This window comes from Bos grunniens, chromosome 4 (genome assembly GCF_055505025.1).
Source record: "Bos grunniens cultivar Pamir isolate PY7600 chromosome 4, Bosgru_T2T1.0, whole genome shotgun sequence".
NCBI lineage: Eukaryota > Metazoa > Chordata > Mammalia > Artiodactyla > Bovidae > Bos > Bos grunniens.
Window position 1 is genome coordinate 67,543,549 of NC_141168.1, and position 72,089 is coordinate 67,615,637.

The window sequence follows — 72,089 nt, forward strand, 5'->3', positions numbered from 1 at the left end:
GCATGAGTCAGTAAGATACCTTGCAGCCCTGAAGACCAGTCTTGCCCTCTATCATCTCTCCGGTGGGCACTTAAAGTAACCAAAAAAGAAAAAAGAGGGAGAAAGGGAAGGAGAGAAACAGTAGAGTTATGGAAAACAGATCTAAATGATTCTCCATTTATATAATAAGAATCTTAGATATCAGTAAGTCAACAAAAAAAATTGAGCCTATCAAATGAGTATACAGAAGCTTAAGAAATATATATATATTTTTTTCTCAGATCAGGGTGTGAGAATGTTTCCAGCCAATTGAGAAATAAATGATTACAAAATAATTGTTTGAGAGTCAAAGAATGGGAAAAAAAAAAAAAAAGATACTTTTAAAAGGAAAAATAACATATAAAATGATGTCTATGAATCTATTGGTCTTGTCTGATTTCTAATTCAGCTTGGTTCAGTATAATTAACATTTCCTGAAAGCTAGCTTTCTTTCCACATTTTAAATTATTTTTGTTTAGAAACCATATTTATTGTATTCCTCAAGGCATTCTCAGTTTTATATTTGGGTTTTGTCTTTATTAGATTTGTAACAGATTGCTTAGTTCTTAACTTTTTCAAATACCCTCTATCTCCTGTAAATGTTTTTTAATATTTATTTATTTATCTGGCTGCCCTAGCTCTTGGTGGAGACACTTCCAGATCTTTAATATTCAATACAACATGCAAGTTCTTTTTAGTTGTAGCATGGGAACTCTTAGTTGTGACATGTGGGATCTAGTTCCCCAACCAGGGACCAAGCCCTGGCCCCCTGGATCTAGAGGGTGGAGTCTTAGCCACTGGATAACTGAGCAAGTCCCCTGTATATGTTGAATAAAAGTGGGGATAGTGGACACAATTATCTTTTTCTGAAAATCAAACATCATTCTGCAAGACTGGGACATGAAATATAGTGTTTAACAAAGTTATTTTCCATGCCAGCTCACTGAAACAGTCAAGACAACTGTTCAAAATATTTTATATCCAGTATTTTAGGTTGTTTTCAGAGGGATAGTTAATTAGATTATACATTTCTTATTTTGTGGGTGTAGATACTTTGAAATTTTTGAATTATTTTCTGAGTAGATATACATGTATGTGATAACATTCTGGCATGGTTTGCTTTGTACTATTGCTATATTTATAATTTTTCCATAAAAATAACATATTTTGTTTAAAGAAAATAAACATTTAGAAAATGATCAACTAAGTAATGATAGACTTTTTTTTATTATTATGTTTGATTGATGATACCAATGACTTGTTAACTTTAAATAAAACACCAATTATAATAGAAAAAATAAGTGCTGAAAAATATTTCTAAGCCCAAGATGGAGCTGCTTCTGTCACATCAACAAGCTGAAAGCCAGATAACTTTCATGTCTACTTGATCAGAAATGCAGCATTTTCAGTCATTCAGTCCACAAATCCCAAGCCACCTCTGCTCTGAGCCTTCTTATCCCAAACAAGGTTAACTATGTGAACCCAGAAACAGTGACAGATTTTATTTTCTTGGGCTCCAAAATCACTGCAGACAGTGACTGCAGCCATGAAATTAAAAGACCTTGCTCTTTGGAAGAAAAGCTATGACAAACCTAGACAGCATATTAAAAAGCAGTGGTGTCACTTTGGCAACAAAGGTCCATATAGTCAAAGCTATGGATTTTCCAGTAGTCACGTATGGATGTGAGAACTGGATTATAATGATGACTGAACATCAAAGAACTGATGGCTTTGGAACTGTGGTGCTGGAGAAGCCTCTTGAGAGTCCCTTGGACAGCAAAGAGATAAAACCAGTCAATCCTAAAGTAAATCAATCCTGAATAGTCATTGGAAGGACTGATGCTGAAGCTCCAGTTCTTTGGCCACCGGATGCAAAGAGCCAACTCATTAGAAAAGACCTTAATCCTGAGAAAGATTGAGGTCAAGAGGAGAAGGGGATGACAGAGATTGAGATGGTTGGATGGCCTCACTGACTTAACAGACATGTGTTTGAGCAACCTCTGGGAGATAGTGAAGGACAGGGAAACCTGACATGCTGCAGTCCATGGGGTTGCAAAGAGTCGGACATGCCTTAGAGACTGAACAACAAGTTAAATAAAAATATTTTGGAAATATTGAAATACTCCTTGGAAGGAAAGTTATGACCAAACTAGATAGCATATTAAAAAGCAGAGACATTACTTTGCCAACAAAGGTCCATCTAGTCAAGGCTATGGTTTTTCCATTGGTCATGTATGGATGCGAGAGTTGGACTGTGAAGAAGGCTGAGTGCCGAAGAATTGATGCTTTTGAATTATGGTGTTGGAGAAGACTCTTGAGAGTCCCTTGGACGTAAGGAGATCGAACCAGTCCATTCTAAAGGAGATCAGTCCTGGGTGTTCGTTGGAAGGACTGATGCCAAAGCTGAAACTCCAATACTTTGGCCACCTCATGTGAAGAGTTGACTCATTGGAAAAGACCCTGATGCTGGGAGGGATTGAGGGAAGGAGGAGAAGGGGACGACAGAGGATGAGATGGCTGGATGCCATCACCGACTTGACGGACATGAGTTTGAGTGAACTCTGGGAGTTGGTGATGGACAGGGAGACCTGGCGTGCTGCAATTCATGGGGTCTCAAAGAGTCAGACACAACTGAGTGACTGAACTGAACTGATTTGCATTATATTTTTGTTGAACAGTACTGGTCAAAAACACGAAATATTCATTATTCATGGAAACATGGAGACAGTGGTTCCACAATCCAATAGACAGTAAGATGTTGCTGTCTTACTATACAGGGCCTAGAGGAAGAGAAAGAGTAAATGTAAGTAATTGTGCACTTAAAATGCAGAATTCACAGGTAGGCAACTAAGTTTTCAAGGGCAGGAGGTCCAAATGTAAGGAGCCAGTAGTACTCAGAAGACTTGAAAAACCTCTATACTCAGGCTGCTGGTACTTTTGGAGGTTTTAAATAAAAGACTTCAGAGTGGATTTATTAAACACTTGCTATGAGACCAAAAACAAAAAAAAAAAATTGGTAGAGGCTTTTTTTTAAATTGATGGCGTGCTTAATATTAAAAAAGAAAATTTTTCACTTAAAAAATACAAGAATGCAGACAGCTAAATAGAAAATACTGAAATATTCAATTTTAGTTAATTTAAAGTTGACATTCAGAAAAGTGAGAAAATATATTAGTTACACTTATGTTTGAGAGAAAATATTTTGAATAACTGATATAATTGATATTCTAATATTATGTAAACCTATTTTATAATTGAATAAATTCCAACCTTACCAGATAGAACATATCAGATGAAACAGAATTGAACAGTGTTTAATCTACAAATGTCATGAGTAATACTTCACATTTCCAAGTTGGAAGTTTCAGGATCTTTAAGATCATAAGAACTTTCTATAGCATAAAATAAAATATTAAAATAAGATTAAAATAGTGGGAAATAGTGGGAAGTGTAAACTTTTATTGGAATCAAGTTTGTATATTTCATAAATATTCCTGTGGTTGGTAGAATAATTGTCCCTCAAAGATGCTTATCTCCTAATCTATGGAACCTATGACTGTATTAGGTTACAAGGCAGAAATGAATTAAGACTACAAAGGGAATTAAGGTTGTTAATCAACTGACCTCTAAAAAGGGAGATTGTGCTGGATTATCTGAGGGGAGCCATTGCAAAATTGAGGTTCTGAAAACATGGAAGAAGTCAGAAAAGGGGCCAAAATCAGAGAAAGATTTGATGATACTATGCTGCTGGTTTTGAAGGTGGAGAAAGGAGTCAGAAGCCAAAGAATGTGGTAGCCTCTGGACTCTGGAAAAGAGAAGATAATGGATCATCTTTATAGCCTCCAGAAGGAATGTACCCTGCTGATATATTAATTTTAACTCAGTGATACCCATTTCAGAATTTTTACTTCTCTACCTACATAATAAATTTCTATTGTTTAAGTCACTAATTTCTGATAAATTGTTACAACAGCAACATAAAACTGATACAATTCAACTTCTTTAAATGCATTAAGAAATCTTTCAAAGACTAATTGGTATATTCTATTCCAAAAATTTATAATGAAAGACATTTCAAATTGATAAATTTGTGTATAATGGAGGCATTAACTTTCTGTATTTGACCAAATTTACTTGAGGTAAGATGTTGTTTTTATGCTTAATTCATAAGTTACTACCTGTGCTCTCTTTCTATGTGAAAATCTAGTGAAGAAGATATATTTTTTCAGGCTACTTCTCTTGGGAGTATCTTAAATGTGGTACTGCTGTTTGAATTGGACATGAGCCCATTAAAACAAGGTAAGAGAAGTGCATGTAAGGAGCCATGATTTTGAGTTTTCACTATGAAATTTTATCATTACCGAAGATTCAAATAATATTTTTTAAATAATAAAAACTTCACTTAGTTTAAAATTTCTAAACCAGAGAATTTACTATTCACCTAGGTTAATACTTTGGAGAGTTCAATAAATTACTTTAGGAAAGAATAAAATGGTCAAAATTATGTTTAAGAAAAATAAGAAATAGCAATATAGGAAACAGTTTGCACTTCCAGCCAAGATTACTCTATAAGTTCATGCTTTTGGATACCCCCATGGTTCCAACCACATATAGATTATATATAAAGTATATAAAAAAAAGACTCAATCTGGCTCAAAAATAAGATACTATTCCCAACTGACCACACCAGAAAAGGTAAGTAGGCAGAAACAATTAGCCTACTGAAGTCAAATTCCAAAAAAGCAAAGGTAGCTAGGATTCAGCTTTTGTAGAAAACTGGGATTAAAATGCTGATAAAACATGGCCCACTGGAGAACAGAATGGCAAATCACTTCAGTATTCTTGACTTGAGAACCCCATGAACAGTATGAAAAGACAAAAGGATATAACACTGAAAGAGGAACTCCCCATGTTTGTAGGGGTTACTACTGGTTGCTACTGGAGAAGAGCAGAGAAATAGCTCCAGAAGGAATGAAAAGGCTGAGCCAAAGTGGAAGCAATGCAATACCCACTTGTTGTGGATGTGTCTGGTGGTGAAAGTAAAGTCTGATGCTGCAAAAAAAACAAAAACAAACAACAACAACAACAACAAAAAAAAGTATTTTATAGGAACCTGGAATGTTAGGTCCATGAATCAAGGTAAATTGGAAGTGGTCAAACAGGAGATGGCAAGGGTGAACATCAACATTTTGGGAATCAGTGAGCTAAAATGGATGGGAATGGGCAAATTTGATTTAGATGAATATTATATCTATTACTGTGGGCAAGAATCCCTTAGAAGAAATGGAATTGCCCTCATAGTCAACAAAAGAATCTGAAATGCAGTACTTGGGTGCAGTCTCAAAAAAGTCAGAATGATGTTGGTTTATTTCCAAGGCAAACCACTCAATATGACATTAATCCAAGTCTATGCCCCAACCATTAATGCCAAAGAAGCTCAACAGTTATATGAGGACCAATAAGATCTTATAGAACTAATACCAAAAAAGATGTCCTTTTCATCATAGGGGACTGGAATGCAAAAGTAGGAAGTCAAGAGATACCTGGAGTAGCAGGTAAGTTTGGCCTTGGAATACAAAATAAAGCAGACAAAAGCTAACAGTTTTGCCAAGAGAATGTACTGGTCTTAGCAAACACCTTCCAACAACACAAGAAATGACTCTGCACATTGACATCACCAGATGGTTAATACCAAAATCAGATTGATTATATTCTTTGCAGCCAAAGATGGAGAAGCTCTATATAGTCAGCAAAAATAAGACTGGAAGCTGACTGTGGCTCAGATCATGAACTCCTTATTGCCAAATTCAGACTTAAATTGATGAATTAAATTGGTGAAAGTAGGCAAAATCACTAGGCCATTCAAACATGAACTAAAAAAAAAAAAAAAAACTCCCTTATGATTATATAGTGAAAGTAACAAATAGATTGAAGGGATTAGACCTGATGGACTGAGCACCTGAAGAACTATGGACAAAGGTTTATAACATTGTACCAGAGGCAGTAATCAAGACCATCCACAAGAAATGCAAAAAGGTAAAATGGTTGTCTGAGGAGACCTTACAAATAGCTGAGAAAAGAAGAGAAGCAAAAGGCAAAAGAGAAAAGGAAAGATATATCCATCTGAATGCAGATTTCCAAAGAATGGCAAGGAGAGATAAGAAAGCCTTCCTCAGTGATCAGTGCAAAGAAATAGAGGAAAACAACAGAATGGAAAAGACTAGAGATCTGTTCAAGAAAATAAGAGATACCAAGGGAATATTTCATGCATAGATGGGCTCAATAAAGGACAGAAATGGTATGAACCTAACAGAAGCAGAAGGTATTAAGAAGAGGTGGCAAGAATACACAGAAGAACTGTACAAAAAAGATCTTCATGACCCACATAATCATGATGGTGTGATCACTCACCTAGAGCCAGACATTCTGGAGACCAAAGTCAAGTGGGCCCTAGGAAGCATCACTACAAACAAAGCTAGTGGAGGTGATGGAATTCGAGCTGAGCTATTTCAAATCCTAAAAGATGATGCTGTTATAGTGCTGCTCAATATGCCAGCAAATTTGGAAAATTCAGCATTTGTCACAGGACTGGAAAATGCCAAAGAAGGGTAATGCCAAAGAATGTTCAAACTACCGCACAATTGCACTCACTTCACATGCTAGCAAGGTCATGCTCACAATTCTCCAAGCCAGGCTTCAATAGAAGTGAACCGAGAACTTCCAGAAATACAAGCTGGATTTAGAAAAGGCAGAGGAACAAGAGATCAAATTGTGAACAAATGTTGGATCATAGAGAAAGCAAAAGAATTCCAGAAAAACATTACTTTCTGCTTCACTGACTGTGCTAAAGTTTTGACTGTGTGGATCACAACAAACTGTGGACAATTCTTAAAGAGATGGGAGTACCAGACCCCCTTACCTGAGTCCTGAGAAACCTGTATGCAGGTCATGAAGCAACAGTTAGAACTAGACCTGAAACAACGGACTGGTTCAAAGTTGGGAAAGGAGTATGTCAAGGCCATGTATTGTTACCCTGCTTATATAACTTACATGCAGAGTACATCATGTGAAATTGCTGGGCTGGATGAAACACAAGCTGGGTCAAGATTGCTGGGAGAAATATCAATAACCTCAGATATGCTGATGACACTACCTTATTTATGGCAGAAAGCAAAGAAGAACTAAAGAGCTTCTTAATGAGGATGAAAGAGGAGAAGGAAAGCTGGCTTAAAACTCAACATTCAGAAAATGAAGATCATGGCATCTGATCCCATCACTTCATGGCAAACAGATGGGGAAACAATGGAAATGGTGAAACGCTTTATTATCTTGGGTTCCAAATCACTGTGGATGGTGACTGCAGCCATGAAATTAAAAGACACTTGCTCCTTGGAAGAAAAGCTGTGACAAATCTAGACAGAGTATTAAAAAGCAGAGCCATTATTCTGCCTACAAAAGCCCGTATAGTGAAAGCTATAGTCATGTATGTATGTGAGACTTGGACCATAAAGAAGGCTAAGCACTGAAGAATTGATGCTTTTGAACTGTTGTGTTGGAGAAGACTCTTGAGAGTCCCTTGGACTGCAAGGAGATCGAACCAGTCAATCCTAAAGGAAATCAACACTGAATATTCATTGGAAGGACTGATGCTAAAGACGAAGCTCTAATACTTTGGCCAGCTGATGTGAAGAGCTGACTCATTGGAAAAGACCCCTGTTGCTGGGAAAGATTGAACACAAAAAGAAAAGGGGATGACAGAGGACAAGTTGGTTGGATGGCTCACTGACTCAATGGACGTGAGTTTGAGCAAGCTCTGGGTGATGGTGAAGGACAGGGAAGCCTGGCATGTGGCAGTCGATGGGGTCCCAAGGAGCTGGACACAACTGAGCAAATGAACAAAAACAATTAATATGAGAATTTCTTGAAACCAGAGGATATTGTGATTCTACAGTGCTGATGATACAGAGACTGGAACTGTGTCTTATATAAAAATTCAAGCCTAGGGAGGCAACTGAAAACACCACATAGTATCACAAGAAAACTGGAAAAAATTGACTTGGGATTGGTATGCAAGAGCCCCAGTAGTACCTTGGTGCAGAAGGTGTTTCATGATTTTTCCCTCTGAGTTCAATCTGGAATCTATTCTAGGTATAGACCTATGTATTTTAATGGTTCTTTTTCATGTAAAATTTAAGAGTTTTTTCTTTTCATATTCTCAAGCTAATTTTTTTGTATGGATGTTATGAGATCTTTCACATCCTAAACTTATTTTTTTTAAGTATGCTACAAAATGGGAGAAAATATTTGCAAATAATGAGAACTTTTTCCTAGTTTAAATACCTAACAACTCTGTGGAGCTACAAGTTGGATTTGAAAATGGAGAATAGCAACCCACTCATGTTCTTGCCTGGAAAAAGGAGTCTGGTGGGCTATAGTCTCTGGTGTTGCAAATAGCTGAACACAACTTAATGACTGAGCATGAGCCGAAGCACAAACTTATCAACAGTATGATATTTTGTGAAATACTTTAGTTCTTTGGCTTCCACTATTCTCAGCGTACAGATAAGAATAACAAAGCAAACCACCCATTTTGTTATAAAGATCAAATCAGATAGTTTGTGGGACTCCCTAGTAGTTCAGTGGTTAAGCCGTCACCTTCCAGTGTAGGGGCCATGGTTCAATTCCTAGTCAAAGAGTTAAAATCCCACATGCCTTGTGGCCAGAAAACCAATACAGAAAAACAGAAGCAATGTTGTAACAAATTCAATAAAAGGGTCCACATCAAAAAAATCTTAAAAGAAAGACAGTTGTGAGAAATTATTTTTTTAACTACAAGGCATGCTACTAGGAATATTATCTCATTATGTTTTAAAATTACCCTTAAGTAAAAAAAAAGTGGCCTTAAGGAAGTTTTCTTTATAAAATTGTTCAACAAAACTTCTCACTCTCATACAGAATCGAGAATTATATTCTCTTCTAGAATCTTAAAGGTTGGTCACTTTTAACCATTATGATCTGAATACCATTTGCTGCAAAAATGTCATGAAACCCTATTTTCTCCTAGCACCTCAGATTGTCCATGTTTTATCTCTCAACTGTGTATTTTAAATAGGTAATAGGAAGCAATGGCCATTTGGACTTGATACAGCAGAATTGTACTGTAGAGTAAAGGCTACCACACTCAGTTCTCACAGACCAAAACAAAGGACTCCTGGAGATCAGCCTCCCTTTCAGGGTATGGCCACCTAAATCTGGCAAAAGGCCAGTGGAAAACAAAATATCCATTTTAAAAAAGAAAAGGTGCACTTGATATATCTTTGAACCCAAGAATGTGTGGCAGTATGTATAAATTGTGCCTAAGGTGGGGGATTTTTAAGTTGAAGCTCTAAGTATTCCCCTTCCCAAAGATTTGCACCCTCCTGTTCTTTTGAGAGTCAACTGGGTGGATATGGTGCATTACTTCTCTGGAACTTAATGATCTAGGTTTTCTACCTTTTAATATTTATGATGCTATATAAAGGCTCTGTGTACTTGACATTTGCAGGGCCAATTTTTGCAAATGGTCTTAACCCAGCCTCTAAATTTGCAAACACAAATTATTTGGGCAAATATTTCTGGTAGTTAGATAAAAATGCATTGTTTGAGGATATTATCTGATGCACACAATTTTAGAGACCATACTGGAAGTAGGTAGTGTACCCCCCCAAAATTCTTGAAAACTTGGAAGCTTACTTATATCCACAAACTTTTTATCTAAGAAAGAAAAAAGCAGAATAGAATTTTGAAATATTTTATATTTCATATCAGATGATCTAAAATTTTCACCCATCATTATTATTTTCAATTAACTTCATAAAAGGAGACTGGTAGCATAGCACCTTCTATTTTATTCCTGGGGATTTCACTCCTTCATCTCATCTTCCTTATAGACAGTACAGTAAAATGCCAAAAACTAGCCAAGAGATTTACAGGGATCAATTAAGTAGAAGGGGATGCGCTCCTCCTCCCAGGTGCTCGAATGAAGGGCTCAGGGGAACACTTTTTCTGTGATCAACTAGCCAAGGGTCTAATTGTCTCTTTCATTTCACCCATTACAACATTAGCTTAATACAATCAGAAGACTTCTCTCCAAATTCTGGTAATAAAATCAATATAAAATGGAGTTTTCCAATCCACATTTAATTTAATTGTGACTTTCCTTTATGTGTGTTTTTAAAAATCTTTTCTAAAGCTCCATGAGTGGGCTGCCCAAAGTGTGCTTAATTGATTGACAGACTACTGTACAACTAATACTTACTATTTCTTCTTCTTAAGACCTGAGTGGCTTTTAGAGTAAAAACAATAGGGTGAAAAAAACAGTCTTTGATTCACTTATTTCATATATAAAATTGGAGAGAAAAATGTCATAAATTCAGTGATTTTAACAGTATATACATTTTTTGCACCATGTGCTGGTAGTCAAATTGAAACAAGTGTACATACAAAGCAAAAGGGAAAATATAAAGATGCATTGAAGAATTTTAATTATGCAGTAGGTGATAATTAATCTTTTCTTAGTTCTTATGAGTTTTTAAATATATAATTAAGTAGACTGTGAGGATTGTAACTCCCGTGTATATTTTATGAAACAGGCAATTAGTTCTTACATGAAGCACCAAGTGCTACTTTCTCTGTTAGTCTTTATATTGTTTATATTTTTCCTCTTAGAACAATTGAGTATCTTTACAGTTATAAAAAATTTAGATTACTTTTCCAAAATTTTGTTGATATCCTTTGTCATACATTTATGTTCCACATATAGCTTTCCAAAGTTATTTCTTCTTTTATTTACTCTTGGTTGATATTTGACAAAAAAAAAAATAAAATTCTTATTTTAATCTCCATGGAACCAATAAAACCTATCAGCTGCATCCTGTTCTTATTAGGTTAATTTTAAATAATTATGCAGTATCTGAGAGAAACACCATCAGAGAAGGCAATGGCAACCCACTCCAATACTCTTGCCTGGAAAACCCCTTGGACGGAAGAGCCTGGTGGGCTGCAGTCCATGGGGTCGCTAAGAGTCAGACATGACTGAGCAACTTCACTTTCATTTTTCACTTCCATGCCTTGGAGAAGGAAATGGCAACCCACTCCAGTACTCTTGCCTGGAAAACCCCATGGACAGTGGAGCCTGGTAGACTACAGTCCATGGGGTTGCAAAGAGTCGGACACGACTGAGTGACTTCAATTCACTTCACATGAATGATTACTTCTAATGTGGTGGTGGTTAAGGAAAACTTTGGTATAATTAGTTGCCTATTAAGTTCTAGTCTCATAAATGGGTCTTAAAAATTCCTTGGGCAAGTGGGAGAGCTGACTATAACAAGCTGGGTCTAAATTCCATATCATTTTATACAGCAAACTTTCCACAAATGTAAAATAACATTATTGGACTGCACCCCTCAGTTCTGCAGGCTTGTAATTGCCCAGCAGCAAAACCAAAGAAAGAACCCGGAAGCAGTGACAGAGACACCAAAGACTTTTTGGATAAGGATTCTTACGAGTCAGAAGCAAAAATCCTGGAGTGATGATGTTTGGCAAAGAGCAGGCAGGATGCAGGAACAATCTTGTTACTTGGAAGAAAAGGAGGCTATGGTTTACAGGAAGAATTGACATTAGGTTGGCTCATCAGTTACCAGGGAAACCAGAAGTTGGGGTGGGGAAAGCACCATAGGCAGTTCTGATTAAGCCCTGTAATTAAGAGAATTGGATATTCATGTGAGTGAAGCAGGTCCTGGTTGAGCAGAGGGTAGATGGACAGAAAACAAGAGAATAGACATCTTGAGTGGGCTGACCATACAAACATCCATGAAGAAACTGAGCCAGTAGACAAGAATAGGAATCAATAAGTATAGCTGAGTATTATGTATTTTTAGAGTCATTCAAAGAGCTACTTTTAGACTCATGCTGCGAGTGTCTTTAAAATGCTTTTTTTGGGATTTGTTATTAATTTTAGCCTGGGGAGACTAGTTTAGAGCTCCAAATTTAGGTGATACCGCTGAGCCCTTGAAATTGACTAAGGGAAATTGTTGAATGTTTGTCCTAGAAACAGAAGCCTGTTACATAAAGAGAGGCCACAGCACTGAGACAACATTCCAGAAAGAAAAGTGAAAGTGTCTCACTTCAGTTCAGTTCAGTCTCTCAGTCGTGTCCTACTCTTTGAGACCCCATGAATCGCAGCACGCCAGGCCTCCCTGTCCATCACCAACTCCCGGAGTTCACTCAGACTCACGTCCATTGAGTCAGTGATGCCATCCAGCCATCTCATCCTCTGTCGTCCCCTTCTCCTCCTGCCCCCAATCCCTCCCAGCATTAGAATCTTTTCCAATGAGTCAACTCTTCTCATGAGGTGGCCAAAGTATTAGAGTTTCAGCTTTAGCATCAGTCCTTCCAAAGAACACCCAGGACTGATCTCCTTTAGAATGGACTAGTTGGATCTCCCAGCAGTCCAAGGGACTCTCAAGGGTCTTCTCCAACACCACAGTTCAAAAGCAGCAATTCTTTGGCGCTCAGCTTTCTTCACAGTCCAACTCTCACATCCATAAATGACACTGGAAAAACCATAGCCTTGACTAGATGAATCTTTGTTGGCAAAGCAATATCTCTGCTTTTGAATATGCTATCTAGGTAGGTCATAACTTTCCTTTCAAGGAGTAAGTGTCTTTTAATTTCATGGCTGCAATCACCATCTGCAGTGATTTTGGAGCCCAAAAAAATAAAGTCTGACACTGTTTCCAGTGTTTCCCCATCTATTTCCCATGAAGTGATGGGACCAGATGCTATGATCTTAGTTTTCTGAATGTTGAGCTTTAAGCCAACTTTTTCACTCTCCTCTTTCACTTTCATCAAGAGGCTCTTTAGTTCTTTTTCACTTTCGGCCATAAGGGTGGTGTCATCTGCATATCTGAGGTTATTGATATTTCTACTGGAAATCTTGATCCCAGCTTGTGCTTCATCCAGTCCAGCGTTTCTTATGATGTACTCTGCATATAAGTTAAATAAGCATGGTGACAATATACAGCCTTGATGTACTCCTCTCCCGATTTGGAACCAGTCTGTTGTTCCATGTCCAGTTCTAACTGTTGCTTCCTGATCTGCATATAGGTTTCTCAAGAGTCAGGTCAGGTGGTCTGGTATTCCCATCTCTTTCAGAATTTTCCACAGTTTATTGTGATCCACACAGTCAAAGGCTTTGGCATAGTCAATAAAGCAGAAATAGATGTTTTTCTGGAACTCTCTTGCTTTTTCGATGATTCAGTGGATGTTGGCAATTTGATCTCTGGTTCTTCTCCCTTTTCTAAAACCAGCTTGAACATCTGGAAGTTCACGTTTCACGTATTGCTGAAGCCTGGCTTGGAGAATTTTGAGCATTACTCGTGTCCAACTCTTTGCCACCCCAAGGAATTCTCCAGACCAGAATACTAGAGTGCGTAGCCTTTCCCTTCTTCAGGGTATCTTCCCAACCCAAGAATCAAACCCAGGTCACCCACCTTGCAAGCAGATTCTTTACCAGCTGAGCCACAAGGGAAGCCCAACATTGCAGGAGGCAACACCAAAGAAATGAGTCTGCACCCGAGTTCGGCACACAGTGGAGAAGGACTGGGTAAATTGCCAACTTGCACCCAAATCAGGTTGCTGCATGAAAGAGTGATTGATAAGCAAAAGTGGCGGCTAAAATCACGTTAGTAATCACGTTAGTCTCTTAGTAAGTGAGGGAGGGAAATGTGATTCTTCTTAGGAAAAACTTATGTAAAAGTATAACTCCATGCTCACTTTTAAACAGAACCCATTCAGAGTAGGCAATTTCTGATTGCTCCCTGGCTGCCACGCTTTCTTTGATGTTTGCCCTGCCAATGAAGGCTTCCAGGCATTCACCTATTCTGGATCCATGTCACCTTGCCACCTGCCTTTATTGTTCTATCCACATTTGCATTTGTCTTTGATGCCTCCTGCTTTCCCCTGCTTATTCCTCCTTTTCCTGCTAAAGCATCTTGTCTGTTCATATCTCCTTTTATTTTGGCCTTATCAATAGCTGTGTTTGGCCCCTATCCTGGGTTCTATAACGGTCATTTCACTGTGTCTTTATTTCTTCGATTTGAAAAATCACCCTATTAAAGTTGGGTAGGGTGGGCACACATACAGTTGTCAAGGGAATTTTTTTTCTATTAATTTTGCACACTATTCCAAGGTAGTCTTTTAGAAGAAGAACACTTTCCTTTTTAATTAATTTTGCACATCTAGGAAGAAATGGATAAAAAGTTAAGAAATTAAAGGAGGTAAAAATTAGAATAACTGGAACTGCCATCCATTGCTGATGGCACAAAGTCTTTGTAAAATGGCACCACTACTTTTGGTGCATGAGAGGTTTTAATAAAGTGTACTCTATGCTTACTCTATGATATAGCAACTCCATTGCTATGTAGACCTCCCTGAGGCATGACTGCTTACATCTACAAATTTATTTTACAAGAATATTCATAGAGACTCTATTCATCATATCAAAAACCTGGCCACAGTGTAAACATCTACCAATAGGAGAATGAATTAACCACATATACACACAAGGAAATGGATGAATCTCAACACAAATGTATTCAGTGAAAAAAGACAGGCATAAATGAGTACATATGGTATATTTCCATTTGTATGAAATCCAAAAATAGGCAAAAACTAACCAACAGTGATAGAAATCAGGATAGAGCCTCCTCTGAGAGGGAGGATCATTATGTGGGAAGGAGTATGAAGTAATTTACTGGGGGAAAAAAAATATACTCCTTTGCTCTGAATGATGGTTACTTGAGTATAAATCCAGTGCAATTTTTTAAGCTATACACTTAGGACTTACTCATTTTACTATTAAACCTTATTTTAAAAGAAAAGGGAAAGGATGAAAAATTTGATGAGAAGAGCACAGGCTTGGAAATAAGACAAACCTGGATTCAGAATCACAGCTTGAATTTGGTAATTCTATGATTTGGGGCAACTTATTTCATCTTCTTCAACCTCAGTTTCCTTATCTGTAAAATAAGAAAACATCACCTATCTCATAGATGTGTTAACCACATGTAATTATTTAATGGTAGTCAATCAATAAATATTAGTTCCTTTTATGACCCCTTCATTCCTGTTTTGACTTATTAGCAGTGAGAAGATCACTAACAAGTATTCTTTCTGCTATGCCTCCAGATAAATTTGTATGTACATTAAATCTCAGGAGCACTGCTCTAGAAAATTCCCAGGGTATATCAGCACATTCCAGGCTCTCATAAATTATGCTTTAAAGAAGTCTGTTTTAGTACTGCTTGACACTACATCTCCCAATCTTATTAGATCAAAGAACTGCCCTCCCCCAACATGTTTTTTGGTATGGAAAGACATAACCATTATCTCACCACAAGATTTTGTTCTAAAGAAAACACTTTGAGAAACATACATGCACACATCTCCCAGTTATGAATAAAAATTTTGGGGTATCCTCCGGCACATTCCAGAAATGCTGTATTCAAGATTAGTTTTTAGGATAAATCTGCAGCTCTTAGAACCAATTAATTTTTTGCTTCAACCCTATTAATACATATGTGCATGGACAAATAACCTAAGTATATGATTCTCAAATGTGAGTGAAGGGCACATCAGCATCATGCAGCAAGCTCTATAATAATACACATTGATATGTCATTCAGATGCTGCTTTGAGTAAACAAGAATGGCCATGCAATCTGTGGGAAGTGTTTAAAATATTGTCCGTGCCCCCACCCCACAGTCTGTGAGTTCTAGAAGATATTGTCTAGCTAATATGCACCTTGATCCAGGTGAGAACTATTAGTTTAAATAAATGCATCTCAACTCTGAATGTCTGTTAGTATCACTCAGGCTTGAAAACAATCAGTTCCAAATCCCTCCCCTAAAGACTGACTTAACTGGCCTGGGTTTAGACTTGGAGACTGGCATGTTTTAAAGCTTTCCAGGTGATATTAATGTGCAGCATGAGTTGAGACCCACTGGTCTAAGAAAAATAACTGTGTTTTTTGACCCCATCACCAAAACTACCCATCATTTTGTTCTTAAGTAAAAAATACAGTCATTTTAGTGGTACGTATTAGTCAAAAGAATGTCTATGCTGAAATCTCTTATGTAGGGGCCTTTGTCCCTATATGGAGAACAGTGAACATCGAAGAGGTATTTCAGAAAGTACAGGACAGTAAGGTGATTGAGAATTGCTGCTTCAAGTCATTAAGATAATGTGAGGGTCTGGGCAACTGCCCTGCATCCATATTCATTCAGAGTTTTAACACTGGATATTACATACAAGCAATTTGTAGATATCTGAGTGTAGGAAAACCTCTAAAAGGCTTTTTTCATTGTCTTTAAAAATAATCATTTTATAATTTAACTTCATTTGAACAATTTTCAAGTAAGTGCAGGTATCAGAGAACTAGTTTTTCCCAAGTCACCTAATTTATACTAAGTAAAGGTCGTAGCAAGGCTTTTAAAAATAAGCACTATTATTCTTTCTGAGAAAGAATCCACCATTAACAAATGTTTTTAAAGCTTCCATCCTCTAATACCTTTAAGACTTCATATCAATATTTATTATGAGTCAAAACTGGTATTCAATTAAATGTGTGAGTAGTAAATGAATTAAAAAAAAACCACATAGATGTGCCTTATCTAAATCATATCTTTGAGGGCATATTTCTTGTTTACTTGTCTGCTTTGTGCATTAATATCCCACTTTTTTACCATTTGGAAATAAAAGGACTCATAAGTATAGGTGGAAGGTTTTCTGGAAAAGAAATATCTATTTACTTAAAATGTACTAATACTATCTAATGGGGCAGAAGAAGCTTGAATAAGCCTTCTGGGAGATACCTAATGTAATTTTATTAAACCAGCCCTTCAAACTGTATGGGTATAAACCTAATGGAAATCTGAGCATTGATGTGTTTTACAAAAAAAGGTTTGTCTTTATTTGGGTTAATGGATTATTAAAACAAACACACACAATTCCTCTGTCAAATGATAGATAATAAACTATTTTTTGTTTCCCGAAGCTTACTGAAGTATGTAATATAATATGTTAGTAATAATAAACATAAATTGAGGCACTCAGGTCTTTTATCAATTGAAAACATTATAGTATTGCTATTGATACAACTTTTCTAGTCCTTGCCTTATACAATTTAAACAGTGCTGGTCACCAAATCTTTGCAAGGTTTAATTGCTCTTCAGGTGAACGATATGGAGCAATTATATGAATGATACCAGATCTCAGCGATTAAGTTATGTGAAAAGATGGGGAAAGTTGAACGAATTCTCAGTGGAAAAGAAATGACTTCATGTAACACAAGTGAAGTTTTAAAAATTATAAGGTGGATTGATAAAATTGATCCAAGCAAACTCTTTATGCTTCAAGACCAGAGAAGTGAGTAGATATGATCTGAAAATTAGAAAGTTGGGAACAAGGGGAAAAAAAGAAGGCAAAAGTCTTTTACACAAAGGATAATAAGCATATGGAATAAATTACTATAAAGGGCCCCTGAAGCAAGGAGCATCATTGAATACAGGAGGGAATGAAATGAATTTCTAAATGAAAAGGGAATATAGAGAAGAACAGGAAAAAAATAGGCTAATGGAAATAAGGGAAACTTTAAAAGGCAGGTATGATGAGCACAGAAACCTTTCACTGAGGTCCCTTCACTTCTTCCTGATCGTGCTATTAAATGACTTTTGGCATAGCCTGTAATCTAAAACAATGTCATAGCATGGTGCTCCATGCTGTCACATTTAACCAAATGCTGCATGGCATTTAACATTCGTCTATCTTCAGGGATGCCTAAATACAAGTCTATGTAATGTAATTCTACTCTGCAAATAGGTGATTTGAAAATACTACTCACCTTTTTGACCAATGAAGTTCAACTTTTCTATGGATGTTGCATATTCAAGGAATTTCTCCTTAGTTGCTTTAAAAAACAAAGTGGTGCCCATAAACACCTATAATCTAGTGCATGCCTTAATAATAGATGAGATGATTTTCAATAAGACATATAGAAAACATGAAGGTATATGTATAAACTATTCATAATGGGACTGATTATCTCTCCTTGAGCACAGTGTCTGCTGTTATATCTGAAGAGAACCTCCTACTTTTTTAGCTAGAAGCATGAATCTTTTTTTAGGAATGTGTGCTGAGGCTGAATATAGGACTTCAAGTGATGAATGATTTGAAACATTAATATGTAAGGTATTGCTAGCTAATTATTCAGCGGTTCCACCAGTGACTTAGATGGTCACCTTTGGGAGGCAGGATTCTGCTTTCAAGTGGAGCTAACAAAAGCATTGGTACTAACAGTTATATAGTACATGTTACTGCTAACCCTCTCCCAAAAGCTATAGGTACATCACTTTCTGAAATATAAAATGCTTAATGTAAGCACAGTTATCAAGTGCTTAAAAAATATCTACTCAGTTAAAACAAATAAGAAAGTTTTCTTTAGTTTAGGTTTAACTGTGAATTTTTAATATTCCTTTCATAGGTATAGTCTTTTCCCCACACTTGGACAGTATACTGTTATGCCATTTTCTGAATACCATCATAAAACACCAGAGGACATAGAGCAGGACAATGGCTTCTTAAAGACTAACTCTAAACTTTTTGAACTTCGCAAACATAAAGGGACATTTTCAGTTGGAAACGTTTATTAAGAACGCATACCATTATCAAAGTTTTTTGGCCTATGTGTCTGACTTTGAGATTCAACTCAGACATGGGACACATCCTCTATTCACAGGCAAGTTTACTGCAGATTAATGATATATCATAATCTGCCAGCATGCCTAACGGAGATTATAGTTCTAAGAAGTGGAATCTAAAATGCCATGAGGTCATCCAGAGAGACAAATGGGGAGGACAGACTCCACTAGATTCCTAGATTTGGGTACAAATTCTATATACTGTGAGAGAGCTCTAAGTAACTGGTACAGCAGGTAAATTAGATCTAAACCTTTGACTCTTCAGGGAAGAGTAGACAAAATCATGGAGTTGAACTCACCACTCTGTGTTCTCTCTCACTTCATCCAAAGCAAAACCAATGAAAGGCATTGCTAAACAACCATCGCATTCCTCCCCACTAATACACAGTCTTAAACCTGTCCTCCCAGGAGATCCTCACAGTCATCTTTGCACAGATCCTTAAGTAGATGCAAATTCAGAATAAAGCTCAGAAAAATGTCTATGGAAAGTATCAGGGCAACTCTGAGAAACAAAACAAGCCACTTTCCTACAAAAGCAGTGTCTTTCCTTGCTTATCTATTTCATAATGCATAATGCAGGACATGGGGAGGTGGAGATTTTGGGGTCAAAGCATATCACAAGTTAGCTAAGACATACTTATTTTGTGGCGACAATCTCAAAATGGATTTTTTTTTTTAATTTGAAGCTTTTTGGTTTCATTTTCTCAAAAGTTAGATACTGGTTAAAAGGCAGGTAAGTAGCTAGGTGGGCATATAGGTGCATAAGGAGGTAATAGCACTGATTCATTTCTGTTGACGATGCTTTGCAACATTTTGTTTTACAAGCTGGTTTTGTATTATAGATATGTAGAGACAACAATATGATAGAGAAACTATTGCCCTGGGTTTAAATTTTAGGGGCACTGAATTTACTGTATGTAGTTAAAGCAACACATACTAGTATTTTGTGGATGCTGAGATTAATTTTCAATATGCAGACTCCCTTGGGATATTTATATTCTTCCAATCAGCATGGAACTGTCCATCAAAACTAACATTATAAATTTTTTTTAACTTGGCACTGTGAAATGTTTCAGGGCTTCCTTTAAAGAGCTCTAGACAGATTAGCAATCTTCCTATAAAAATGACCTCTGTCATTTTCCCCAGTGTTGGCTACTTATTTCAATGCAGTTGAATTCAGAGGAGGAGAGGGGTTTCACCTCTTTTTATCCCTCTCCCTTTTAGCTAATTTTAGAAGCATTTGTTTAAGGAATAGAACTTATGGCTATTTTAAGAAAGTACTGATATTTACTTTAGAATGCCACCTGCATTTTTGTTTAGAGTTTATTTCTAAATAGATCAGCAGAAAATAGTTTCCAAAAGGGAAAATATATATTTTCACACAAATTGCCTCCATAATTTTTGAACGCTGCTAAGCATTTTTAATAGATATGTGCCCTTAGCTCATCTTTTGCATGCTAACAATTTAATCTGAATACCAATATAGACACAAAATAAACGATTGTTTCCTGCCAGAGGTATCTGCAGAAGAAATCTTGGAGTAAAACATTGTCTTTGCAGCTCATTGTGTCTCTAATTAGAGTGAAGGAGGCAGAAGCTTGCTGGTGTCAGTCTGTGTTTAGCATGCCCTGGAGCCTCAAACTCCTGTGGGTATCAAAGTGCACTAATTAAATGAGGGGTCCACAATACGGCACTAAACATCAGAGTGCGAGAGAGTCCAGTGTCCTCAGTGCCTTTGAGAATCTGTGGCCCACGCTAATTACCCATTGTTGAATTGACTTTCCATTCTGTGAGGAATGAATGGTTCCACTCTCCCTCCTCCCTCCCCCCTCCCCCTTTCTATTTTACCATCTTTGCTTTGGCCGCCTAATTAATCTTATGGAAATCTCCCGAAGCCAGATTCCAGCAAGGTTGCCCCGATGTTTATAATTTGATTTGTGATGATAAAAGTGAAGGCACCCGGTGATGGAACAGTGTCATTTTCAACACTCTTGAGAATCGAAGAGGCTATCAATCTTTCCCACGTGCATGGCAAACTGATATCCTAGAAAATTAACTTCAATTAATAACAGAAATCCCCAGACACATGAGAAAGCGAAGCTGCTTTGAAAGAAAACCTTCAAAGATGTCTCTGGACTGTCTTTTATATGCAGACCTTTTTTATATAAGAGATCCTCAACGAGGAAATATATATATATATATATATATGCATGCTTGCCTCTGTGTGTGTGTATGTGTGTGTATGTGTGTGTGTGGTATGTGTCTGTGTGTATTTGTCTCTTTTTTTTCAGTACTAATTGCAGGGAGTTATGGTGTCATCCATACCTAGTGTACAAAGAATTTAACCAAAGTTCTCTAGATTTAATATCAAAGCATTCCTGTCTTTAAGATACAACATTTGGTGCCTTTTTCTTTTGATTTATGAGCATTGCAATTTTAAACATCATTTGGAAACTTTTGTTTTTATCCATAATGCCTTTATGTGAGCAATCAACATCTTAAACGTAATAACAAAAGTATACATGTACAAACATACATACACAGATAAAACGCACTGAAATTTTTGACAGGAAAGGGTTCAACAAACCTGTCCAATATGGTAAAATTGGATTGAATAGGAATAGAAAGCCTCTTTCCCACAAAGTTTTGTATCAAATATTACTTGATTTAACGTAAGTCTACTCTGTCTAATTATGTGCTCCAATTCTGGGTTATACCCTTCAAAAGAGAAGGAAAGCAGTTATTCTTGGATAGCACAATTTCAGTTTATTGATTAAAAGATCTTAAACATTTATAGTAATTTATCACAACAACTGGACTGAATGGACCATTTGGAATAATCTCATAGATAAATACCTAATTCCTTCTCCCCCTTTTCTTCTCCTTCTGCTTCTTTTTCTGCTTGTATTTCTACTTATTTTATTTCTAAAAACCATTAGGTTATTAAGTCATAATTCTCAAAATATTAAAAGAAACCTAATCCTCACCAATGAATTGTGAGCACCTCTCAGTGCTTTATTTAACCTCATAAGGAGGGAACCAGCAAGATGGCAGAGTGAGTTTAAAAAAGATGAGAGGAACGGGGCTTGTGTACAGCCCTTAAAACAAGAAAAGTAAAATAAGATTAGAAAATTATAAGATTGATTATTCCTATGGTTCAGTGAAAATGTAACTTTTAATTTACTTCTGTCCAGTAGAAAATTTAAGGTATAGAGTATTACCACACCTTAATTTTTAAAAGTTAACTTCTGACTTTTCAGAATTGTCAGATGCCTAGGGTCTAATCAAGTGTGAATTCTAAATAAAACAGAGTTACATTCTCAGAGAAAATCAGGTGATTCTCAAACTCAGGCAACCTTGTTAGATAATTCTCTAGCATGAATTAAGGAAATGCAAGTTTTGGATAATAATTCTCTTTGCTGCTGCTGCTAATGCTAAGTCGCTTCAGTCGTGTCCAACTCTGTGCGACCCTATAGACGGCAGCCCACCAGGCTCCCCCGTCCCTGGGATTCTCCAGGCAAGAACACTGGAGTGGGTTGCCATTTCCTTCTCCAATGCATGAAAGTGAAAAGTGAAAGTGAAGTCGCTCAGTCGTGTCCCACTCTAGGGACCCCATGGACTGCAGCCCACCAGGCTCCCCCGTCCATGGGATTTTCCAGGCAGGAGTACTGGAGTGGGGTGCCGTTGCACAAGGTAAATACACTCACAGCTTTGCAATCGAAACAAATGACCAAAGTTAATACTGTTTTTACAAATCAAAAGTGGGAGGACATCGGGATTCTAAATTGAGCAAAACTAGCAACAAACAAAAATATAGTTTAGTCACCAGATTGGGTAAATTTGTAGAATTTTAAAATTTTATTGGAATTATTACCACATGATTGAATTTATGTTATAGCATTGCTTGTTCTTTAAAATCTTACCAACAGACATGGGAATCTCATGATGAGTTGTATTATTGTATTGTACAAACCTTGACCATTTATGTATGCTGATTGGCTGAAATTTTATTTCTAGCCTGGCAGCTAAGACCATGTGTTTAAAACGTGGAATTGCAATTGAATTAAAATCCTACATTTTAAAGTAGGTAAATGATATATCATGAAAGTTTTCACTTGCATGTTGAAAGTAATATTCTGAGATCTCTAGCAAGTAATTAAAATTGCTTTGGCAAAAGAGAAGTAGTAATAACAACCTTAATGTTGGAAATGTCATATATTAATTATATGTCCCTTAAGTCACAGCTGAGTGCTGAATTAGGTATTAGAATTGACCATTCTTTGGTCTTTTCATTAAAATCATCATATCTTCCAAAAGTCTAGAAATTCATTGACAAGAAAAAAAAATTTCTACCATAATTTACTTATACATGTTCAGCATGTGTAACATCAGCAACATCGCTTTTCAGAAATGGCTTAAGATAAACCTTTTACTTATTAAAAAATACAAGACTTTTTTTTAGAGATCTGAGTTCATTCTTAACATACAGAAGCATTATTCCCAGCACATGTTTATTGTACATAATTCAATTATAAAACACTGCTTGCTTTCACCCTATATGGTATGCTAATAATTACAAATAGGATTTTTTCCCTATGAAATAAACATTTTCTTATTATGATTGGTTTTAATAAAGTGGAAAGAACCAAGACTGAGAATAAACCAGAAGTATCATGCAGATTCACGAATACTATTAACTTGATTATGCAAAAATCTGTCCATGGACACACTGACATAGAAAGAGACAATGAAGTATAAGTGTTTATATGTGTATTGTTATGATTAATACAAACTTTATCTAAGCAATTGTATTGTGAAAGTCTAAAGGTGATATTTAAATTATCAAAGCATTTTACAAAATGCCAAGAATGAGGGAACCCAAATTCACAATGAATGTCAAAAGAATGTTTTCTCTGGGTGCCATTAGGTCATGCAGCATGACTATCATATGCCAGACAAAACATTTTGCTTATGTATAGGATGTTGTTTTAAAGCACATCCTCACAAAGCTACTTCTTAAGTCATCTAAGTTTCATTTTTTAAAAAATGGTACCTATTTCTGAATGCACTAAATACTCCCCCAAACACAATTAGAGATAGGATATATATTTTTTGCCAGATACATACTTTATAAAAACATTAGTTTTTGCAGGACAATGTGAAAACCCTAGCATCCCAGGTAGGGCTGTATTATTTTACTGTATCTCCCCGTTAGTACTAAAAGGATCATTTCCAGATCCATTGGTTTTCCCATTTGCCAGCACTGGGCTACCTCCACATAGCATGATTAGCTCTCATCTTAGAAATTGTTTAACACATTTCATGTTAAATAAAAAGGAACTGGATGATGTAATAAATGTTTTATATTCAATAAGATAATCATCATATTTCATACATTCATTCTTAGCGAGTGCCTGTTTCCATCCTTCAGAAATGACCTGCAAGTAGCCTAGCAATAATGTTAACTCTATATGGACTTTATTCTTTGCTCAGTTAATCACACATTCAATTTACCTATCTTCCTGCCCATGTGCATTATAATGCAAATCAATTCAAGTAGAGATGTGAGAGCTTAGGAAGCCTGGCCTGGCAAGCAAGCTTCCTTTATTTCTTGCCTTAGAGCTAGCCAAGCTCCGGAGATGAAGATGAGCTTAATTAGAATTATAGAAGGATTTAAAAGTCAGTTAAAAAAATAGAAAACTATTCCAACTGAATATTCAACTCGCAACAAAGTAGAAGAAAGCCCTATGTCCAAACATCTCAAATCTCAAAGGGTCAGAGGACAGTCTTGAAGAGAAAGCAGTTCTGGGCATCCACTGCCGCCAAGTGTGAAAGAAGTGCCATGCTGTTTGCCACAGGGCAGTCAGGCTAGCTAACAGGCTGCACCTTTCACCTGTCTCGCAGTTCTGGTTCTATTTCCTTCTGCATGGATGCAATCTGGGGCCCTGTACACAACATTCAGGTTCAAAAGGCCCAAGAGGCCCAGGAGATACAAGCACAGGTGCCGCAGAGTCAAAGTCTTAGAGCTAGCTGAAGAAAACAACTTCTGATCTCCCAATGTTGAAATGTACTCAAGCCCTGTGCTCCAAGAAAATAGGACAGTTGAGAAATCCTCTCTCTTTTGTGTTCTGAAGACACCCTTCACCATATGACTTAGGAAAGACTCACTGATGCGTCCCTGCTCCCACCTCATTTACCTATAATACAGCCAGTTACAGACGCTCCACATTCCAATTTTTTGACCTCATAAATAATTAACTGAACTGCTTGTTTCCACAGATCAGTCAGGACAAAAAGCTGGTTAACCAAAATTTGGTTAAGTTTTTCTCCTTCCCTCAGGATCCTGAATTTTGGCCCACCTTCATCCTGATCCAGCATATAGTTCCTCATGAGAACAGGCTGGCCTCATGGAAAAACCTTCTCTGATCTAATTTTAGACCATGCCGCTCTTTTATCCCACTCCCCCACATCCAGTTCTATCTAGCCCTGTTTATCTCTCTTGAAAGAAATGAAAATTAATTCTGCTGAATTCTTAGACCTTGCAGATCTTCCGGTCACAGTGTCCTCCAAATGCAACAGTTCCCCTTTCCCTCCTCTTGCAATAATCACTTTGAACAAAGTCTTTCCTTACTAAGACTGGATTTGATTATGTGACAAAGCTTACCAATGTCGAAGCATTTTGGAAAACTTTAGGTCTGCTCCTAACCTGGGGATTGAATCTTCCTAGACTTAGCAGCAGCAGCAGCAGACCTCTGGAAGTAAAGCCCTAGAAGATCCTCTGGACCTATCCTTCCACAAACTGCACACACATTTCCACAGGGTAAGCTTCATATGGTCAACTCTTCTAGAGAATCAGTTTTATCAATGATTTGGTAGGAGGAATTTTGGGGAGTTTTTAAAAATTACATTTTCACAAAAGCAAAATTTATAGAATCCTAAACTTTAAGCCTGTCTTAAGAATTTTAGTAAAACAGAACATTCTAAAATATCCTATATGAATGAAATGCTTTATCATGGTGGAAACCAATGATACAAGTATGGCAGTCAAAGTTAAGGGAACATCAAAATAGAGGTAAATTCCACCCTGCTGGCGTCAACTTCTAGCGATCATCCTCATCAAAGGATCTGGAACAATCTGAGCAGCTGGTTTTTGATAAAATGAGTTTGTAAATTAATAGACCAGTGGTTTTATTCATTTGTTTTGTTTATACACATGCACACACACACATTATCTCTCCCAAATCCCAAATTAGTTTAACTTTAGCCACAATTGTTCCTAAATTATATTAAGACAGTATCCAAGGTGCCGTATAATCTCAATAGTACCAGTAATTCTATTTATATAAATGTACATGTCAGTCTTTACTTATCCTATATAAATTATGATACGTCTAAATTTCCAACAGTGAACATATAGAAGTTCATAAAATAATACATTCTATGCCCAGTTTATCAAAGCACAAAAAAAAAAGGAAAAAATTTCAAAACAACTGAAAATCTAGTGTTAGATCAAATGCTCTCCTAGACTCCCAACAATGAACTTGGCAATAAAGATGCCGCTAAATTGCCTCGATAATAATCAATAGCAAAGAACTGCTTTAAAAAGATGTGGAGGAGGCATCCCTGGTTTTCCAGTGGTTAAGAACCTGCCTTGCAATGCAGGGGACACCTATTAAAACCCTGGTCCAGGAAGATCCCACATGCAATGGGGCAACGAAGCCCATAGGCCACAATTACTGAGCTTGTGCTTTGGAGCCCGTGAGCTGCAACCAGCAACTCCCAAAGCCTATACATGCTAGAGGCCATGCTCTACTACAAGAGAATTCACCACAATGAGAAGCAGGCTCATGGCAACTGAAGAAAGCCCCCGCATAGCTGCAAAAACCCAGCACAGACAAAATTAAAAAGTTAAAAAAAAAAAAGATCTGAGATCCAATTGGACATCTATTAAAAATAAACATTTTATTATTTTGAGGATAACAGGATGAAACTTTGGTATTTTTCATGTGAAGCTATCCTGAACAATAACAGCACTGACTGAAGCATCCCTTTTTCAGAGAATTTTCATGTTTGGAAGAAAAAAATCACTAGGATGCATTATAACAAAGAAAGACCTTAATGGGAAAATTGACATTATAGCACAACCAAAAATGCAGGTACAGCATTGCTAGATGATCTACAACAGAGAGATTTTTAAGGTTATAGACTGAGAGTCCCAGAAGTTACCTGCTGCTGCTGAGGATGGGATAGAGGACAGGGGAGATAAGGAACACCCCTGAGACACAGGTCCTGGGGGGAGTCCAAAGACTGAGGCTTACATTAGAAGATTCAAAGATACTCACCTTGCCCTACATCTTGCGTGCATGCTCAGTCTTGTCCGACTCTTGGTGATCCCATGGGCCGTAGCCAGCCGGGTTCCTCTGTCCGAGGGATTTTCCCAGCCAGAATACTGGACTGGGTTGCCATGCCCTCCTCCAGGGTGTCTTCTTGACCCAGGGCTTGAACCTGAGTCTCTTGCATCTCCTGCATTGCAGACAGATTCTTTACCCCAAAGCCACTGGGGAAGTCCCACCAAGCTAGTAAGACTTCACTACCAGCAACAGTTTAATGCAGCTAGGAGAACTCAGAGGCAGTTTTTTTTTTTCTAAGGTTCAGTACAGAAGGAAGTACCAAAGTGAAGCAGGGATAAAAAAATAAGGTGACAAAGTGACAGGAGGAATTTGAAGCCTCTGACACCCAAAGTTACAATGAGCATCAAATACAGTCCAACTATTGGGTGGATCAACATATATCTTCACACTGAACACTGTTTACCTCCATTTCTACTGCCCTATGTGATGTGCTTTGCTTTTGTCAAAAAGCTATACAATATGCCAAAAGGCAAGAAAAGACAGGCTGAAGAGACAAAGAAATCAGAATGATGTTTGGATATGATACGGATGTCAGAATAGTCAGGGGATTTAAAATTAATATGAGTAATATGTTAAAAGCTCTAAACAAATATTAAAAGATAAACTGAGGCATAGTAGATATTTTAAGAATTTATCTGAGCAAACAGCAAGCTGGGAGTGATTAGGATCACCTACCGACGTGAACTCAGGGAGAGACTTTCAAAGGGAAAAGTGGAAGCAAAGCAATTCTTTGATTGATTCACTTCAGTTCAGTTCAGTAGTTCAATTGTGTCCAACTATTTGCAACCCCATGGACTGCAGCAGGCCTCCCTGTCCATCACCAACTCTCAGAGTTTACTCAAACTCATGTGCATTGAGTAGGTGGTGCCATCCAACCATCTCATCCTCTGTTGTCCCCTTCTCCTCCCACCGTCAATCTTACCCAGCATCAGGGTCTTTTCAAATAGTCAGTTCTTTGCATCAGGTGGCCAAAGTATTGGAGTTTCACCTTCAACATCAGTCCTTTCAATGAATATTCAGGACTGATTTCCATTAGTATTGACTAGTTGGATCGCCTTACAGTCCAAGGGACTCTCAAGAGTCTTCTCCAACACCACAGTTCTAAAACATCAATTATTTGGTGCTCAGCTTTCTTTATAGTCCAACTCTTACATCCATACATGACTACTGGAAAAACCATAGCTTTAACTAGATGGACCTCTGTTGGCAAAGTAATGTCTCTGCTTTTAAATATGCTGTCTGAGTTGATCATAACTTTTCTTCCAAGGAGTAAGCGTCTTTACTTTCATGGCTGCAGTCACCATCTGCAGTGAATTTGAAGCCCCCCAAAATAAAGTCTGTCACTGTTTACATTGTTTCCCCATCTATTTGCCATGAAGTGATGGGACCAGACGGAATGATCTTAGTTTTCTGAATGTTGAGTTTTAAGGCAACTTTTCATTCTCCTCTTTCACTTTCATCAAGAGGCTCTTTTGTTCTTCTTTGTTTTCTGCTATAGGGGTGGTGTCATCTGCATATCTGAGGTTACTGATATTTCTCTGAGCAATCTTGTGCTTTATCCAGCCCAGCATTTCTCATGATGTACTCTGCATAGAAGTTAAATAAGCAGGGTGACAATATATAACCTTGACATACTCCTCTTCCTATTTGGGACCAGTCTGTTGTTCCATGTCCAGTTCTAACTGTTGCTTCCTGACCTGCATACAGATTTCTCAAGAGGCAGGTCAGGTGGTCTGGTATTCCCATCTCTTTCAGAATTTTCCACAGTTTGTTGTGATCCACATAGTCAAAGGCTTTGGCATAGTCAATAAAGCAGAAACAGATGTTTTCCTGGAACTCTCTTCGATGATCCAATGGATTTTGGCAATTTGATCACTGATTCCTCTGCCTTTTCCAAAACCAGCTTAAACATCTGGAAGTTCACAGTTCACATACTGTTGAAGCCTGCCTTGGAGAATTTTGAGCATTATTTTGCTAGTGTGTGAGATGAGTGCAATTGTGCGGTAGTCTGAACACTCTTTGGCATTGCCTTTCTTTGGGATTGGAATGACAACTGACCTTTTCCAGTACTGTGGCCACTGCTGAGTTTTCCAAATTTGCTAGCATATGGAGTGCAGCACTTTCACAGCATCATCTTTCAGGATTTGAAATAGCTCAACTGGAATTCCATCACCCCCACTAGCTTTGTTCGTAGTGATGCTTCCTAAGCCCCACTTGACTTCACATTCCAGGATGTCTGGCTCTAGGTGAGTGATCACACCATCGTGATTATCTGGGTTGTGAAGATCTTTTTTGTATAGTTCTGTGTATTCTTGGCACCTCTTCTTAATATCTTCTGCTTCTGTTAGGTCCATACCATTTCTGTCCTTTATTGAGCCCCTCTTTGCATGAAATGTTCCTTTGCTTTTTAGAGATACTCTAATTTTCTTGAAGAGATCTCTAGTCTTTCCCATTCTACTGTTTTCCTCTATTTCTTTGTACTGATCTCTGAGGAAGGCTTTCTTATCTCTCCTTGCTATTCTTTGGAACTCTGCATTCAAATGAGTATATCTTTCCTTTTCTCTTTTACTTTTCACTTCCCTTCTTTTCACAGCTATTTTAAGACCTCCTAAGACAGCCATTTTGCTTTTTTGCATTTCTTTTTCTTGAGGATGGTCTTGATCCCTGCCTCCTGTACAATGTCATGAACCTCTGTCCATAGTTCTTCAGGCACTCTGTCTATCAGATCTAATCCCTTGAATCTATTTCTCACTTCCACTGTATAATCATAGGGGATTTGATATAGGTCATAACTGAATGGTCTAGTGGTTTTCCCTACCTTCTTCAACTTAAGTCTGAATTTTGCAATAATGATCTGAGCCACAGTCAGCTCCTGGTCTTGTTTTTGTTGACTGTATAGAGCTTCTCCATCTTTGGCTGCAAAGAATATAATCAATCCGATTTCGGTATTGACCATCTGGTGATGACCATGTGTAGAGTCTTCCAGATTCCTCTGTCCATCAAACTTTCCAGGCAAGAATACTGGAGGGGGTAGCCATTTCCTTCTCCAAGGGCTAGCTAGTAAGCAAATCTACCTTTTTCGCTGTCAGACACGATCTCAATTCTTCCAAGGTTGTTCATTATACAGACATTCTTGGAAAGACATTCCACAACAAAAGTTGTCAGTGACTCTGTTCACAAGTCAATCATGTGGAAACACAAGAAACTCCTGGAGAAATGTCTCCCAACCAGGATTTACATATTAAAGATACTACATATGTGATATGTCACAATCTAAAAGAAGGACATAGACCACTCTAAGAGCACCAGTGCCTTGATTCAAAGCACTTTCATATTCACTGTGCTAAATGGAAGAGAAATGTTTGTAAAAGAATTTTTTACTCATTTAAATAAACAGTATAATTATACATGGCTTTAATGAAATGAAAAAGACTTGGAAAAATTGTTCTAGAGTTTTAGAAATCATAATTTCTTTCCGGGGAAAAAGTAAAATGTGAAAAAGTATTTTGGTAAGGTGAATGAATTCATTGTTTTCTGTAATCAGAAAGGTGGTCTTTCAAAGTTGCTCATTTCACAGCTTTTTAAGGCTAAATACTTTCAATGCATAGCTAATGAGGAGGCAAAACTCTTGAGTTTTATGTTTATAATTTGAATAAAAACACATTTTGTCAGTTGAATGACTAGAGTTTGCTATGAAGATTGAGTCATTTAAAATCCTAGATAATTGTTTTAGGATAAAAATCACAATATTTCTAACAAGAAAAAAAACAGTATTAGCAGTCATTATGCTTCATGGAACATCACTAGGATATAAGAAATCTCTTTCTTTTACCATCTGACATGGGCAACATAATCCAGCAATAAAACTGTACTCACCAAACTGACCACCAACATGAAATAACTCCATGTACTCCTGTGGAAGATCTCTTCTCAGTGATGCCAATTGATTATGCTAAATATCCATACACTGATGTGAATTCAATTTCCCTGTGTTTGATACCTACGCAAAGAAAATAAATTTCCTGAATGTGATAGCTGATATACATACATAGTTATCTATCCATTGTCCAAAATAAGAGCTTCAGTTTTCAAAATCTATTGAAATTTTTTTTTTTAACCACAGCAAGTTCAGTTCAGTCACTCAGTCACGTCCGACTCTTTGTGACCCCATGAATCGCAGCACGCCAGGCCTCCCTGTCCATCACCAACTCCCGGAGTTCACCCAGACTCATGTCCATCGAGTCAGTGATGCCACCCAGCCATCTCATCCTCTGTCGTCCCCTTCTCCTCTTGCCCCGAATCCCTCCCAGCATCAGAGTCTTTTCCAATGAGTCAACTCTTCACATGAGGTGGCCAAAGTACTGGAGTTTCAGCTTTAACATCATTCCTTCCAAAGAAATCCCAGGGCTGATCTCCTTCAGAATGGACTGGTTGGATCTCCCTGCAGTCCAAGGGACTCTCAAGAGTCTTCTCCAACACCACAGTTCAAAAGCATCAAATCTTCGGCGCTCAGCCTTCTTCACAGTCCAACTCTCGCATCCATACAAAAATGGTTTTAAATCATATTCAGGCATATTACTTATCAAGGAAGGAGTCTGTAAAAATTAAAACATTAAAAACTTATTCAAGTAAAATATAAATTATTGACAGCTAAACAATAATTCACTATATATTTAGAAAAAACTAGTAGGTTTGGGGTAAAAAGAAAATGTAGAAAGTGTTAGTCCCTCATTCATGTCTGACTCTTTGTGATCTCATGAACTGTGTAGCCCACCAAGGTTCTTCTGTCCATGGGATTTTCCAGACAAGAATATTGGAGTGGGTTCCCATTTCCTTCTCCAAGCTATCTTCCTGACCCAGGAATTGAACTCCTGTCTCCTGCATTGGCAGGCAGGTTCTTTGCCACTGAGCCATTACCACTGCTGCTGCTGCTAAGTTGCCTCAGTCATGTCCGACACTGTGCGACCCCAAAGACGGCAGCCCACCGGGCTCCCCTGTCCCTGGGATTTTCCAGGCAAGAACACTGGAGTGGGTTAACATTGCCTTCTCCAATGCGTGAAAGTGAAGTCGCTCAGTCGTGTCCAACTCTTCACGACCCCGTGGACTGCCTACCAGGCTCCTCCGTCCATGGGATTTTCCAGGTGAGAGTACTGGAGTGGGGTGCCATTGCCTTCTCCGACTGAGCCATTAGGGAAGCCCATATTAGTCTGCCCAAGTTAAATGTAGTCATGAGTGTTTGTGTTAGTATCCTTTCACCCATCCATTCTCCTCTCCCACATTTGGTACACCTGGCCCCTTCTTCTCTCAGAGATACAAGGCCAACATGCTATCTAGGGTTCTTTGTGCTTCTCCAATCCTGTGAAAGTGTTGGGACTATTTCAGTTTCTGGACATTTCTTATACTCACTTGCTTATTAAAATTTTAAGTATAGATTTTTCTATACACAGAATATTGTGTCTTAAATTTGACAAAGTGATGAAAAATTATGAGGAATATTAGTCCAGCTGCAAGTTTTAATACCTATATGGGATTTATATATTATACTTCCCAGAGGAATTTTTATTTAATAGTGGATTCTTGGAAACACACTTTTTAAATCCAAAGGAATATGAGTCATTTTATCCATTATGACCATCTATCTGAATTTAAGGGAAACTGTGAAATTTCCAATATAACAAGGTAAAGAAAAGATATATTTTAACTTTATAATATATTGACAGCTATCTTTATACCCATGATTGACTCATCATGAGATGATGATTCCCCTACTAAGTAAACTTTGCTGGGAGTGAAATTCCTTTTAAGAGGCAGAATGAATTGTATTTAATTAGCAGGAACAATAAATACAGAAAATGTACTATAGTAGAAAAATCATAGAATTAAAAAAAAAAACCTCAATAAATTCAATTCACTATCAATATTTCCTGAGAAATCTGTATGCATGTCAAGAAATAACAGCTAGAACTTACATGAAAAACAGACTGGTTCAAAATTGGTAAAGGAGTACGTCAAGGCTATATATTATCATCCTGCTTATTAAACTTATATGCAGAGTATATCATGTGAAATGCTGGGCTGGATGAATCAAGAGTTGGAATCAAGATTTCCAGGAGAAATATCAACAACCTCAGATATGCAGATGATACCATTCTAATGGTAGAAAGTGAAGAGGAAATACAGAGCCCCTTGATGAGGGTGAAAGAGTACAGTGATAAAGGATTAATAAAGGAGTACATGAAGGCTGTATATTGTCACCCTGCTTATTTAACTTACATGCAGAGTATGTCATGTGAAATACCAGGCTGGAGGAAGCACAGGCCAGAATCAAGATTGATGGGAGAAATATCAATAACCTCAGATATGCAGATGACACCACCTTTATGGCAGAAAGCAAAGAAGAACTAAAAAGCCTCTTGGTAAAGGTGAAAGAGGAAAGTGAAAAAGCTGGCTTAAAACTCAACATTCAAAAAACTAAGATCATGTCATCAGGTGTCATCACTTCATGGCAAATAAGAGGGGGAAAAGTGGAAGCAGTGACAGATTTTATTTTCTTAGTCTCCAAAATCACTGCAGATAGTGACTGTAGCCCTTAAATTAAAAGACGTTTGCTCCTTGGGAAAAAACTACCACAAACCTAGCATATTAACAGCATATTAAAAAGCAGACATCACTTTGCCAACAAAGATTCATATAGTTAAAGCTATGGTTTTTCCAGTAGTGATGTACAGATATTACAGTTGGACCATAAAGAAGGCTGAATGCCAAAGAACTGATGCTTCCGAACTGTGGTGCTGGAGAAGACTCTTGGGATTCCCTTGGACAGTAAGGAAATCAAACCCATCAATCCTAAAGGAAATCAACCCTGAATATTCATTGGAAGGACTGATGCTGAAGCTGAACTCCTAGTACTTTGGCCATCTGATGCAAAGAACCAACTCACTGGAAAAGACCCTAATGCTGGGAAAGACTGAGGGCAGGAGTAAAAGTGGGCAACAGAGGATGAAATGGTTGGATAGCATCACTGACTCAATGGGCATGAGTTTGGACAAACTCCAGGAGATAGTGAACAGGTAAGCCTGGCACACTGCAGTCCATGGGGTCACAAAGTCAGACACGACTTAGTGACTAAACAACAACACCGGTGTGCCTTAAATCTTATTTGTTTTTACTCCTCTCTCTTATTTCTCTCATAAGAAAAGTTAGAAAGGAATAATATTTGAACTATTATATGAATCAAATACAATTATTGGGTACATCACACAAAAATCCATGGGAGTGGATAGCAGATATTACTAAGTGGGAGAAATTTAGAGATAAAAACATAGAGCATGATTTTTTTAAAAAGACCAAAAAAATGTCATAGCAGAATAAAATGAAACTATTTTCCAAATTTACTTTCCCTAAAAGAGTAGGGAAGAATCCCCCTTCTCAGTCTAACTTCTCATTTCTATGCTTCATAATCAAAGGTGCCCCCCAGCATCACTTGGGAGTTTTCCCAAAATGTACACCCAAGCCTGGAACAGCCCTGGCAGACATCAAGAGTATTATTAACTCAAGAGTTGCTGCAATACATCTGTCTTCAGTTGTATCTATTCGATGCTGTATGCACACATCAAGAGACTAGAGCAGTATTGGCAACAAATTGGAATTTCAGGGAGGGAAATTTCTAGTAAACTTCAAATCTGCATGGTTCAAGTCACAATAGATGTAAAATGCCTGAATGACTAACAGACAATGAGTTTTATACGTAGGGATTGGAGCTTCATTAAAAAGAGTACTGTAAATTTTAACAATATATTTTTGATATCTGATTTCACTCCCTCTATCCAAACTAAATCTCTCATTGAAATATGTTCCTACTGTAAGGAACTTTGCCCTCAGGAATCATATCATGTGGGATATTAATTTCTGGCGGGTATAATTTACTAAACCACTCAATTGCAAAGCCTGTCACTTCACTGTCCAATAATTATGGCTTTTCCTATTCAGCATATAGTTGATAGTTTACTTTCAGAATGTGAATTGTTCACCTTTTGTCTCCAGCAGCTATAGCTGTTGAATTTTCCATTATAATCTAAACCTAAAGGACCAATTTTTTAAAAATTCTTAATATCCCAAGGCACCTTGCTTCTTTAGACATGAATATTAAATAGGGTGAAAGCTTAAAACCCTTGGTGGCAAGTCCCGTCAAGAGAGGCCACATGAGAACATTCAAAATACAACTAGCCAACTCACATTCTATTGTGGGATTAATTAGCTGTGAGCTACAGAGTCAGTGTTGCAATAGTAAAGGTACTTTTCCATAGAGTTTTCGTCACATGCTTCTGCCAGACCCATTTATTTTTTTCTAAGTCTCAAGCCATAGTTTGAGGAAAAAGCAGCTGGACGTGATGGAAGGAGCAGGAGACAGAGGAGGAGGGTTCTGGATGATCCCACTCTCTTTACATTACACTTTGCCCAGACAGCAACTGACTAGCTACTTCCTCTGAGAAAGTCTCTCTCTTTTTCCAGATTGACACCATTAGAGGAAGCTATTCTTAACCCCCGGATCAAGTAAGCTGGCTAAAAATGAAAGCAAAATCTTTTAAGTTAAAAAAATTTTATATCATTGTCAGTTTGGTAAGAAAAAAGGAAAAAAACGACTCTCCATCTAGCAGAGACGAAAAAACTCTCTCCTTTTCAAACTCTTATGATGTTTTTTCAGTATGTTTCTCAGAATTGAAGAAAGGGCTCATTTCTTGACTATCACCATGATTTTCACTGAGATTTATGTTCAATGACACCTGAAGATTACACACAAGCCCTGACAGTGGTGTAGGCTAGATCTTGCCGCCTGAACCATAAAAAAGGATAATTGTAGATACATCAGAGGGCTAATTAGAAAGTCTTTTACTCCTCGGCCCAGGCAGCTACTCTTGGTTTCAGCTACTTTCTTTGGGGCCATGTCTTCCTTTTTTGTTCTACATCTTAAAATCTTGGAAATTTTTAAATGCACTTTATCCCAAATAAAATAGTGTAATAAAAGTGAGATTATTGAAGATATGCATTTTCCTGAGCCACCAATTAGCATTATTATTTTTTAATTGGCACATTTCTATTTCTACCAGACCACACCAATTAGGAAAATTGCACTGTTTCAAATCTTTCTGTAAAATTGTTTAATTGTTTAAACTTCTTCTCCTTTAGTTAAGGGATTGAAATTTGTGGTTTTGGGATTCCATAAATCTCTACTGTTTTGATTTTGTTTGTTATAGAGTACATCATTTCCCCAGGAGTCTTTAAATATTATCTAACTCTTAAACGACTATACTCAATGCAGACGTTGTAAGGTTTTATCAAGACCTACTCAATCAGGCATTCGTGTCTAAAATTCACAGTTTCACAAAAGTACAGTAATGAGAATATATGAATTCAATCGTAGATTCTATTGACAAAGAATCAAGTCAAACTATATTGTAATTTAATTGAATATATTACAATGGCTAAATTATGGTCATCGTGTAGCATAAAATTATTTATTAAAATATAGTCATGACTGTGAAAGCTGACTTTTTGCTTTTTAGAATAATTTTTACTGAAACTAATGTGTTTAACTATTGTCATTGAAAGATATCAGCTATTCTGTGAATGTATTTATACTAACCCGTTTTCTCTGTTGTACGTGAATCACAACTGCCTTCAAAATTTTCTCCCTTTAGTAGTTTGAAGGCAACCAAGACACTAATAATGATTTCAATACTTCACTTTTGAGAAAGGAACATTCAGAAACAATACCAAGTAGATAAGAAATCAATTTGAACAGATGTGAGAAGGTCCAATTTGCCAGATAAAAAACTGAAAAGGTTTTTAAAGGAAACAAAAAGTAAGGCCAGCAAGTTTACCTTCATTCATTCATGGTGCCAAATGGCCATATTTTTTCTCATTATCATGTATACAAAATAATGGCATATCCTCTGACAATGTCAAGGCAAAAGTCAGTGATGATGTTTTTATTATGGTAGCAGTAATTTGCTGGAAATGCTTAAGGTTTAATTTAATTTGGGAACTAGAACTATATAGGCAACCCTTTTATTTTCTGTTGCCTAAAGGTGCAAAGTGAAAAACCTTTCATAGTTTTTTTCTGACTACTGGACATACTGTGAGTTTCTGTGCCTACTGCCACAGGACCAATGGTCAGCCTTCTTCAAAGTCTCTCACTGTAGACAGATCTCTGTCCCTAAAGCATGAATTTGACCTCACACATGATAGCTCAGTTGGTAAAGAGTCCGCCTGAAATGCAGGAGACCCCAGTTCTATTCCTGGGTCACGAAGATCCCCTGGAGAAGGGATAGGCTACCCTCTCCAGTATTCTTGGGTTTCCCCTGTGGTTCAGTTGGTAAAGAATCCACCTGCAATGTGGGAGACCCAGGTTTGATCTCTGGGTTGGGAAGATCCCCTGAAGAAGGGAAAGGCTACACACTCCAGTATTCTAGCCTGGAGAATTTCATGGACTGAATAGTCCATGGGGTCATAAAGAGTCAGACATGACTGAGTGACTTTCACTTTCATTAAAGAAATTAGTATTACTAATATAGCATTTTATTTGTTCAGTTTTATTTATGGTACTTCATAGATATTAATTAATAGAGCAAGCCTCTTTAATATCTAGCTTTAAAAACAGAACCACAGAATTTTAAAGCTTATGAGTGAAAAACTATCCATGTGGAAGATTTATAAAATCTCCAGAACTGTAAGTTACTGGTATGTATCAGAAATACTTTTTGTCTTTATAAGCTTATCTATTGATATCAGGATTCACGAATCATCAAAATGATATTTACCAGTTTCTGTCAATAAAATCTATAATCTGCAAAACCTATGATCAATTCTTTCTCAGAAAGTCCCAAGTTTGGGAATGTACCTGACCTATCCATCAAAAACTAACATTCTTGACTATCTGTGAATATGGGATTATATGTGTAGCAAAGCAAGAACTTAAAGACATTTTCCTGAGAGAACATTATAGATAGAATTATAATGTATGTATGATACATAGTTCTCACTTCTTATAGTGAGATTGTCATATGTAATTTAAAAAGATATTTGTTGTGGTAGGGTTGTAAATTTTAACTTTCTGGGACATGGCGGGTGAAGAATAGAGTCTCACTGAAACTATATAAATGACCTCATAGGAAAAGTATAGGAACTCAGTAAAGACACTCATTATAAGATGTAACTATTGTTTAAGGAGTCTTACAGACAAGACTTATACATGTATGTCATGATTATTATTGTTCTTGTTTGAGGTATACACACACAATATGGTTCAGTTCAGTTCAGTCAGTCAGTCATGTCCAACGCTTTGCAACCCCATGAACCGCAGCACACCAGGTCTCCCTGTCCATCACCAACTCCCAGAGTCCACCCAAACTCATGTCCATTGAGTTGGTGATGCCATCCAACCATCTCATCCTCTGTCATCCCCTTCTCCTCGTGCCCTCAATCTTTCCCAGCATCAGGGTCTTTTCAAATGTGTCAGCTCTTTGCATCAGGTGGCCAAAGTACTGGAGTTTCAGCTTCAACATCAGTCCTTCCAATGAACACCCAGGACTGATCTCCTTTAGGATGGACTGGTTGGATCTCCGTGCAGTCCAACGAACTCTCAAGAGTCTTCTCCAACACCACAGTTCAAAAGCATCAATTCTTTGGCTCAGCTTTCTTCACAGTCCAACTCTCACATCCATACATGACCACTGGAAAAACCATAGCCTTGACTAGATGGACCTTTGTTAACAACGTAATGTCTCTTAAAGCACTCTAAATGTTATGTATACAGTTAATATGAATGTTTATGTAAATATCATGTAACTGTCATTCAAATCAAGAAGTAGACCCTTCCTAGCACCTTCAAAAGTTTTCTAATGCTTTTTTGCAGTTAATCCCCCCACATAGAGACAATGAATATTCTAACTTGTATTATCATGTTTTTCATATTCTTAACATTCATATAAATGGAGTATAGGATAGAGTTCTTCATAATTTCTCTTTATTATTCTTTTATTGTCTGTAACTCTTCAACATTCCACTTTTTACAGTTTTGTCAATTAAAAAAATCTTTTTGAAGAACAGTTTTCAGTTTTATTAATTTATTCTATATATTTTTTCTGTTTCATTGATATCTTCAATTATTTCTTTCCTTCTACTTTTTAAAATTTGTGTAATTAATTTTATACTAACTCTCATATAAGAGACTTACAATATGCACTGCCATTTTTGCTACTCTCGTCATGTATTTATGGTTCTGTATCTCACAAACCCACCATATATTGGTCACTTTATTTTTGGTTCAGTTCAGTTCAGTCACTCAGCTGTGTCTGACTGTTTGTGACCCCCATGGACTGCAGCACACTGGGCCTCCCTGTCCATCACCAACTCCCACAGTTTACTCAAACTCATGTCCATTGAGTCAGCGATGCCATTCGACCATCTCATCCTCTGTTATCCCATCCTCCTCTCTCCTTCAATTTTTCCCAGCATCAGGTCTTTTCAAATGAGTCAGTTCTTCTCATCAGGTGGCCAAAGTACTGGAGTTTCAGCTTCAGCATCAGTCCTTCCAATGAATAATTAGGACTGATTTCCTTTAGGATGGACTGGATGGATCTCCTTGCAGTCCAACAGACTCTCAAGAGTCTTCTCCAACATCACAGTTCAAAAGCATCAATTATTCAGTGCTCAGCTTTCTCGATAGTCCAACTTTCATATACATACACGACTACTGGAAAAACCATAGCCTTGACTAGATGGACCTTTGTTGGCAAACTAATGTCTCTGCTTTTTAATATACTGCCTAGGATGGTCATAACTTTTTTCCAAGTAGCAAACATCTTTTACTTTCATGACTGCAGTCACCATCTGCAGTGATTTTGGAGAAGTTAATATCCTTTTAAAGAAACTAAGGAAAAAAATTCATAGACACTCACATATTTTTGGTACTTTTATTCCTTTCTATCTGGTAGTATTTTCCTTGAGCCTGTAGAACTTCCATGGTATCACTGAGCAGCACACCACCTTGTGGTAAGGTGAAAAGGTCAGGGAGTCTGTGTATTAACTTATAAAAGAGCTGAAGGGCTTGCCCAGCCCTTCAGGAAAACAGAGATGTACTTCAGTTTCCATCAGGTAAATGCAAACTGTTTCTGATGGTATGTGCTCATCAATAGAAATAAAAATGCATTATCTGTCAAAATAACTAGATGTGCACCAGTGACAAAGGGCAATAATGATTTTCTACAGTAAAGAACCCATGTATGAAACAGCAGCTTCAGTTGGAGTTACCATCTGATTAAGATTACAATTATCTACTCTCATTCTCTATGGTGCAGCCAGAAGAACTAAATGAGATGGGAGGAATTACTGCCCTTGTATTTTCCAAGTTTTTGAGGGCAATATTAATATCTCTGATTTGTCCAAGAACGGTATTGTTTTGGTTTACTATTTCAGCACCACAGATCAGCTTCTACTTCCTACAATGATGGTTCTGACTCCATGGGTCAAAGAGTCAGAGTAGAGCTTATGCTAATTTCTAATTGTACACTTTATCAACCTTACATTCAGAGCTGCAATAGTCTACAGAGTGTGATACATCCACTGAGAAAACTGCGAGATAAACACAGTACAAAATTCCATTTTTCCTTTGACCCCTTAAACTCTCATCTGAATAGTGATGTTTTCTGTCTTCAAGGGCTAGTGCTGGACAAGAGCCAATGTCCCATAACCCTAAAAGATCTGGGTATTTTCCTATACAGCCAGTGCTCAGCCACTTGCTGCTGAAGGAAGACGATACAAAATAACACTCTTCCCCTAACAATAACCACTTTCCCAGTGGTTCAGTTCTGAGAACTGCATGAGGAATATAACTCTTTGATGAAACTTAGATCAAGGTTTTTTACATCAACCTAAAGCTGTATTCACAGAAGAGACCAAGGAGTGCCTTAGTGTTCTTTTCATCTATTTCATCTTAGAGATCCCATGATCCATTAGCCCATAGCAAATATCCTCATGGATGAAAAAATTCTCTCTCCCTTACTCCCTTATTACGACTATCATAGTAACTCTGCCTTCATTGTCTTGGACAGTAAAACACCAGTATTTCATAACTCCCATTGAAATGAAGGAAGTAAGAACCATTACAGGATGGGTGAGTGGACTGTACAGCATATACTCGTATCCACCATTGTATTTGGCTCCCTTCTTGAATATCAGTTCAGTTCAGTTCAGTTCAGTCGCTCAGTCGTGTCCGACTCTTTGTGACCCCATGGATGGCAGCACGCCAGGCCTCCCTATCCATCACCAACTCCAGAGTTTACTCAAACTCATGTCCACTGAGTCAGTGATGCCATCTAACCATCTCATCCTCTGTTCTCCCCTTCTCCCCCCTCTTTCAATCTTTCCCAGCAACAAGGTCTTTTCAAATGAGTCATCTCTTTGCATCAGGTGGCCAAAGTATTGGAGGTTTAGCTTCAACATCAGTCCTTCCAATGAACATCCAGGACTGATCTCCTTTAGGATGGACTGGTTGGATCTCCTTGCAGTCCAAGGGACTCTCAAGAGTCTTCTCCAACACTACAGCTCAAAAGCATCAATTCTTCAGTTCTCAGCTTTCTTCATAGTCCAACTCTTATATCCATACAAGACTACTGGAAAAATCATAGCTTTGACTAGATGGACCTTTGTTGGCAAAGTAATGTCTCTGCTTTTTAATATACTGTCTAAGTTGATCATAACTTTTCTTCTAAGGAGCAAGTGTCTTTTAATTTCATGGCTGCAGTCACCATCTGCAGTGATTTTGAAGCCCCCAAAAATAAAGTCTATCACATCAAGGAGCATTCATTTCATTCAGTACAGACCACAGCTGAATTCTGCTTTTAGTTAACCAGCTAAGAAAATGGTAATTGCTCAAGCTACAACACTGAATGCAGCATATTGGATAAATGCCTCCATGTTAATATATTTTGCCCTATCTAAAACTCTATGGCTTTCTGCATGGTCCATCTATCACTGACGAATCCACCTATATATTCCCCAGGTTTTTAATTATTTTTAATTTCAGATTTGAATTCTTTTGACATATACATTTTCCATTCTTGGTTTTATTGGTGATTGTCTTCCTTGGGCATGCTGAGATTTAACTCTGGCTGGAAGATTGGAGTTTGTGAGGCATGGGCATGGTAGAGCCTAAGGAGAGCTACCAATAATCCTTACTAAAGTTAGTTTAAGTTTTCCAAATAAGGTAAAACAGCCCCTCTTTAGACTGGAAAATGGAGCTACTTTTGCTCAATGCAGTTTGGATCTGGGGTACTCAAGATCATCTAAATCCTTCCAAATGTTGCTATTTTAATTCTCAGAGCCTCATTTTTCAAATTGAAACTCTTAACCTCATGTAAAAATATAGCTATAATTCACTCTATATTATAAATACTCCAATTTGTACAATCAGATTCTGTATGTAAATTTGAGGTATAAGAGACGAAATGTTCTTTCCCTCTGACACTGCCTTGAGCTGAGACCATAGAGTCCTGACTGAGCCTGTCATGTTCTTCCTTTAACTCCCAAGTACAGCTAAACACAGTAAGGCCAGCCAAAATTTTTGTATTCTTCATGCTTATCATTCTATGATGTGACAGTTACCATGTGATCTGCCAAAGGTATGCCTTTAACAGACACTTTATTCTAGCCAGACGTTTCTTCTTAAGGAACTGGTTTGCCACTTGGTTGACAAGGACTACTGTTCAGTGTTCTACTTGTAACTAGACCCCTGTGCCTGCAAATCCAGTCAGGTGAGGTGAACTATTCTGCAGTAAATATTTGTTGAGGATCTATTATGTTTCAGACATATAACTATTAAGAAAAGGAATAAAACCCCCAGCTCCACAGAACTTATATTCTTTTCTTGGAATATAGATAAAAAATTGGTTTATAATACAATATGGTATGATAAGAGATATGGCATGATGTGATGCAATATACCATAACAAATCACATTATCAGGTAGTATGATAATTAAATGTGCCTTTGGGTCCATTTTGCAACTAAGAATGTCAGGGAGACTATTTTTTGAAATAGAAAAGATTCTATTCAAGGCAAACAAGAAAAAAATTCCTGTCATTGCTGATTCTGTTTCACTTCCCTTTAAAAAGACTGATATTTATAAACCTTACTTATGTTGAATTGCTTAAACTATTTCACAGTAAACTTACAGCACATTAGAGTGCTATAAAATGAAAGGACTAAGCAGAAAATAAGCATCAAAATCATAAAACAAATTAATAATTTACCTGCATTTCCTGTGAACGTAAATAGTTAATAATGCCCAGACTCTATGCCTCATATCAGAAAGTGCAGCCCCTTTTGAGAGGCTTGGATGGTCATACCACCCACACACTTTTGATCATTACCTAGATATGCAGTGGCCATGTCAGTAGCTAATTGCCCACGTTACCTTCTTCATTTTTCTTGTTAAAGAGAGATGTTTAAAATGAGCTCAATATATCAGCCTTTTTAGCAGAATTATTAATAATATGTAACCCTCATTTATTATTTGGTCTTTTTTTTCCCTGAGCTCTTCCTTCTCTGATAAATCTGTAAAGCTTCCGAAAGACTGTTAGAAGCCATTTTGTTCTCACCTTACCTTGCTAACCCTTTTACCTAAAACTACAACAAATTCATGCCTTACAATTTGTTCTTTCTTAGTTATTCTGGTTTGATGTTGGCCTAATTTTCCAAATTTATTCACTTGAATTTTAAACCTTAAAATAAAGCACATTTTGACTGTAAGCAGAAGAGATAAAACTTTTTAAATGAGTGAAGTTTAAAACTGAAATAAAATAAAGGATTTGGATCAACAACAACCAAAAACTGCAGTGATTAAGTGGAATGTGGCTATAAATTTCTAAAGCAAAGTTCAAGAAGGAAACAAAAACTTAAAAACAAAAATCATTTTCATTAAATTTCCCAAACAGACATTTCTCTCCTGGTGCTAAAATTTAAAATAACTTTTCTATTTAAGCCATTATATACAAAAATTGAATAATATAAATATGTGACTTTTATCAAGTGATTTAACCTTCCTACCTCATGTTCCTCATCTGCAAAATGGCTTAAATATTGTATATCTTGTATGTCTGCAATTGTTGGTGAGACAATGAAACACAAAGTTAATTTTTAATTCAACAAATGTTCACTATGCTGCTAAGAATTTCAGGCACAGCTCTAGGTAGGAATATAAGCGGTGAACCAAACAATCAATGTCTGCCTTCATGAGTTTATGTTCTATAGGAAAAGGAAGAAAATAAACAACTGAACAGATTTTGGCATGTTAGATAATGGTAAGTGCTTTGAAGAAAAACAGAGCAAAAGGGAAGATAGTTGTGCATTTTGAATAAGGAACTCAAGTAAAAACTCTTCAAGAAGGTAGCATTTGACCAGAGACTTGAATCAAATAAGGGAGTGCTTAGTTGCTCAGTCATTCCCAACTCTTTGCAACCCCGTGGACTGTAGCCCTCTGTCTGTGGGATTTTCCAGGCAAGAATACTACAGTGGATTGCCATTTCCTTGTCCAGGGTGTCTTCCCAATCCAAGGATTGAACCTGAGTCTTCTGTGTCTCCTGCATTGGCAGATGGATTCTTTACCACTGAGCACCTGGGAAGCCCCCAAATAGTGGAGAGAACCACATAAAGATCTGAGGAAGAAGAATTTCTGCAAGAGGGAATGGAATGAATCAAGAAGAGAGGAGTGGACTAGGAAAAGGAGTCAGAGATACAGGCAGGAATTAAATCAGGTAGACCTTGTTTGTCTAGGGCAAGGAGTTTGGATTTATTCAGAATAGAATGGAAGTCACTGCTGGGCTTTGAGCTGTGACATGACTTCATTTCCTGTGTTTGAAAAGGTCATTGAGATGACTATGTTGAGAAATGACTATAGCAGAGCAAGAAATGAACTGTGGGGTGTCAGTACATTAGCTTTCAGTGGAGTTTAATAGGCTTAGCCTGGGGAAGTTGACAGATCGTGGGAAGGGGTTGAGTTTATGCTGTATCTTGAGTGTAAATGTGAGATTTGATGTTGATGGGACATGTGATATATGATGGAGAAGATTCAATGAGGACTCCATAGAGAATCAGTTTCCAAAGGGAAAGCCACAGTTCCAGTTTGAAAGTGAAAGTGAAGTCACTCAGTCCTGTCTGACTCTTTGTGACCCCATGGACTGTAGCCTACCAGGCTCCTCCATCCATGGGATTTTCCAGGCAAGAGTACTGGAGTGGGTTGCTATTTCCTTTTCCAAGGGATCTTCCCAACCTGAGGATCGAACCTGAGTCTCCTGCATTGTAAGCAGATGCTTTACCGTCTGAGCCACCAGGGAAGTCACAGTTCCAGTTTACACATTTTAATTTAGGCATACCCATTATTCATTCACGGAGAAGGAAATGGCAACCCACTCCAATATTCTTGCCTAGAGAATCCTGTGGACAGAGGAGCCTGGTGGGCTGCCGTCTATGGGGTCACACAGAGTTGGACACGACTGAAACGGCTTAGCATGCATGCGTGCATTGGAGAAGGAAATGTCAACCCACTCCAGTGTTCTTGCCTGGAGAATCCCAGGGATGGAGGAGCCTGGTGGGCTGCCGTCTATGGGGTCGCACAGAGTCAGACATAACTGAAGCGACTTAGCAGCAGCAGCATTATTCATTCATTGGAAGCCCTGGTATTGAAGCTGAAGCTCCAATAGTTTGGCCACCTGATGCAAAGAACCAACTCAATGGAAAAGACCCTGATGCTGGAAAGATTGAGGGCAAGAGGGGAAGAGGGCAAGAGGGGAAGAGGGCAACAGAGAATGAGATGGTTGGATGGCATCACTGACTCAATGGACATGAATTTGAGCAAACTCAGGGAGACAGTGAAGGACAGGGAAAGTGTCCTGCAGTTCATGGGGTTGCAAAGAGTCGGACAAGACTTAATGACTGAACAACAACAAATTATTCATTCAAGTGCAGATAGCATGCAGGCAGTTGAATATTCTGATCTGGAGCTCAGGGAGGACTGAGAGCTGTAAATGACATCTCAAGCTGTAGGATTATGTAATATCAGCTAATGAATAAACATACATAGATAAGAGAAGAAGGCAAAGGTTTCAACATTAGACAATAACATTTAAGGGACAGAAGGAAAATGAGAAACCTGAAAAAAATAACTGAAAACTAATATTCATGATAATAAAAGAGTTAACTCCCTTGGAGTTAGATATCCTAGAAAAAATGTGAAAAAGCTTAATTCAAGAACAAAGAAGGTGACCATTAATGTCAAATGCTGTTGAGATCAAGTAAATAAAAGTGAAGAACAGACCTTGGATTTGGCAAGACAGAGACCATTAGTAACCTCAATAGTAAAGTGATGGGGTTGAAAGACTGATGAAGAACATGGGAAATGAGGAAATAGAGACACAAGGTATGCATAACTCTTATGATCTTTACTGGAAAGATCTTCATATCTCACAGGTTTATCTATATGCCTTTTCCCTAGATTCCTTTGTTTCTAATCTTTTAATCCATCTCTTCTGGATCCCTGAACAACCAGCCAAGACAGTCACCACAGCCTGTGAGTCTACATATACATTCTCATTTATATCACATCATTTCCCAGACAAAGTAGATAACCAGATACATCATCCCCAAAGTCCTGGCTATTGGGAGAAGTGTGACTCTGCTCGCCTGATGCCACATGGACCACTTCTGTCTTAAAATAAATTGCTGGGCCCATTGTACCTTATGTTTTGAAAAGTGTAACAGAGCCCAACTCAAGATAGTCAGCTCTGGCCATGTGGTTAATTCATGTTCCATGATCAGATGCTCATTTACTGTTAGAGCTCAAGAGTGTCCAGCTGCTTTTTTTTTTTTTTTTACTGTGCCCCACAGCTTGTGAACTCTCAGTTCCCCAACCAGGGATTGAACCCAGACCCTGGCAATGAAAGCCCAAATCCTAACCACCAGGCCACAAGGGAACTCCCAGCTGCTATTTTTTCAGTGGAATAAAATTTCTGCTTAAGATTTTGCTCGAGAAGTCAAGGCACCTAAATTATGATTATTCTTATGGGGTTAGCTATAAACTCCACATGGCTTCTTTTCAACAACAGATACATCTAAAATCAGTCCGTAATCCTCATTTCAGAGGCTGCTTCCTAAAGAGCCCAATGTTAACAGGTATCTAATGTCTTTCATCTTTTGAGGAAGTTTTAAAATAACAGCTATGCTACAACAAAACTATTATTTTCTTTACATAGAAACTAGGCAAGAAGTTGAAAGAACTTCCTAAATCAAATATAAACTGAATATAATGCAGCTTAACCATGATAGTATTAACTTGCTATTCTTCAGAAATATTGCATCACTGGGACTTCATTAATATGTAATATTTTAGGGGTATGAACAGATAGCTTATTCTGATGAATGACAATGGTGAATAGTAATAAATAGCTTGGATGTACTCGATTTAGAGCTACAAAAGTCAGATACTTTATTGCATTGATTGCTGAGAAATAAATATGGCAGCATGCAGATTTGTGATTATATCAACCTTTCCATTTTTAAATAACATAACCTCAAATCTAGAATCCGTCTATTTGTGAATTGAAAAAAGAGAGTTCCAGAAGCTGAACCCACAACTTGACATTTTCATCTCTTTTGGATGGAAAACTATAATCTGTAATTATATCTTAAATCAATTTATTTAACACAATATTATTTTGCTGTAAAATTAATGTGACACAAAAGAAATATTTATAGAATAAAAGACAGTCATTGAAAGTTTAATTATAATATCTCTAGAAAATATAACTGCAAGACACAATTTAAAATCAAAAGTTTCTGAAAGAAAGAATTTTGCATGAGTTATCTATAGAGCTGGCCCTATAAATCTTTAAGTTCAGGATAAAAGAAAAATATTTCACTTCCAGTTAATCAGTAGATTACCAAGAGTAAAATTGCTAAGGACACCTTAAGCCCTAACACTGGATTTCTGTTAAACCAACCAAGAGCCAAATTCAACCACAGCTCTGTCTTAGTCTCTATCAACAAAACAACTCTGTTTTTGCCTACTTCACATGTAGACTCCTGAAATAAGAGTACATTAGGAAGATAATCTTGGGGAGCAAAGGAGTGTGTACCATCATCTTAAGTCTGCTGTACTATACATATAGCTGAGTCGATTTGTGCTGATATTGTAAATTTCTACAAACCTATTCTCCAAGGTCAAAACCCTATATTAAAGATTTGAGATTTATAATTAATGTCTCTATGCTAGTTGACCCTCTTGATTATATCGATGAGAATTTTTAGTGAAGGAAAAAAAGGGCATTCAGAGGTGGATTTTGTATGTGCCAAAGACTATACAGAATTTCATTTGTGGAAATAAGGGCTGTTATTCAACTTAATAAAGTTGCACATTCAAAACTCCTGCTTTCCCCTAATAATTAAGTTCAAGTTGCACACTTTAATATTGTATATGCTAAGTCACTTCAGTCGTGTCCGACTCTGTGTGACCCCATAGACGGAAGCCCACCAGGCTCCCCCGTCCCTGGGATTCTCCAGGCAAGAACACTGGAGTGGGTTGCCATTTCCTTCTCCAATGCAGGAAAGTGAAAAGTGAAAGGGAAGTCGCTCAGTCGTGTCCGACTCTTAGCAACCCCATGGACTGCAGCCTACCAGGCTCCTCCATCCATGGGATTTTCCAGGCAAGAGTACTGGAGTGGGGTGCCATTGCCTTCTCCAATATTGTATATATGATACTGCAAATATTAATAAACTTTTGGAAGATGATTTTGAATAATGTTTGGTCTTATTTACATATATATATGTAACACACATATATATGTAGCACACACATTTTGATGTATTTCAAATAGTATTTGCAAATATATACATTATTTTAAATTTTTACATTTTAATCTGATAAATCAGATCTTGCCAAATACTAAATATGATTTTATTAATTTAAAAATTAAACATAAAAATGTTGTATAATTTACATTTCTTGAAAGTTCTTCCTCTGTAAAGAAACACAGTATGATTTCAACTTAAACTCATTTCTAAATAAATTGCTCCATTATACACTTTAGAGTTATAAGGCTTTGCTTTAAATGCCAAGATTCTCTTAAATATCAGAGTAAATAAAATGTCAATCATGCACACATTTTTTTCTAACAAAATATTTATATAATGTTTTTCATTTCCTTTTATAGTAGCTTTTGTTATGTGCTACTGTGGCAGATTATATTTTCCAAAATGGTCACAGAAAAATTTATGGTCCTACCTCACTCCTCATCAAGAGGCAGAGTCTATTTCTCTATCCTCTAAATCTGGGCAAGGTTTTTTCTACTGCAAAAAATAGAATGCAAAAAAAGTGATGCTGCCACCATGTTATGAGGAAGCCCAGGCCACAGAGAAGCTGACAGCCCAAACTCAGATCTTACCTGACTGCCAGTATCAACCACCACACATGTGAATGAGCTAGTCTTCAGATGATCTCAGTTACTAGCCTTCAAGCTTTTGCTGTTGATGTTGAGCAGAACAGAAAAGAGTTATCTTCACTGAACTTTGCCTAAATTGCAAATCTGCAAGCATACTACTTGTCATTGTTTTAAGCCACTAAAACAGGAGGGAGGTTTGTTAAGCAGCAGTAGATAACAAATACAGTTGCTCAAATACCCTGCTTTGGACTGTGGTACCTGTTTTTCCCAGCTGGTGAGAGTGTGGGCAGCTGATGGAAAGGTTTTCAGTCGAGTCACTCTCTGGAAACAGCCCTTAGCTAAAGAGATTTGCCCCACAGCATCCTGAGTAGTTTGCCCTCTTGGAGTAAATTCACACCAAATGATGTGTTGATGTAGGAGTGCTAACATCTTCTTGTGCCAAACACCATGAAGGTGGAAGAGTTTGAATTGCCGAGCAATATGAGATCATGCGGACCTTCTCTGGGATACATCACGCATCAACTCCTTTCTTTTCCTAATGCTACTTTCTTCACTGCCCACCCGCCCCCCGCCGCCCAGATGTTGATCCTGAAAGCATTCCCTAAAATAGTTCCTATACACAAATCTCCATCTCAGACTCTCTGTTTCTCTGGAATCCAATCTAAGATGTTTTTCCATATTAATTTAATATCTTCCCAGAGTTAAAAGATGCGCTGTCACTAGTGAAGACAACTATCTAAGCTTTTAAATGATAGGCTGACTGGATTCTTGTTGGCCATCCTGATATGACATACATAACTGTATTTATATTTGTTGTGTCGATAATTTCTTTACTAGAAGGAGATGACCATGTAGTCCTAATCCTTTGATTCAGCACTAATATAAGTTTGCAAAATATGCAGGTTCATCATTCAGGGTCCAACCAGGAGACAGTAAGCATAGTGGTTATTTGAATATAATAAAACTAATTGGTAACTAATAGAAGATGGGTATAACACGAAAAAGAACTCAGAAGTAACAGATACAAAAGAACAACTACTACCTCTAAACTGAGGAATTGTGGACAATAAAGCTAAAACAATAACAAAGAGAAATGTAAAAGACTAGGAAGAGCCCTGACCTCAAGGCTGAGAATCAGACCTTTTTCAACAGGGTGAACATAGAGACTACCCATGGCAAAGAAACTTCCTTAAGGATGGGAATGGGAGCTAGTCTGTAGAAAGAAAGAAAGTTGCTCAGTTGTGTCCGACTCTTTGTGACCCCATGGACTGTAGCTGCCCAGGCTCCTTCATCCTTGAGATTTTCCACACGAGAATACTGGAGTGGGTTGCCCTTTCTTTCTCCAGGGTATCTTCCCGATCTAGGGAATCCCGCACTGCAGGCAGACTCTACCATCTGAGCCACCAGGGAAGCCCAATCTGTAGAAGTGGCCTCCAGTTTCTACAGGGTGTGACCGGGACACAGTGCTCAGGAGTGACCACTGGAAGGAGATCATAACCAAAGAGCATAGCTGGAGGCTTCTGGGCTCTCTCATTAATAATAACAATAATGCAAGGCCAGAACCCTAGATGGAAGTTATCTTCCTCTGTTACAGGCTTGTAGCATCTCTCCACGGAGAAGGCAATGGCAGCCCACTCCAGTGTTCTTGCCTGGAGAATCCCAGGGACGGCAGAGCCTGTGGGCTGCCGTCTATGGGGTTGTACAGAGTCAGACACGGCTGAAGTGATTTAGCAGCAGTAGCAGCAGCATCTCTCCAGCACCCTCTACTGATGATGACTAACATTTTGCCGGGTGCTAAAGTAAATGCGTTAACAGGGTTCAGTTTTATTGTCACAAAGCATGGGAAAGAGATGCATTCAGAGCTGAAAGAAAATAGTTGATTACTGGCACACCAGGTTAAATATTTGACTGGATTCTGCATCTGTTTTTCTCCTTTCATCTATCTAAAAGCTTAAAGACTTTTCAAACTTGACAGAATTCTGCACAATTTCAAATTATCAGCATCGTATAATTCCAACTACATTTAAAAGGTAATCTTATTATCTCATATGACTTTTTATAACTGGCTTTTGCACCTTAAGAGATCAACTTACAGTCATGCTGCATAGTACAGTATTGTTACCTCAATTAATGGAAATTTATTTCAAGGAAGTACATGAGACTTAGTAAAGAAATAAGAATCTTAGCCATGTGATCAGTCTTCATAAGAATGTAGGAAAAAGTTATGTAATTAGTTATCTGTGAAATCAGAACATATTTTAAATAGTAGAAGAATCCAGTGTTGAGCTAATAACAGTATTACTGCATTGGCTCCCCATGGTGGTATTGATTCACAGTATAGTTTCTCAGGTGATCTCTATCTTTTCTTCTGCACCTACCAACCAAATACTTCACTTTTACTCATTTTTCTAACTTAACATAATATTCTACTTTGGAAATTATCCTTCAGTATAGCTTAAGGATATATCCTATTATATATAGCTATATATCCTATATAGCTCTTCTACCTTCCAGCATCTTTTTTGAGGGGGGAAAAAAAACTCTTTTTCAAACAGAAAAAGCATGTTGCCTTTTCTTCATAGGTCTTTTAGCTCCTGCTTCTGCTACTAACATGTTGATGTTTTCCCCATATCTCTAGTTCAAATTACAAAGAAATAGACTTTGATTGGCCAATTAATAATACCTCTTCTTGAAGATGACTAAATTTCAAGCCTCCTCCTGGCCATTCTTAAAGATTGCCTCTCACTGAGTTAACGGTCAATCTCTGATTCAATCAGTTCTAATCAGTGGTTATGAGTCCATAACGTAGAGAATATAGTCACCACCTCTGTGTTGGAAATCAAATAGAGTTGCTCTTCTCAGCAAAGTACTGTCCACATGAAAGAGAGATATTTGAATGGTGGAGCAGACCAGAGACTTTGAAAGGTCCTCCCTAGTACAACACTCAGTCTAAAAATCCTGATTAAAGAGAGTTCCCCAAAGAAGTTCCAGTCCGTGGTTCCCAACAGTGGCTTTTATCGCTTTCTGTCAGCACCATCAGCTGCTTCTGTTGACTGTGCTAACAATGATAGGGTCTCCCATGGGTTTCTCTTTTTGACAGTGCCCTGTGTACCTTGCCAACAGCTTGCAAACCCCTTGGAGAGTGAAGAGGGCACAATGGCTCTCTCAGCACAGTTCACAACTGAGGCGTTGCTGAAGTACAGTCTTTTCAAGGTTATTTTATAGACCACCTAGTATTGCAATTGGAACTGGGCCATTTCTCTGAATCCTCCTTGGTTCACAGTCAGCTTACTGTCCATAAGTTACAATATGACTTTTAAAGGGGAGGATTTTGCTGTATGGAGTTCCTCCCAACATATGAATTATAAAAGATGAAAACTGTAGTGACGGAACATATTGGTTTAATGTAAATCCAACTAACGTGAATTTGCTTGGCTTTAATTTTTACCCTGGCATAAACTGTAACAATGGCAAATTAAACAGAGATGATGAGAGTTTGAAGGGCCCCTTTGGATTACGTGGTCAATACTTCTAATTTTATAGGTAGAGGGAAAAAAAGAAAAAAAGTTCAGAGGGTTATTCTCTGTTGTGGATATTTTGAGATTAGAACCCAGGCTCCTTGAAGCCAAACCCCACTCCCTTTCTAGATATCATGCTGCCCCCTAGTGTCATCTAGATTTTCACAAGAACTCATGATTTCCTTCACAGGAACAAATTTCCACTAGTGTAAAGATTTACAAACCTAGAATGCATGAGCTAAATTAAAATGATCCACAGAAGATCGAATATAAAACTCCTTTTCACAGTACTTTGTCATTTATTAGAATTACTGTGAATATTTGAATATGTCTTATATTCTAAAATACATGTTCTGATATTAAATTAAGACCCCAACAAGTGTATTGGAGCGGGGAAAGCACAGACTCACTTAGAAAATAAAAAGCAAAAAAACAAAAACAATCCAGCAACACTATCTTTAATTAAAACTCAATCTTTCTCAATATATCAATCAGTCTTGTATATAGCAATGAGTTTCTGTAGTTATAGATAGGGTTAATTGGCATCCTGAGGCAACTTGGGGTGTATGAGAAAAACCACAAAATAAAAGGATCAAAGCACCACTTTTATAATAGGAGAAATTAAACACTGTGAAAAAATACAGAGAAGCCAAGCGAAATTAGAGTATCATAGTAAGTTTTACCATATATTTTCATTCACCCCCTTCCAACAAAAGGATAGATATTTATAAATAGAAGAGCAAAACAAATCAAATAGAAATAAGCAAATAAAAAATTGACTTGCTACATTATGAGAAGAAAAAACGAATTAAAAAGTGTGTAAAAAATATATCAGGGCAAGACAGAAACAGAAGAGAAAATAGGACAACTAATAAATGAGAGGAAGCAAAGAATTAATTATTACACTAAGAAGGCTGATATATTGAGCTCATTTTAAAATGTCTTTAAAAAAGAATGAAGACAAAAAATTTGAATAAAGGGGAACTAATGAAGACAATGAAAATTGTTAATAAAAATGTTGAGAGGGAAAATGTGGAATATATTGTAAAATAGTGAATAGTGATTCAGAAGATCTTAAGTAAGATTATGAGATTCTTAAAAAGAAAACTCTATGATGGATACACCGCCAAACATATGAGCACTGTCTTGGGCTTAATATATTTAATTTAATTAACTATGAAATTCCAAAAACATTCAAATTACACTTTAAATTATGTATTATTCAAGAAAAATCTCACAGGAGATTCAGAAGCAGCACACTGAAAAGTGTATTTTCTTTTACCTCTTACCTCTGAGTTTCCATCTGATCATCTTCCAAGAGACTTCTTGCATGAAATAGCATTTGTCCAACACTTTCCAATGCAACTCATTCTTCTAAAACAGTTCTTCTCAGTCTAATATCACATCCAGTGGTGAAAACTTGAAAGATTTTCCTCTAAGATAAGGAAAAAGACCAGTATGATTATTCTCAGCACTCTTTGCAACACAATCCTGGAAGTCCTAGCCAGAGAAATCAGGAAAGAAAATGGAAAAAAAAAAAAAAATCCAAATCAGAAAGAAAGAAGTAAAATATCTGTATTTCCAGATGTTATGATTTTATAAATAGAAAACCCTAAAAACTCCACCAATTAACTGTTACAACTGATAAAGGAATTTAGTAAAGTGGCAGAATACAAAATCAACATTCAAAATTCTATTGTATTTATATACACTAACAATTAACTAGAGAAAGAAGAAAATAATTTCATTTATAGTAAAAGCAAAAATGATAAAAATAATTAAAAATAAATTTCACCACAGAGGTAAAAGATCTCTACACTGTAAACTCTAAGACATTGATGAAAGAAGTTGAAGAAGACAGAGGACACAGATAAATAGAAAGATATCTTGTGTTCATGATTTGAAAGAATATATATTATTGAAATGTCCATAATACTCCAAGCTATCTATAGATTCAATGCAATCCTTATCAAGAGTCCAAAGATATTTTTTATAAAAATATTTTAAAAAATCCTAAAATTCATATGGAACCATGCTGCTGCTGCTGTTGCTAAGTCACTTCAGTCATGTCCGACTCTGTGCGACCCCATAGACAGCAGCCCACCAGGCTCCCCCGTCCCTGGGATTCTCCAGGCAAGAACACTGGAGTGGGTTGCCATTTCCTTCTCCAATGCATGAAAGTGAAAAGTGAAAGTGAAGTCGCTCAGTTGTGTCCGACTCCTAGTGACCCCATGGACTGCAGCCTACCAAGCTCCTCCACCCATGGGATTTGCCAGGCAAGAGTATTGGAGTGGGTTGCCATTGCCTTCTCCAATATGGAACCATAAAAGACCCTAAATAGCCAAAGTAATATTGAAAAAGAAGATCAAAGATGGAATCATCACACTTCTTGACTTCAAGTATACTACAAAGCTATAGTAACTGCAAGAGTATGGTACTGGCATTTAAAAATACACATAACAGGGGCTCTGGTATCTCAGTAGTAAAGAATCTGCCTTCCAATGCAGAAGATATGGGTTCCATCCCTGATCCAGGATGATCCCACATGCTACAGAGCAACTAAGCCTATGCACCACAGCTACTGATGTACTCTAGAGCCTGGGAGCCACGACTGCTAAGTCCAAGTGCCTCAACTACTGCAGCCCACATGCCCTAAAGCCTGTGCACTGCAGGAAGAGAAGTCACTGCAGTGTAAAGTCCACACACCACAACTCAAGAGTAGCCCCTGCTTGTTGCAACCAGAGCCCACACAGTAATGAAGATCCATCCATCACAGCCAAAAAGAAAGAAAGAAAGAAAATTATTTTTTTAAATGGCACATAGAACAATGAAACAGAATTGAAAGCTTGGAAATATACTCAAACACATATGGACAACTAATCTATGACAAAGGAGAGATCTCCCTTATATGTGAAATCTACAAAAAAAAAAAAAAAAATCCAAACCCATAGAACAGAAAGTAGACTGTTGATTGCCAAGGGCAAGAGTGGAGTGGGGGAAATGTGTGAGGCTGGTCTAAGTGTACAAACTTCCAGTGATAAATGAAAAAGTCCTGGGGATGTATTGCATATCATGGCAACTATAGTTAACAATGCTCTATTGTATGCTTGAAAGTAGCTAACAGGATAGTCTCAAAAGTTGTCATCAAATACACAAAATAATGATAACTATGTGAGTTGATGGATGTGTTAAGTAACCTTATTGTGGTAATCATTGCACAATATATACGTATACAACATTGTACATTTTAAACTTATGCCATGTTATGTATCAATTATACCTCAACAAGAATAAAAAGATGGAAGCTTATAGAAACTATCCTTCTCAAGATATTTTTTAAACAGAAAATGAGAAGCATTCTCTGTCAAAATTTGCAGTTAATTTTGACAGAGAATGTTTAATTAAATTAATACCTTTAATTAAAACATAAGTGAAACAAGGTAGACAGATAAGGATTTAGAATGCTGAAAGCTTTAGAATTCATCATTGAATTTATTACTGCATAAATGTGTGTGTATGAGTGTGTTCAAGTGTGAGTGAGTTAGAAATGGAGAGCAGAATAGAGAATTTTGAAGTACAAAAACAGGAGAAAGATGTCTTTCTTGGGCCATTCTCTGGATGTTAGTTCTTCTTATTCAGGCAATAAAAATAGGGACCTATTAAACAATGGACACTTTCATAATACCTATGTAGCAAAAAATACAGTGATCATCTATTGCTACTCAGGATTCACTTCTTCTCTGAGGGAAGAATTGTTAGTTTTTTGTGAAACACTTGACCCATAAGATTTTTGTGAAACACTTGACCCATCCCTGAGTCCAAGCTTGTGTTTTGAATGGGAAACAATATGGCCTTACTGGCCTTATACCTCAAAGCTGAAATGAACACCTGACTCAAACTAGGCCAGTCAGAGCCCTTCTCTGGAGGTTTTTACTTTGGACCATAGGTCATGATCCTAGTCCTGGTACTAGTCCATGGTCTTAGTACTAGGTCATGTTACCTAGTACTTTCTAGATGTATAAGAAATATAACCCTAGATTGGCTCATTACCATGTTCCCAAACTCTGCCATGTCAGTCTGAACCAAAAGAAAGTAAGGCCAACATAAAGAGGAAAGCAAAATGATAGACCAGTTGTCCTGGAGATTAGTCCTGAACTTTCTTGAATTTGGTTATATATCTTCAGTTCAGTTCAGTTGCTCAGTTGTGTCCGACTCTTTGTGACCCCATGAATCACAGCACGCCATGCCTCCCTGTCCATCACCAACTCCCGGAGTTCACTCAAACTCACGTCCATCGAGTCAGTGATGCCATCCAGCCATCTCATCCTCTGTCGTTCCCTTCTCGTCCTACCCCCAATCCCTTCCAGCATCAGAGTCTTTTCCAATGAGTCAACTCTTCACATGAGGTGGCCAAAGTACTGGAGTTTCAGCTTTAGCATCATTCCTTCCAAAGAAATCCCAGGGCTGATCTCCTTCAGAATGGACTGGTTGGATCTCCTTGCAGTCCAAGGGATTCTCAAGAGTCTTCTCCAACACCACAGTTCAAAAGCATCAATTCTATGGCACTCAGCTTTCTTCACAGTCCAACTCTCACATCCATACATGACCACTGGAAAAACCATAGCCTTGACTAGACGGACCTTTGTTGGCAAAGTAATGTCTCTGCTTTTCAATATGCTGTCTAGGTTGGTCATAACTTTCCTTCCAAGGAGTAAGCATCTTTTAATTTCATGGCTGCAATCACCATCTGCAGTGATTTTGAAGCCCCCCAAAATAAAGTCTGACACTGTTTCCACTATTTCCCCATCTATTTCCCATGAAGTGATGGGACCAGATGCCATGATCTTCGTTTTCTGAATGTTGAGCTTTAAGCCAACTTTTTCACTCTCCTCTTTCACTTTCATCAAGAAGCTTTTTATTTCCTCTTCACTTTGTGCCATAAGGGTGGTGTCATCTGCATATCTGAGGTGACGTTGATTTCAACTTGTGCTTCTTCCAGCCCAGTGTTTCTCATGATGTACTCTGCGTATTAGTTAAATAAGCAGAGTGACAATATACAGCCTTGACGTACTCCTTTTCCTATTTGGAACCAGTCTGTTGTTCCATGTCCAGTTCTAACTGTTGCTTCCTGACCTGCATATAGGTTTCTCAAGATTCAGGTCAGGTGGTCTGTTATTCCCATCTCTTGAAGAATTTTCCACAGTTTATTGTGATCCACACAGTCAAAGGCTTTGGCATAGTCAATAAAGCAGAAATAGATGTTTTTCTGGAACTCTCTTGCTTTTTCCATGATCCAGCGGATGTTGGCAATTTGATCCCTGGTTCCTCTGCCTTTTCTAAAGCCAGCTTCAACATCTGGGAAGTTTACAGTTCACGTACTGCTGAAGCCTGGCTTGGAGAATTTTGAGCATTACTTTACTAGCGTGTGAGATGAGTGCAATTGTGCAGTAGTTTGAGCATCATGAACTCCTTAAGATATCTTGGTACCTTTCAAATAAATTTCTTTCTGCATTTAAGCTTATTCAAATGGGTTTCTTACACTTGCAACTGAGAGTTCTGGTGAAAACAGTGTAAGAGTAGAATGCATGTTTTCAACAACCAGACCAAATTCCACTGACTAATGGATGATTGGCGTGGTCAATTTAGATAAGAATGATAATCTAAACTGTGTGGTCAGAGAAGGTAACAAATACCAAGTAGATTTGCTACTTTAAGCCAGAATGGACTTGTTTAGGGACAATATTTTTGTATAAGTAACCATCAGACAGGGCTTTCCTGGTGGCTCAGTTGGTAAAGAATCCACCAGCAATGCAGGAGACCCTGATTCGATTCCTAGGTTGGGAAGTTCCACTGAAGAAGGGATAGACTACCCACTCCAGTATTCTTGGGCTTCCCTGGTGATTCAAATGGTAAAAATCCTGCAATGCAGGATACCTGGGCTTGATACCTGGGTCAGGAAGATCTCCTGGAGAAGGGAATGGAAACCCACTCTAGTATTCTTGCCTGAAGAATCCCCATGGATGGAGGAGCCTGGCAGGCTACAGTCCATAGGATGCAAAGAGCTGGACACGACTGAGCGACTAAGCACAGCACAGCACAACCATCAGACCTCTGCATCATATACTCTTAGAATGACTAACTGCTGAAGAGCACATTGCTGGGTCCCAGGCTGGACTCATCAAAATCTCTGCTGAGTGAAAGAAACATCCTTAAAATAGCACCCTAAATGATTCCAATGTGGGTTAAAGATTAAGAGCCACTGCCTTAGAGGAATTGTTTTCATTATTAGGATGCTAATAAAATGCAGTGTTGAGAGGCAATACATGCACATTAAGGATCCAGTTGTGTAAAGTGAAGAAACACCCAATGGAGGAGACAAACCCAGGCAGAGTTTTTCTATTGCCATTGTGTTACAATGACTGGAAATGGAGAGAGTACAGATAAAAGCATAGGACCTTAGAACTACATATCAATAATAAAGCAGACTAAAGTTTTCTTTTTTATATACATGAAGGGAAAACATTGACCTGATTTTCTTACATATGATAACAAAAAATGATTTCCACACTTATTTATAGCTAGTATATGAATGAGTTTTGTGCCATTGAAAATATGCATGAAAAATTAAAAATCTATTTGAAGCAATGAATTATTGGCCTATTGTAAAACAACCACCCCAGAATGTCTGTTCAATTTTCCCTCAACTGTATCAAATAAATTTGCCACTGAAATGGTGATTTCAGCTTCCATTAAGACTGCCTATCTGATTTAAATAAATTTTCTCACCTTGAAAAAGAAGTCATAATTATATGGCTTATACTGATATACTGATTTGAAGAATCTTAAATCAGAGACCCAAATTCAGATGATTTTCAAAGGATAATTATTGGCTCCAAGTAAATTTCAAACCAAATGAATAAAATATCAAATAGAGAGCCATCATGCACAGGGTCACTTGCTCAATGCAGTTCATTTTTGTAGCTAGCCAGCATGTATTTGTTTTTAAAAGAAATGCAGGAGTTAACGGCTCTGAGAAGAACAGCCACAATCTAACCATCTTGTCAAATCCATTCCCTGGATCCTCAGGGGTAGAGCCTTCCTACCAGCTTCAGGGAGGCCGTATCAGCCTTTCCCTCCATTCCTCAACCTTCCATCATCAGACAGTGTTGGTAATTGGTTTTTAATTGGTTCATTTACCCGAATGATTTATACTGCCTCAGGTAGACAAGATTTAATGACACCCATTACAGGGCTTTAGATTATTTCACAAATAGATATGCATTGTCCTTCAGGATTGAAGATCTGTACATGTGAGTATTATCATTCATACATCTCTGATGTAGAAAAGTCCAATGCAAGGCTGACAATGATGAAAATAATAGTTCATCAAGTGTTAACTATGGACCAGGCATTTTGCTAAGGGCTTTATATACATTATCTTATTTAACAGGCATTTCCATAAACATAGAAATAAACAGAAACAATGACCAAAGAGTTGCATTTGTTTTGAATAGAGATTGTTTACAACTGTTTCTCCTTAACTTTCCAGATGATCAATTCCTTTGATCAAAATTAGTCACTCTATTACAAGTAGTAATAACGTACTTGGAAAATCACTAGAGAGACTAGGTAAGAAATATAGGCTTATTCTTGATTCTGATAATAATTGTAAGATTTTTAATCGGTTATTTAATCTTTGGATTTAGGTCAGCTGTCCTGAAAGGACTCTTGTAGTTTTCGGATAACGTGGCTTACTACATATCCCTATTCCTCATTTTGATTGATTAGCTGGGGTGCTAATCTTACACAGTATAACCTATGTTTGTACTTCAGTATTCTCTTGAAACATAATTTCTGCCTAAAAGGAGCTCAGTTAAATATTTTTTAAAGTTTCTTATAACTAATTTGTATATACACATATCATCACATGTGTATTGAGAACTGTTGGTATTTAGATATAAAATCTAATGTTATTTAGGTAGAACAACAAATTCAAATGGATTCTTCTGATCTATTTTGGATAAATTTAGACAGGCACATTTTAGGATTGGTAGTTGTTGTTCAGTCACTAAATTGTGTCCAATTCTTTGCAACCCCGTGGACTGTAACATACCAGGCTTCCCTGTCCTTCACTATCTTCTGGAGTTTGCTCAAACTCATGTCCACCATGGAGCAAACTCCAGGAGATAGTGAAGGACAAGGGGCTTTGTACAATTATAAAGATTTGCACAAATATCATATAATAAATAATTGGGCATGTTATAAAGTATCTTTCTTTAACAAGAAATAGTCTTTGGCAAACCTAGATTTTTTCGCAAGAATATTTATTACTACTTGGTTTAAAAATTCTTTAGTATTTACTTTGTACTTATGGTCATTGATAGACTTTTGTTGAATATTCATTCTTTTAACATGTACAGTTTCTGAGGATAAGGTTGCAATTTTCTAATAGTTTCTCACAGTATCCCAAGTTTAGGGAAGCAGATTTACAAAGATTTTACAACTTTGGATTCAGTTCAGTTCAGTTCAGTCGCTCAGTCATGTCCTACTCTTTGTGACCCCATGAATTGCAGCACGCCAGGCCTCCCTGTCCATCACCAACTCCCGGAGTTCACCCAGACTCACGTCCATCGACTCAGTGATGCCATCCAGCCATCTCATCCTCTGTCGTCCCCTTCTCCACCTGCCCCCAATCCCTCCCAGCATCAGAGTCTTTCCAATGAGTCAACTCTTCCCATGAGGTGGCCAAAGTACTGGAGTTTCAGCTTTAGCATCATTCCTTCCAAAGAAATCCCAGGGCTGATCTCCTTCAGAATGGACTGGTTGGATCTCCTTGCAGTCCAAGGGACTCTCAAGAGTCTTCTCCAACACCACAGTTCAAAAGCATCAATTCTTCGGCGCTCAGCCTTCTTCACAGTCCAACTCTCACATCCATACATGACCACTGGAAAAACCATAGCCTTGACTAGACAGACCTTTGTTGGCAAAGTAATGTCTCTGCTTTTGAATATGCTATCTAGGTTGGTCATAACTTTCCTCCAAGGAGTAAGCGTCTTTTAACTTCACGGCTGCAGTCACCATCTGCAGTGATTTTGGAGCCCAAAAAAATAAAGTCTGACACTGTTTCCACTGTTTCCCCATCTATTTCCCATGAAGTGATGGGACCAGATGCCATGATCTTCATTTTCTGAATGTTGGATTAGTGAAGGCATATTTAAATGTGATCAGATCTTTACTTGTGCTAACATGTGCATTCCTTGATGCTTCAAGTGAATTCAACTCAGTTGTATATAAATGTAACTGGAATAAAACATAGAATGGGGTGCTTACCTCAGAATTTATCTGTTCTAAGGATGAGAAACGTAGTCTTAATGTGTCTACTGTATCCTTTTAAACCCAGACGATGAGTGTGTAGGGGCTGAAAGCTCTGTTGATGGAAGAAAATTTAGCAATAGATCTTTTATGTACTTAATGACATCTGTGTGTTTCTATTCCTTAATTGAGCTCTGTGCTGTCCAGTATAATAGCCAATAGCCACTTGTGGCTACCTAACACCAAAAATATGCCTAGGCTGAATTGAGAATGTGCTGTAAATTTAAACACACACCATATTTGGAAGACCTGGCACATAGAAAAGAATATAAATTATACTTTTAATAACTTTTATATTGATTATGCATTGAAATCATAAATTTTTGTATATGGTATTATATAAATATTTATTTAAAGTCATTTGTCTTTTTACTTTTTGAAATGTGGCTCTCAAAAATTAAAATTATATTTGTGGTTCATATTATGTTTCTATTGGTCAGTGCAGGTCTAGATTCAGGCCGCATTGTTTCTGACAATTGTTTTTTGTCATTGACATATGTGTCTCCATGGTTTGATGCAACCATTATCTGACAAAAGATTAGGAATAACACAGGATTTTGAGTTTACTCAGGTCAGGAGAGTTCACCTCCTCTGAACCATCTTGTTGAAACCATCCCTTACATCTTATCTTACCACCATCCCCTTCCCTACTCCCAATCACCATGATATCATTCTAAATTTAATAATTTAGACTTTGGGAAAATATATTATGCACCACATGTAACACTATGTTCCAAGCATGGATCTCCACTCTTTCCATATCAATTTATTTAATTTTCACAGCAATTCTATGAAGTATTTTATTGTAATTCTCATTTTATGGGTGAGGAAACTAAGGTACAGAAAACCTAATAAACTTGCTCAAAGTTCACAGAGCTAATAAAAAGTAAAAATGAGGCAGCCTGGAGTCAGAGTCTGAATCTGAGCACATATATTTTGCTCTCATTTGTTTTCATTGACCACAGCTTCTACACCCATCCTACACGCCAGTTTCTGGATTCTTCATGATTCAGATTCTCCCAGGTCCCTCACTTCCTTCCAGAACTTTCAAATTTTTTACTTTATCATGTGGAGCAGTTTAGCATTCATGGCCTTACTATAGAATCCTGGCTTTCCCACACACCCTCATGTTCATTTTTTTCCCCAACCAAATGGCAAAAGGAGAAACTTTTTTAAGGGAAAAAAGTATATGCCCTTAGAAGACAAGTATCTATAAATATTTGTGACTTTAAATGACATTTTGTTTCTCACCTTTATACTTCTAAGGATTTTTTTGTGACAGATATTATCATTATGCAAATTAGAATATTGAGTCACAGAATGTTAATAACATTCCCAAGTTCACACAACCATCAAAGGGTAGTAAAGAGAACCCTGCCAAACAGAATTCATAGCTCACTGTACTAGTCATGCCTGACATCTATTCACATCAAATGGAGTTCTTCTGGACACTCTGTCCTGGGCCTTACCTCTACCATAGCTCAAACCTTGGTCAATTTAGATGGTCATAGATCTGTCTGCCATACATGAGTTATCACCACACTGCCACCAGCCTGAGAATGCCTGAACAACCCTTCCTGACAGCATGACATTGTGTTGCCCCAAAACTTTTAAGAACACCCCTTTCCCACCATCTATGTCACTGTCTTTCTCCAGGTTATATAAAAGGGATCTTTAGTCATGTTTTATTACAAGCACAGATGTTGTTTTTGGTCAAAAACCTATGTGTCTTAGAAAAAAACAAACAAAACAAAACTCCTCAGTCTATAATTGTTATCCCCACATAGATAAAGGGAAGATGAAGGTCAGGAAGTACCATTTTCTCTCTGCTAAATAAGGAAATAAAAAATGCTTTCCAGACATAGGAAGATGGAAAAATTGAAGCTATTAGAAAAGAAATTATTAGTGGATCAAAAACAGTTAAAAGAAATGTGAGTGTTCAGAACTTGACTGGAGAGCAAACTAATCAGCCAATGAAACCATTTAGAGTTAATAATGAATGTCTCATCTCAACTTGAAACAAATCTGTCTGCTCTATTGGAAACATATAATATCAAAGGAGAGGAAAGCTGTCCCATAAAGGCATGGTAGCATTTGAACATCAATTTGACAGGTAGTGTAATTTTCTTACTAAGGACCATGAATATCATATTGAAGCCTACTACAGAAATACTACTCAAATTCTCCACATAAGTCATCTGAATAGAAAAAGTTTCAGCAGAAGTCAGAGGAGATATAGGAAAAAAGGCTGAGGCTGATGAATTTCACTTATGACCAAAAAACCATGACCTTGACTTATTTCCATTTAATACTAATCTATTATCTCTAAACCAGGAACGAGTGAAACTGAAATCAGTCAGAAGCCAGAGTTATTTCTGCTCCAGATTTACTCTAAGTAGTGCTATGTCATCTGAATACATTCGTATGCAAGTGACAAGACTTAGAGAATGTTCAGTTCTGATCTGTGCTTTTTCTACTATTTTAAGTCCCAGGGAAAGATGATTTGAACCTCTGTGTTTCCAGTATATAGCATAAGGGGCATGCATGTAGAAGATGAGAAAAATATTTCATTAATCTTGTCTCAGTGTTATCTTGTATAATATATTCAGCTTTTTATTACTCATATAGGAAAAAAGTTTTGAGAAATGTCAAGCTAAAATTTCAGTTGTTTTAAAATATGTTTTTCCCTAGGCCTCCCAGAAGACTGTCACTATGCAGAGTATGGGAAAATTTTGACTAGTTACGTCTTCCCATTTCAATGTGATTTACCAGAATACAGGAAACATAACAGAAACTATGATGACATCCCAACTCCCAAATGGTCTCTGGATTCAGGTTTGGTTACAGTCAAGTCACGAAGCAAACTTCTTTAAATATTTTCTGAATGGTATCCAAATCTTGGACGAAACTTTATTCTGGTAGGACTAACATATGAATGTACTATATGACACTGAAAACATTTGTTGAATTTTACATATGATTAGCTTTTTTTTAAGTTCACAAGGAGTGTCACTTCAACTACAAGTCACAAACTAGGACTGGAGGTTATTTATGAAGCATACTTTTTAAAAGAGCAAATATTTTTAAATAAGCCTTTTTGTTAAAATGTGCATTTTTGTTCTCTTTTGCAAATTTTGAAGATCTTATATCTTGTGACCCAGACTTTCTCACAGCAATAACTTGCAGGGTTATTTAAATTTCCAGTTCTTCACAGCTCCATCTTTCCCAGGGGGCCAATGGCCAAGTGCCTCAAATTTTAGTTAGCCAGCAAACTCCTATAAGTATTTCATGTTATGACCTTGATCTAAAGAGTCCATGGAAATCCCCCATCAGAGCAAAACAGATAAAATACAAGGTTCATGAGTGTATTGTCTGTTCCTGCTCTCACAATGCAAACACTACTGCAGAAAACCACAGTTATGAAAATTGGAACTACTTTGGAGGTCAGAGCTTCCCACCTCCACAGGGTCCAGAAACAATTTTACTTTCTCTGGAAAAGTCCCTTTCACACTTTCTGGTTAGCCTGTTCCCAACATATATCCTATCCTTGAATTCTCTTTTTCTAGGTTCCTGTCTTTACAGAGAAAATAAAATTTGTGGAAGAGCTCACTTAACTTACTGTCCTTCTGCTGCTCTACTTTCCTCACACAGCTGTGTGATCTCAGGCAAACCTTTGAAGCTTTCTTAGCTTCTAATTTCTAGAAGAAATTGAAGGTCATTGAAGACTTTGTGCCTCACACTTGATGTGACAATAATTAAATCAGATCCATGAATTAATAATCAGTAAATAAGCATGGTGAATAGCAAAGAAATTGCTTTCCTCCATGGGACCACTTGCCTTCTCTGTGCCTGTCGCAGAAGATGGAGATGTTTAATTCTCATCCACCTTGACGCTTTCCAAATTTTCTTCCCAGACAATCTATCTCATTTCATCTGTCACATCCTTGAACTCCTAAAGTATTGTTCATCCATAGGATTCTGTCTTTACTCCTTTTCTACTCCTTTCTACTTATTCTTCGAAGATTATCACAGACATCCTCATGGATTCTCAACTACTTCCTCTATGCTAATGTCTCCTTGCCTGTACATCAATTTCCTTTTTCATATTTTGGTTATAAGAGTCTCACTCCTATCCTTTCATCCTCCACTGTATTGCTTAAATAACATCCCTTAAGGCAAAACTAGTCCTGCCAAAAGCATCTCTTTTAGTTTTAGGCTAACCTAAAGGATAAATTTTAAATTCTTTAGATCACCATACAAAGGTCTTATAATAGGCACACACTCATTTTCTGTACTATCTTGTATCATTCTGCTAAAATACACTGTGCTAAACTAAATTTTTCACTTCTTCCTGGTTATTTCAGCCACTCTCCCAACTTTGTACCTTTCACATGCTGTTTCTCTTTCCTGGTAATATTTCTCTCTCTGCCCTCTGATATGAATAATTTCATTTCTACTTTAAAATCTAGGTCAAAACGTACCTCAATCTAGAGAATTCTTCATCTCCACAATTAATGTGGACTCTCAAAGTAATTTTCACTTTATTGACATCATTACACTGCTCCTCTTCTCTCCCACACTCAAAATAAATAATCCCATGTACTCCTTTTGAGATTTAAGGGCAAGGATGATATTTCACACCCTAATACAGTGCCTGTTGTACCACAGGATAGAGGAAATGATAATTTATTTGAACAAACTTTATTTTGTCCTGATTTAATGTGTTACTCCTCTTAATCCCTGCAGCAACCATATAAGTTGCTGCTGCTGCTGCTAAGTCGCTTCAGTTGTGCCCAACTCTTCGCGACCCCATGGACTGGAGCCTATCAGGCTCCTCCATCCATGGGATTTTCCAAACAACAGTACTGGAGCGGGGTGCCATTGCCTTCTCCGCAGCAACCATATAAGTTAGAGATTATTAATAAAGGTAGAGAAAAATGAGGTCAGTGAAATACTGGGTTAAATTAATAAATGATAAAACTAGAATATTAATCTCCAAACTCCAAGCTTTATCTAATATATACACCTTACAGTTTTGTCACTAAATATTTGTTGAATTAGTGAATGATGCAATAAATCAGTACAAGATGTCTGATACATTTTTGCCAATCTTCACATAGTTGTGCTAAGTCACTTCAGTCGTGTCCGACTCTGTGCGACCCCATAGACGCCAGCCCACCAGGCTCCCCGTCCCTGGGATTCTCCAGGCAAGAACACTGGAGTGGGTTGCCATTTCCTTCTCCAATGCATGAAAGAGAAAAGTGAAAGTGAAGTCGCTCAGTCGTGTCCGACTCTTTGTGATCCCACGGACTGAAGCCTACCAGGCTCCTCCGTCCATGAGATTTTTCCAGGCAAGAGTACTGGAGTGGGGTGCCATTAACTATCAGAATAGTCTGCACTATAGAACTCTTTAAACATTTGAGATATTTTAGCCTTTATTCATCACTACATCTAACTAAATTCATTATCTTTTATTCTGCCAAATAAATACACAATATCCAAAAAACAGGTTTCCAAAAAGTATCTTAAATTTACCTACTAAACAACATATTTCACACCATTTCTTAAGTAACAAAGTTCCATTTGTACATGTTTTAACATACTATGAAACTAAATGTTTAAAAAAAGCTTAATTTTAAAACTAATGCCAAGTAAAACAAAAATATATAGACTGTTGTTATACATATCTCCTAAGGTTATTGTTATAAGCTTAATTTAAATTTCAATTATTTTGCTGTAAAACAGGGTCATTAAAAATCCAGGCCATTATTAAAAATACTTTATGGGGATTAGCTTTAACAAGAGAAATTCTGTTAATGTACTGTGTAGTAGCAAATGTGCTTTTGGTAATCATTTCAGATTTCACTTAGTTATAATCATATTCCATTTTTATCTGCATTATGAAATGCTAATAACAATGCTATTAATTAATAATACATATTCATTGAAATTTAGTGACTTAAAATCTAGCTTCCTATTTGTATTGTCCTTTGGGACACATATTCAGACCTAGCATCATATCCAAATATAGTGAGAATAAGATGAGCTAACAAGCATAATGCTTTTATAACAAAGATGAGGACCAGAAACTATACACATCCTTTGTCTAACATGACCAAGTCAAGAGGATGACCAAGGACCATAGCTCGGTCTTTAGACTCATAACCTAATAACTCTTTTTCTGTTATAACTAAATCTATTTTCAGTAATGAAATGACAGAACAATGATCTGATTAAGTCAACTCATTCTATCCTAGATAAGGGATCTATTGTCTTGCTTTTCTTTCTAAGGTTACTCACTAGCCTTTACTACATTACTTTCACATATCCAGTACATCTATAAATTGATTTATTTAGTCAAAACTGTTTGAACAATTAACTTGACTAATTACATGACTAAATTACTGGGTAACAAGAGCAGCTAGTAAATTTATGCTAAAATTTAATCAAACTGGTTATTGCTTATAAATAAACACATTCAGTGGTTAAGGACATATTTTATTCTTCCTTCTATTGATTTAACAGATTCAGCTTTTGAGTGAGGCCATATTCAATTGTTAAAGGTTGTAATAAACTCAGGACAACGTTTTTTACATGACATCAAATAATCACTTTGACTTGCTTTTCATCTTTTTTCTAGTAACTCTGGCATCATGTTTCCTAAGAAGGCAGTATGTTCTGGATTTCCTTAGTTCACTTCTGGAAATCATCATGAGGAAGAAAAGTTGGTATTGTTTGCCACCTGGGAACTCAGGACTGGAGGAGACAGAGGGAAATTGGGTTAATGGCTCACACGAGACAGTAAACAGACAAAGAAAGATACAAAAAATGTGCAAGAAAGTAAGAAAAGAGGATTTGGTGAATGTGAAGTATCATCATTATATAATTGCAAAAAAATTTCAGTTAGTTACCTTGTTGTTGGCTCCAAGGTTTAGAAACAATTTCAACAATAAAAAGCTATTTTTGTTTCCATTTAAATGTTGACCTAATTCTATCTGTGTTAAACAATCATAGCATATGAGGAAGTCAATGCCAAAACAAAGATATCTGTTACAGAAAAGAAACTCATAGCTTGTAACTAGTGTTTTATTGCTTAAAAATGTCCAGAAATTGTTATTAGTGAGTTGTCGATTCTCTCTGCTCCTCTATGGGGCTGCAGCTCCTCCACTTTATTTCAAATGCTCTCTGGAGATTATGTGACAAATGGGACTGGGGTGGATAAGAAGTGATTTAGCCACCTCTAAAGATTATTTTCTCTGGTGCATCCAAATTGTCTAAAATAATTTTTTCCTAGGAAATAGATTTGGGTTTATTTTATACAGAGGAGGAAATTCTGAAAAAAAGAAAAGAAAAAAGAAGCACATGTCAAAAGATAAAATAGTGCAGCAGAAGGATTCATTGCCTAGGTAACTTTTTTCTTCTCTCATTTTACTTTGCGATAAGTTCTCAATGGACTGATTCATTTAAGCTATGATTTTTATTCATATTTTTAAGCTGTTGGGCCTGATGTTGAAATCTCCCTTGTCACCAGTTAGACTTACTAGTTTTAATGATTTGGGTTTTAAATGAAGGTCATTATATAATACCCTGCATTGCATGCAGATTATAAAGTTCCTGCCGGCTTTGCCTTTTAATTAAATTATTCTTTCAAGTGGAATATAGGAATAGGAAAGTCCATCTTCTTTTTATATTGAGGAAACTCTATAGCCAAACTTTTATGCTTTATTACTAATGAATATTTAAAATAATGTTCTTGTATAAACGTTGATTGGATCTAAAAGAAGTATTTGCTTAATAAATCTTTCCCCTCACTCAATTCAATTACCTACATTATACAGATAACATAATGCAACATATGATTCTCTCTTTACATACATATATAGATATTTATAAATATATATATATATATCTACATATCTATCTCCTGTATCTTGTCCTTCAATTTTTGACATATCTGACACTTAGCTAAACAAAAAAAGAACTGAGAGAGAGAATAGACTTAATAGTGAATCAGCTGATTAACTCTCCGGAAAAACTGATGGACCAAAAGTCAGGGAAAAGGGGAGAGAAAAGTTTACTGGAAAGAACAGAGTGATGGGAGAAAGTCTGTGGGAAAAGCCGATTGCCCTGGACAGACTCATTCCATCCAGCAGTTCATTTCTCTAAGATGGGTGTCCACCATGAAGGAAGAAAAGGAGAAAGTCACCAATTCTGGTTGGAAGGTGAGTATCTGACCATCAATGTGCTAAGTCATGCAGAGCCAATAGTGATGGCCAACTTAAAGGGTCATAGAGCATTTCTGTATTTCTACCTTAAATCACTTCATTATGACCACCTCAGCAGACTGGGAGACCAAGAAGCCAGATATGATATAGGGGAAACTAATAATTCTTGGCTTAGAAAGTAAACACAAAAAGCCAAAAATTGAACCATGATACAAGGAATCAAATGTCTAGAAAGTCACATTTTAGAGTCAAAAAAGTTAAAAACGCTGAGTAGACCCATTGTTCTAGAAGAGTTGAAGGAAGGCTAAAAGGAGAATTAGAAAAGTGAATTTCTGGGACAAAGTAGTACAACAGAAAATATATATATATTTTTTTTTTTTCTTCTTATCTATTGCCATCTTGAACTGTGTCATAAATCTTGACCAGAAATGTCAGTAGATGACATCTGAACGCTTTTTAAATCTTCCATTTCTGAAGGTTAGTGCTCTAACCTCTCTGGATGGTCTCTGCTATCTATTAATAGAATAATAAACAGTTGTTGGGTGGCATCCATAAGTCAATGGTCTGATTAGGCTATCAACTTGCCACGTCCCTGCAACTCTCTTAACACTACCTGCCACACTGTGGGACTGACAGCCTGAGCTTTAGTCTAGGTACCGGGCACCTCTGCGACCATTTGATGACTAATGATGCAGGGCCCCTTGTTTATTTGCTTTCTCTGAAATCCGACCCTGTATTTCACTGCCCCTTTCTAGGTCTGATACAGAACTAATTGTTGGCAGATGTGGCAAGTATTTTGAGCCAAGATATAGTATTTGTTTGCACTGTCTGAGTTTTCAGCCTGAACCAGTGTCAGGTCATTGCAGCTGGTTTCTATCAAGGCTCTGTATATCGTAGACCATCCACCTGACAAAACAAGATTTGCCCATGTGACCTTCACTTGAAAGCCTTAGGTACAAGAATTCCACCAAAATAATAGGGAAATTTTGTTGGAAATTCCTAATCAAGTTAATGAATGACTTAATTTAATTTTTATTTACATGTAAACGATGATCTTACAATATACAAGAAACTGTGTCCTTTAAAAACACCATAAGATTTATGGTTTTAACCCATCATGAATATTAATTTTAGGCTTAAGATTATATTAAATCCTTATCCTCTGTATAAGCATCACTTATAAAACAAAGCGTACAAACAGCGTTTTAGCTTCCATGAAAAAGAGCCATCTCACCTTCAAAACTGCGGTAAACAACAC

General features: G+C 37.2%; 3 long non-coding RNA genes across 4 annotated transcripts in view; all 3 read right to left on the minus strand.

Annotated features, from left to right (window-relative positions):
• Positions 1-12,958: 12,958 nt before the first annotated feature.
• On the minus strand, positions 12,959-15,935 carry LOC147374289 (uncharacterized). The gene is made up of 3 exons (XR_015163062.1): positions 15,494-15,935; positions 14,994-15,077; positions 12,959-13,695 (listed from the first exon to the last, which is right to left on the minus strand). It is a non-coding gene; the product is annotated as an uncharacterized LOC147374289 (long non-coding RNA).
• Positions 15,936-30,854: 14,919 nt separating this feature from the next.
• Positions 30,855-54,665, minus strand: LOC147374290 (uncharacterized). Its single transcript, XR_015162601.1, has 2 exons — positions 54,524-54,665; positions 30,855-31,821 (listed from the first exon to the last, which is right to left on the minus strand). It is a non-coding gene; the product is annotated as an uncharacterized LOC147374290 (long non-coding RNA).
• Positions 54,666-69,091: 14,426 nt separating this feature from the next.
• Positions 69,092-72,089, minus strand: part of LOC147374291 (uncharacterized) — a 21,609-nt gene continuing 18,611 nt past the window's right edge. For both annotated transcript variants that reach the window (XR_015162602.1, XR_015162603.1), the window contains exon 4: positions 69,092-69,362. This is a non-coding gene — a long non-coding RNA (uncharacterized LOC147374291). The remainder of the gene's footprint in view (positions 69,363-72,089) is intronic.